This window comes from Aegilops tauschii, chromosome 5 (genome assembly GCF_002575655.3).
Source record: "Aegilops tauschii subsp. strangulata cultivar AL8/78 chromosome 5, Aet v6.0, whole genome shotgun sequence".
NCBI lineage: Eukaryota > Viridiplantae > Streptophyta > Magnoliopsida > Poales > Poaceae > Aegilops > Aegilops tauschii.
This window is the reverse complement of record NC_053039.3, coordinates 494,374,344-494,446,432: the sequence shown is the minus strand read 5'-3', so window position 1 is coordinate 494,446,432 and position 72,089 is coordinate 494,374,344. Positions and strand designations below refer to the sequence as shown.

At 44.9% G+C, this 72,089-nt stretch overlaps 2 protein-coding genes and 1 long non-coding RNA gene across 3 annotated transcripts; 1 reads left to right on the top strand and 2 right to left on the bottom strand.

The window, feature by feature from the left end:
• The first annotated feature begins 41,034 nt into the window (after positions 1–41,034).
• LOC109783279 (uncharacterized) lies at positions 41,035–44,957 on the top strand. The gene is made up of 2 exons (XM_040390934.3): positions 41,035–43,454; positions 43,559–44,957. Exon 1 carries the CDS (start codon positions 41,136–41,138, stop codon positions 43,395–43,397), a length of 2,262 nt encoding a protein of 753 aa, XP_040246868.1. The 5' UTR covers positions 41,035–41,135; the 3' UTR covers positions 43,398–43,454; positions 43,559–44,957.
• Positions 44,958–45,156: 199 nt separating this feature from the next.
• LOC109783280 (uncharacterized) lies at positions 45,157–50,472 on the bottom strand. The gene is made up of 6 exons (XM_073499369.1): positions 48,585–50,472; positions 48,206–48,453; positions 47,502–47,795; positions 46,398–47,303; positions 46,119–46,223; positions 45,157–45,462 (listed from the first exon to the last, which is right to left on the bottom strand). The coding sequence occupies exons 1-6, from the start codon at positions 50,470–50,472 to the stop codon at positions 45,157–45,159; spliced, it is 3,747 nt and encodes a 1,248-aa protein (XP_073355470.1).
• Positions 50,473–54,310: 3,838 nt separating this feature from the next.
• LOC120965332 (uncharacterized) lies at positions 54,311–59,962 on the bottom strand. Its single transcript, XR_005758079.3, has 4 exons — positions 57,922–59,962; positions 54,936–56,495; positions 54,698–54,840; positions 54,311–54,564 (listed from the first exon to the last, which is right to left on the bottom strand). It is a non-coding gene; the product is annotated as an uncharacterized lncRNA (long non-coding RNA).
• Between the last annotated feature and the right edge of the window lie 12,127 nt (positions 59,963–72,089).

Here is a 72,089-nt window from a genome sequence, read left to right as displayed (position 1 = left end):
GTGAAGCGCCTTTGGTATGTGGAATTTGGTAAGGAAAAATTTATATAGTGTGCTGAAATTTATTGTCACTTGTTACTATGGAAAGTAATCCTCTGAGGGGCTTGTTCGGGGTATCTTCACCCCGACCAGTAGAGCAAAGAGTTGCTCCTCAACCTACTGAACCTACTGAAAATGAAAATGTCTACTTTTAAATTCCTTTGGGTATGTTAGAAAAACTGCTAGCTAATCATTTTGCAGGAGACGGAACAAAGCATCCTGATGAGCACCTAATCTATGTGGATGAAGTTTGTGGATTACTTAAGCTTGCAGGTATACCCGGTGATGTTATTAAAAAGAAGGCTTCCCTTTATCTTTGATTGGAGATGCATTGACATGGTATAGGCTATGTGATGATACGGGATCATGGAACTACAAACGATTGAAATTGGGATTTCATCAGAAATTTTATCCTATGCATCTTGTTCATCGTGATCGCAATTATATATATAATTTTTGGCCTCGCGAAGGAGAAAACATCGCTCAAGCTTGGGGGAGGCTTAAATCAATGTTATATTCATGCCCCAATCATGAGCTCCCAAGAGAAATAATTATTCAGAATTTTTATGCTCGGCTTTCTGATAACAATCGCACCATGCTCGATACTTCTTGTGCTGGCTCTTTTATGATGAAGACTATTGAATCCAAATGGAACTTATTGAAAAGAATTAAACGCAACTCTGAAGATTGGGATCTCGACGAAGGTAAGGAGTCAGGTGTGACACCTAAGTTTTATTGTGTTAAATCTTTTATGGATACCGATGTTTTCCGTAAATTTAGCACTAAATATGGACTTGACTCTGAGATAGTGGCTTCTTTCTGTGAATCTTTTGCTGCTCATATTGATCTCCCTAAGGAGAAGTGGTTTAAATATCATCCTCCCATAGAAGTAAAAGTAGCTGCACCTATTAAAGTTGAAGAAAAGACCATCACTTATAATGATCCTATTGTTCCTACTGCTTATGTTGAAAAACCACCTTTTCCTTTTAGGATAAAGGATCATGCTAAAGCTTCAACTGTGGTCCATAAAAGCAATATTAGAACTTATACACCTCCTGAGAAAATTAAAGTCGAACCTAATATTGCTATTGTTAAAGATCTCTTGTCTGATAATATTGATGGGCATGTTATTCATTTCCGTGATGAAACTGCTAGAATTGCCAAACCTTGTGCTAAAGATAAACATAGACCTGTGGTAAGCATGCCTGTTATTTCTGTTAAAATAGGGGATCACTGTTATCATGGCTTATGTGATATGGGTGCTACTGCTAGTGCAATACCTATTGACTTATACAAAGAAATTAAGCATGATATTGCACCTACTGAGTTAGAAGATATTGATGTCACAATTAAACTTGCCAATAGAGATACTATTTCACCAATGGGAATTGTTAGAGATGTTGAAGTCTTGTGTGGGAAAACTAAATATCCTGCTTATTTTCTTGTTCTTGGTTCCCCACAAGATAGCTTTTGTCCCATTATATTTGGTAGACCCTTCTTGAACACCGTTAATGCTAGGATAGACTGCGAAAAGGATGTTGTTACTATTGGTTTAGGTGATATGTCTCATGAGTTTAATTTCTCTAAATTTCGTAGACAACACCGTGAAGAGGAATTGCCTAGTAAGGATGAAATAATTGGTCTTGCTTCTATTGCCGTACCTCCTAGTGATCCTTTAGAACAATATTTGCTAGACCATGAAAATGATATGTTTATGAATGAAAGAAGGGAAATAGATGAAGTATTCTTTAAACAGGAACCTATCCTGAAACACAATTTGCCTGTTGAAATCCTAGGGGATCCTCCTCCACCCAAGGGTGATCCCGTGTTTGAGCTTAAACCGTTACCTAATACTCTTAAATATGCTTATCTTGATGAGAAAAAGATATATCCTGTTATTATTAGTGCTAACCTTTCAGAGCATGAAGAAGAGAGACTATTGAAAACTCTGAGGAAGCACCGCGCTGCTATTGGATATACTCTTGATAATCTTAAGGGCATTAGTCCCACTCTATGTCAACATAAAATAAATTTGGAGAAAGATGCCAAACCAGTTCGTGATCATCAACGATGGCTGAATCCTAAGATGAAAGAAGTGGTAAGAAAAGAAATACTAAAGCTCCTTGAGGCAGGTATAATTTATCCCGTTGCTGATAGTCAGTGGGTAAGTCCTGTCCATTGTGTCCCTAAGAAGGGAGGTATTACTGTCGTTCCTAATGATAAAGATGAATTGATCCCGCAAAGAATTATTACAGGTTATAGGATGGTAATTTATTTCCGCAAATTAAATAAAGCTACTAAAAAGGATCATTACCCCTTACCTTTCATTGATCAAATGCTAGAAAGATTATCCAAACATACACATTTTTGCTTTCTAGTTGGTTATTCTGGTTTCTCTCAAATACCTGTGTCAGCCGATGATCAATCAAAGACCACTTTTACTTGCCCTTTCGGTACTTTTTCTTATAGACGTATGCCTTTTGGTTTATGTAATGCACCTGCTACCTTTCAAAGATGCATGATGGCTATATTCTCTGACTTTTGTGAAAAGATTTGTGAGGTTTTCATGGATGATTTCTCCGTTTATGGATCCTCTTTTGATGATTGCTTGAGCAACCTTGATCGAGTTTGCAGAGATGTGAAGAAACTAATATTGTCTTGAATTGGGAAAAGTGCCACTTTATGGTTAATGAAGGTATTGTCTTGGGGCATAAAGTTTCTGAAAGAGGTATTGAGGTTGATAAAGCCAAGGTTTATGCCATTGAAAAGATGCCATGTCCCAAGGACATCAAAGGTATAAGAAGTTTCCTTGGTCACGCCGGTTTTTATAAGAGGTTCATTAAGGACTTCTCAAAACTTTCTCGGCCTCTGACTAATTGATTACAAAAAGATATACCATTTGCCTTCGATGATGATTGTGTAGAAGCATTTGAAATACTTAAAAAAGCATTGATCTCTGCACCTATTGTTCAGCCACCTGATTGGAATTTACCTTTTGAAATTATGTGTGATGCTAGCGATTATGCTGTAGGTGCTGTTCTAGGGTAAAGAGTTGATAAGAAATTAAATGTTATTCAATATGCTAGTAAAACTCTAGACAATGCTTAGAGAAATTATGCTACTACTGAAAAAGAATTGTTAGCAGTTGTATTTGCTTGTGATAAGTTCAGACCTTATATTGTTGATTCTAAAGTAACTATTCACACTGATCATGCTGCTATTAAATATCTTATGGAAAAGAAAGATGCTAAACCTAGACTTATTAGATGGGTTCTCTTGCTACAAGAATTCGATTTGCATATTATTGATAGAAAGGGAGCTGAGAACCCCGTTGCAGACAACTTGTCTAGGTTAGAAAATGTTCTTGATGACCCACTACCTATTGATGATAGCTTTCCGGATGAACAATTAAATGTCATAAATACTTCTCGTACTGCTCCATGGTATGCTGATTATGCTAATTATATTGTTAAATTTATACCACCTAGTTTCACATACCAGCAAAAGAAAAAGTTTTTCTATGATTTGAGACATTACTTTTGGGATGACCCACATCTTTATAAAGAAGGAGTAGATGGTGTTATTAGACGTTGTGTACCTGAGCATGAACAGGAACAGATCCTACGCAAGTGTCACTCCGAGGCTTATGGAGGACACCACGCTGGAGATAGAACTGCACATAAGGTATTGCAATCCGGTTTTTATTAGCCTACTCTCTTCAAGGATGCCCATAAGTTTGTCTTATCGTGATGAATGTCAAAGAATTGGTAATATTAGTAGACGTCAAGAAATGCCTATGAATTATTCACTTGTTATTGAACCATTTGATGTTTGGGGCTTTGATTATATGGGACCTTTTCCTGCCTCTAATGGTTACACACATATTTTAGTTGCTATTGATTACGTTACTAAGTGGGTAGAAGCTATTCCAACTAGTAGTGTTGATCATAACACTTCTATTAAGATGCTTAAAGAAGTTATTTTTCTGAGGTTTGGAGTCCCTAGATATTTAATGACTGATGGTGGTTCACATTTTATTCATGGTGCTTTCCGTAAAATGCTTGCTAAATATGATGTTAATCATAGAATTACATCTCCTTATCACCCACAGTCTAGTGGTCAAGTAGAATTGAGTAATAGAGAGCTCAAATTGATTTTGCAAAAGACTGTTAATAGATCTAGAAAGAACTAGTCGAAGAAACTTGATGATGCATTATGGGCCTACAGAACTGCATATAAAAATCCTATGGGTATGTCTCCGTATAAAATGGTTTATGGAAAAGCATGTCACTTACCTCTCGAACTAGAACATAAGGCATATTGGGCTATTAAAGAGCTCAACTATGAATTCAAACTTGCCGGTGAGAAGAGGTTATTTGACATTAGCTCACTTGATGAATGGAGAACCCAAGCCTATGAGAATGCCAAGTTGTGTAAAGAAAAAGTTAAAAGATGGCATGACAAAAGGATACAAAAGCGTGAGTTTAATGTAGGTGATTATGTATTGCTATACAACTCTCGTTTAAGATTTTTTGCAGGAAAACTTCTCTCTAAATGGGAAGGCCCTTACGTTATCGAGGAGGTCTATCATTCCGGTGCCATAAAAATCAATAACTTCGAAGGCACAAATCCGAAGGTGGTGAACGGTCAAAGAATTAAACTTTATATCTCAGGTAATCCTATAAATGTTGAAACCAATGTTATTGAAACCGTAATCCCGGAGGAATACATAAGGGACACTTTCCGGAACGTTTCAGACCCCGAAAAGGAATAGGTATGTGGTACGGTAAGTAAACCGACTCCAAAACAGTTCTAATGGCAATTTTTCTCCCTTTTGGAATATTTAGAAAAATAGAAAAATAGGAAGCAGTCCGGGAAGGACACGAGGCCTCCACGAGGGTGGAGGGCGCGCCCTACCCTACTGGGCGCGCCCCCCTACCTCGTGGGCACCTTGTGTGCTCTCCGGACTCCGTTTTCTTGCACGTTACGTATTTTGGTCGGTAAAAGTTCATTATATAATCTCCTGAAAGTTTGACTCCTGTATCACGCAATTATCCTCTGTTTTTGTTTCGAGCTGTTTTTCTGACAGATCTAGATCATCATGACGTCTCCAAGTGCCCCCAAGGACAAGTTCTTCGAGAAGGTCATCAATCCCTACCTCGCGGCGGTGCTGCAACACCCTCAAACCATTGAGATGCGTGAGGGGGTGCTGCACATCCGCGATGTTGAGGGACCGAGGAAGACCGGAAGCGTGGAGACAAGGCTCGAGGCAATGGAGCAACAAGTTTTCAAGTGCCAGGAGATGGTGGAGCGTGGACTTGACTCCAATCACATGATGATCGCGGAGTTCACCAACAACCACAAGCTGGATGCCAAGGACATTGGGGAGGCCATCTTCAAGCTCCACGAGAAAATCGAGCACCTCCAAGCCCAAATCTATGACCTGCAAAACCAAAACTGTGAGTATGAATATAGATTCAAGAGAATGAGTTTGGCTGCAGATTTGAGGATCCCATCCTTCTATGATGGTGAGCCCATGCCTTGGAAGATGGACGACAAGCCTACTTCATCAACAACCCCATCACCACCACTTCTGAGGAAGGAGACATAATCACATGGGTATGGGCACTCCCCTTGGCAACTATCTTTACCGTTTTTCTTAGTTCAATCCTTTTATTAGTATCTTGATCTAGTAGAATAATGTTTTGGTATGATCTAGTTTTGAGTTCTGCTTTATGATCCCTCTATGTAATCGAGTCCGTGAGCTATATTTAATAAAGATTAGTGTTGAGTCAAGGGCTTGATTATTTTGCCATGATCTTGAGTGAATAAAAGAAAAGAGAAAAGAATAAAAAGAAATAATAAAAAGAGATCATATTGATCTTATCAAGAGTAATGACTTCACATAGAAAGAGTATGATGATTAAAAATTGTTGAGAGTTGACAAACATAGCTTTGGTCATCGTTGCAATTAATAGGAAGTAATAAAGAAAGAGAGGTTTCACATATAAATATACTATCTTGGACATCTTTTATGATTGGGAGCACTCATTAAAATATGACATGCTAAAGAGTTGATGTTGGACAAGGAAGACAACGTAATGGGTTATGTTTTCTTATATCTGAGATAAAGTATATTGTCATGGATCATCCAACATGTTGAGCTTGCCTTTCCCCCTCATGCTAGCCAAATTCTTTGCACCAAGTAGAGATACTACTTGTGCTTCCAAAAACCCTTAAACCAGTTTTGCCGTAAGAGTCCACCATACCTACCTATGGATTGAGTAAGATCCTTCAAGTAAGTTGTCATCGGTGCAAGCAATAAAAATTGCTCTCTAAATATGTATGATTGATTGGTGTGGAGGAAATAAGCTTTATACGATATTGTGATGTGGAAGAAATAAAAGCGACGGACTGCATAATAAAGGTTCATATCACAAGTGGCAATATCAAGTGACGTTCTTTCGCATTAAGATTTTGTGCATCCAACCTTGAAAGTGCATGGCAACCTCTGCTTCCCTCTGCGAAGGGCCTATTTTTTATTATTATCTTCTACCTTATGCAAGAGTCATGGTGATCTTCACCTTTCCTTTTTATATTTTATCCTTTGGCAAGCACAGTGTGTTGGAAAGATCCTGATAGATATATCTAATTGGATGTAAGTTAGCATGAGCTATTATTGTTGACATTACCCTTGAGGTAAAAGGTTGGGAGGCGAAGCTATAAGCCCCTATCTTTCTCTGTGTCCGATTAAAACTCTGTAACCACAAGTATTGCGTGAGTGTTAGCAATTATGAAAGACTAAATGATAGTTGAGTATGTGGACTTGCTAGAAAGCTCTGACATAGACTCTTTCTGATGTTATGATAAATTGCAATTGCTTCAATGACTGAGATTATAGTTTGTTGGTTCTCAATAAAGTTTCTGATTCATACTTTGCATTGTCAATAGATTATTACTTGAGCATAAGAAATCATATGACATTATCCATATATGCTGCTGTTATGAGAACAATCATGATGCCCTCATGTCCGTATTTTATTTTTATCGACACCTCTACCTCTAAACATGTGGACATATTTATCGTTATCGGCTTCCGCTTGAGGACAAGCGAGGTCTAAGCTTGGGGGAGTTGATACTTCCATTTTGCATCATGCTTTTATATCGATATTTATTGCATTATGGGCTGTTATTACACAATATGTCACAATACTTATGCCTATTCTCTCTTATTTTACAAGGTTTACATAAGGAGGGAGAATGCCGGCAGCTGGAATTCTGGGCTGGAAAAGGAGCAAATATTAGAGACCTATTCTGCACAACTCCAAAAGTCCTGAAACTCCACGAAAGTTATTTTTGGAAATAATAAAAAATATTGAGTGGAAGAAATATGTCAAGGGGGCCTCCACCTGTCCACGAGGGTGGGGGCGCGCCCTACCGCCCTGGGCGCGCCCCCTGCCTCGTGGGCCCCCTGTTGGCCCTCCGGTGCCAATCTTCTACTATATGAAGTCTTTCGTCCGAAGAAAAATCCTAAGCAAGCTTTCGGGAAGAGACTCCGCCGCCATGATGCGGAACCTTGGCGGAACCAATCTAGGGCTCCGGCAGAGCTGTTCTGCCGGGAACACTTCCCTCTAGGAGGGGAAATCATCGCCATCGTCATCACCAACGCTCCTCTCATCGGGAGAGGGCAATCTCCATCAACATCTTCACCAGCACCATCTCCTCTCAAACCCTAGTTCATCTCTTGTATCCAATTCTTGTCTCCAAGTCTGGGATTGGTACCTGTAGGTTGCTAGTAGTGTTGATTACTCCTTGTAGTTGATGCTAGTTGGTTTATTTGGTGGAAGATCATATGTTCAGATCCTATATGCATATTAATACTCCTCTGATTATGAACATGAATATGTTTTGTGAGTAGTTACGTTTGTTCCTGAGGACATGGGAGAAGTCTTGCTATTAGTAGTCATGTGAATTTGGTATTTGTTCGATATTTTGATGAGATGTATGTTGTCTATCCTCTAGTGGTGTTATGTGAACGTCGACTACATAACACTTCACCATTAATTGGGCCTAGAGGAAGGCATTGGGAAGTAATAAGTAGATGATGGGTTGCTAGAGTGGCAGAAGCTTAAACCCTAGTTTATGCGTTGCTTCGTAAGGGGCTGATTTGGATCCATATGTTTCATGCTATGGTTAGGTTTACCTTAATACTTTTGTTGTAGTTGCAAATGCTTGCAATAGAGGTTAATCATAAGTGGGATGCTTGTCCAAGTAAGGGCAGCACCCAAGCACCGGTCCACCCACATATCAAATTATCGAAGTACCGAAGGCGAATCATATGAACGTGATGAAAACTAGCTTGACGATAATTCCCATGTGTCCTCGGGAGCGCTTTTCTCTATATAAGAGTTTTTCCAGGCTTGTCCTTTGCTACAAAAACGATTGGGCCACCTTGCTGCACTTTATTTACTTTTGTTACTTGTTGCTCGTTACAAATTATCCTATCACAAAACTATCTGTTACCTATAATTTCAGTGCTTGCAGAGAATACCTTGCCGAAAACCGCTTATCATTTCCTTCGGCTCCTTGTTGGGTTCGACACTCTTACTTATCGAAAGGACTACGATAGATCCCCTATACTTGTGGGTCATCAAAAGTCAGGCGGAGGTGGTGGGCGTACAGGTCGAAGGTCGACCACCCAGAGGATAACGAATCGATCGAGTACGGTGTGCCGTTCGCGAGGGTGCAGAGCCAGCCGGAGCCATAGGAGTATTCGTTCTCCCACCGCAAGAGGAGGCCGGATGGCGCGACGGCGCTTCTCCGCCGTTCTCCACGGTTCCCTCGATGCTCGCCTCGTTTCAACGGCGCCGGTTGGGTTTAAGATAAGCTTCGCACTAACCTAATCTTCCATCTGCTCATGCTTACAATCAGTGTGACAGCTAATAAAAATCATGCTTACAATCAGTCTCCGAGTACTACGCCAATCACCCTAAAATAGCTCTGGACCTTTGGGTCAAAGTTGTGACATTGTGTACAAATAAAGAAAAATAGATTGGTGCTTCTTTCAGAAAAGAGTACACCCCTAGAAAACTGCCAATATAAGCTACTAGTATTTTTTGAAGTCTAAGCTACTAGTATTTGGTTAGAGGATTTGCTGCCGAGAAAGATCCATCCACAGTGAGCGCCACACATCCCACTGATGGTGGTGGATGCCAATGCTTAGATGGAGCAGGGTTGGTGTCGGTAATTTTTACTTGGCACCTCGCACTCTGCATGTATGCTGGTTCCATCCGTACATTTGTGCAGTTCCACCAAAATGCAGCTGAATAACCCTGTTTGCACAGATAATGAAAAGGCGTGATTACATTATAGTGGCACTAGTTGATGAAACATACACTAATAAATAGAAGAAAATATTGCGATAGTATCATAGTATGCCATGCTGCGAGGGCGAGATGGGCCCTGCAACGCCTCATACGGTACGCCTCATACTAGAAATCGACCCAAGTCTCCCCGATACACCTTCTGCCAGTGATGAACATCAGTGTACAACAGTAGTACACGGAGGGGCCTTGAGACATTCCAATCTCTAGGTTTGTGCAGATCAACTAAAATTAAGCACCCCAGTTTGCAGAAATGCTTAAACATTAACAATGGGACTAGTTGATGAAACATATACTAACAAAGAGAAGCACTTTCTTTATCTACATTGGAAATGAAATGATAGAGAGGACACTCGCTCTATTTTAACTGTATTATTACTTCATTTTATCAGTGGCACTAGGGTCGAGCAGGTGGCAAACGAGGTGTACCGTGCGTCGCAAGGATGGAGGTCGGGGGTGCTTAGACTGGGATGCTGAAGCTGGCTCTTTCAGTCCCTATCTTCCCCTCTGATGTTTCTGTGGTAGCATTTGGGTTGTAATCCAAACGTGGTCGAGCTGGTGTTGCGTCCCCCTACCTTCCTAGCTTATGTGGCGAACTTGTATCCTGCTAGTACTCAGTCCGTTCTAGTAGTAGTTGCATAACTGCCCGTTTACACTGAGATGTTGTCGAATAATGGTTCTCTATGGTTGGATTTCTTTAATGAAATCGGAGGAAACCCCCTCTTTCGATATATAAAAAAAACAGTGCCACTAGCGGTGCCAAAACATTGCCTCAAATTAATAGTGCCACTAGATTAAGGTGCAAAATAATAACATTACTGCTTTATCATGGCAGTGCCAAAACAGTAGCACAAGAGCAGACTCAACATGCAGGATCTTTGGCAAACGGTCAGACCAAAAAGGAACATACCTCGTGATGGGAACCATGTCTGCAGTCAACACCATCGTAGAAGGGATAACACCAGTCACCAACATGGATGATTCAATTCATGGGACCTTTTGGTGCAGTTCACCTAAAATGAAGCGATGTCGCATGAGCTAGCAGCTTTTTCTTCATTTTTTTTAAGAAAAGGGCTCCAGCCCCGGTTCCATTTCCATCAGAAAACTAAACCCACAGAGCTTCTTCTTCATTAGTTGTAATAAAATTGAGCAACATCAAGGTTGGTTGTGAAGCAACTGGAATGTTCAACTATAATTTGGATATCATTTGTCCAGTTCAAGTAAGATCAAGCGTGAAATGTATGTCTCTGTTTGCACAAAAAAGGTGGAAAGGAGGGTGACAAACAAGTGATGAAACATACATCAAATGAAAAGAAGCATGTTCCTTATCTGAATGGCAATCCTACAAGGACAGTAGCAATTTCTAAAGCAGCAGCATTGCTAGATATTAGTGTGGGCATTAGGATTAACTATGACAACCGTTAAATATGACATTACTTTAATGGTGACATTGCTTCATTTTACCGGCAACATTGGTTTAACGTCTCCGTACTTTTAGCAGTGCGACTGCTACATTTTACCAGTGGCATTACATAAGAGTGGCTCGGGGCAACAAACATCAGAACAGGATATCTGGATTGGTCCCATTTTTGTTCGGTATAGCCACCTTATACTGTGTGAGGCTAGCAAATCTAGTGTTGGACTTACTCTGTTGACTTGTCCCCAGTCCCCACTTTCTTTCCTTTTTCAACCAATAGATTGGGTTTATATTGAGTTTGTACTGCGTTTCCCTTTATTTCCCTATTAGACCTAGAGACCAATTGGATAGCCAGTCTCTGCTACTTTTCGCCCCCATTATTTCCTCTTTCGACCAAGTCCTAGATTTAGGTAACAAATCTTCCCCCGCCCCCACCCCCACCCCCTTTCTTCCTTGTTTGAACCAAGTAGTACTAGATTCGAGTGCATGAACTAGTTTTACCTCTTAACAGCAAAAAATTAGGAGGCTTTCGAACAGCCGATCGATCCTATCTATGAGGGGGGCTGGGAAATAGTAAAAGATACAAATGCAGCGACGTCAGGAGCTCGGGAAGTAGAGCAAGGCCGGTTTCGAAGGAAGTTATACCTGAGGGTCGCCGGGATGTCGCTAGGTGGGCGGTGGGAGGCTGGATCTGCCCACACTACGTCAGCGAGGAAGAAGGGGTCGGAGGCCCTCCCTAGCAAGGGGTGCTTGGGAGAGAACGACAAGGCACGCTGATCGGGACGCGCCGGTAGTGGGTAAGAGCCGTCGCCGAGGACGACCGCGTGAACGTTGCACCTTCTCACCTTCCCCGACGGAGAGGATCCGGCTGGATCTGTCACCAGCAGTGAGCAGAGAGAGAGTGTGTGTGGCCACCATTGTCGTGTTTAGATCTGGAGAGGACGAGACAGTGTGAAGAGAGCAACACTAGTAAGCAAGCGCGGAGGCTCCTGCCTATATAGTGGAGTACTACTAGTTTTCTTTTGTCTACCGGAGCCGGCTTGACCTCGTCAATGACTGTCTTCATGCACGTGCGCCGGAGGCACAGTTGTCCTCGTTTTGATCTGAAGCACCGGATTATAACATGACAAGAAACCATAACCTCACTGCCCAAAGGAGACAACATGAATCCCGACAGACAAACTAAACGAGGATCAAAGCTCAAATTAAAGATAAACTTGTAGAAAAGGGGTCCATCGATAGATGCCCTAATTAACATAGCCGGCTTGACATAGATGGCAGCCGAGTAGTCTTCGTGCATGTCCCCCCCATGACTAGCGCCTTGGAGGAACTCAGTTGTCGCTGTTTAACCCTCGCAGTGATCCGAAGCACATGACACCTAATTTTGCGAGATGACAAGAAACCTTTTTTTAGATTTCTCACCAGAACTACAGCCCTGTACAACACAGCATGCACGATATGTAGACGATAGCCAATCCAGGCGTGTCTGTTGGAGTCTGTTCACATGCATGGACGAACTGATTCTTCCGTGTCATGCAAGGATCGTCCAGGAACCAACGTCTGTACAACACTTCTCTAGTACTATCGCTCGTCTCTCTCTTCTATTAACTCACCCGACTTGCGGGGCCGGGGAGTGTGCCTATGGTCGGTTCTCAATTGCGGTCCCACATGTGTGTGCAAATGCAATATGACGCGCGTTCCATTCGGAGAGCGGCGTGCCAGACCAACCGACCGTCTGGGGTGCGACGCGAATGCGACGGACGTGCTGTATACTATACTCCGTAAATGTGTACCGCAGTTTTCTTGAGGCTTTGCTCCATGGCACAATCCATGGATACAAAATTAGTATACTGTACTGTTTAAAAGTCGAGGGCGGGGCTTTTCCCGCGTGGTAGGCGGGGCAGTTCCGCCTAGTCGGTTCGATAGAGATGCGAGAAGATGAGGGACTAGGTTGCTACAAACGTAGGGCTGTGTGATTTGACAGCGAGTTACTGCTAGACAGGTGGGGCCCGGTGATTTGACTTGCCATTATAATTTTAACTACGGCGCTATGACAGGCATGAGTCTCCCGATTCCTGACCACCTCCATACAGGTGCCTTTCCCGATGCTCCACCATGTAGAGGCTGGCTCTTGCTTGAGAGCCCACTCCTCCACTTTTTCCTTGCCTCTTTCCCCCACATATGCAAAAATGCCATGTAAAGCGGGCTTATAGCCCACTATTGTACTTGATCCTAAAGGTGCTAAGCCTGCCACATAGGCATAAAGTCTGATGTGGCAAGTTAATTAAGAAGAGAGAGACTAGTTTGGTGACCCCAAGAAGAAACGGTGCTAAGCGCGTGTACCTAGATGAAGCAAACTTACCAACAAAAAACTAAGCACCTATGCATTGGGGACTTGAGTTGCTAAGCCATTTAATGCCCATAGCACCTCATCTAAGCACCATTTCATTGGAAGAGGTCACTCCTTGGCAAATGCAATAAATACTACGAAGAAAGAGATAGAGAGAAGTAAACAAAAAATACTCTTATAGCCAACCTTATAGCTAACCTTGTTGTAGTATGAGTGACTAAGTGATGACTATGTATGACATGCCAACATCAGATAGCCTAACGTACCGTGTTAAATCTCCAAGGGCGCGACCGCACGAGCGAGCCGACGATCGTGGTAGGCGCGACCATGATACGGGCTGATGGCAGCCCTTGGATCTAAGATCGAACGGTCGCATGCTAAGTTGCTGAAAATTTGCAGAATAACTCTCCAGGATAGGATATTCACCCATAGGTCTAGAATCATGCCATGCAACCGTTTGATCTCAGATCCAAGGGCTCTCGGAAGCTTCGTATCACCTGTAATTTTCCCGACGCTTGACATGACATCGAAAGCCATTTAATTGGGCGTTAAGTAGACATGATATCTAATTGGGCCCCCATAGTACTGTGCATGAATCCATTTATCCACCAGGCAAGCCACTACCCTGCCGTTCGCACGCCCCACTCAGCATTTTACAAAAACCGCTGGCAGTTCTCGCTCGTACTCGTCCCCGGACGTCCTTTAACATTACGGCAGTTCGCTCCTAGTCGTCCCGTCCTTTCACATTACGGCAGTTCCACTAATCCTAACCCTCCTCCCAAATCCATGGCGTCCCAAATCTACATGATCGGCGGTGAGTACAAGGTTAGAACCATCACCGGCGACGAGTTCGACGTCATCTACACCCGTTCTTCCGCAACGGTGAAAGGATGCCTTGCTCACTTCAGACGCATGTTCGAAAACTAAAATGATGAGTGGGTCACTGGGCTAGATGTTGAGTACACCACAGTCGTGGGAAGCGAGAAAAATCTAAAGGAGGCAGAGAAGAAGAAGCCCGCCGTGATCCAGGTTTGCGTGCATGACTTATGTTTGGTCTACCACATATGCAATGCCGACATTGAGTGCGAGGAATTTAAGAAGTTCCTCAAGTGCGGCCTAGTCAAATTCGTTACTGTAGACTTTAGGAACGACAAGGAAATCCTGGGTCGGATAGGCCTCGTTGTAGGCAACCCCATTGACCTCTAGAAGAAAGGGCTAGTGTCCTCCCGTGATAAGCCTTCAATGCTGACCCTGGCAGGAGCCATGGTTCATCCTTCGTACGGTAAACTGAAGAAACCTCTGCACATGTTTCATCGTGCATGGCAGTGGAATGTACTAGATATAGACCACATCCACTACGCTGCAATGGATGGCTACCTTTGTTTCAATATCTACAAGGGTTGGATGAAGAGCAAGAGCCAAGTGTGCGGTTCAAGCAAAGAAGTATCGGCCAAGAGCAAGAGGGACAAGGAAGAAGTTGAGGACGTGGACGAGGACTCCGAGTAAGATGGCAGTGTCGTTGCTCATGGTGGTTCTAATGCAGTGTCTACCGGATTAGTTGCTTAGTTTATTTTTTGGTGTGCTTAGTTTTATTTGAGGGGTGTGTTGTGCTGAGCCCCCACCAGAACTATGTTATGTTTCTTCTTGTTACTTTGACTCCTCAGTACATACATACTAGTATTTCTTATAGTTCATCTTTTAGTTGGTATAGTACTACGACTACCACTCGTTTCTTCACATTATATACGTACAATATATATGGCCAACATCATATAGCCAGCAGCTTAGTTGTCAAAGAATTTCAGGGGGCTTAGTTTTGTAAAAGAATTTCAGGGTGCTTAGTTTTATTTGAGGGGTGTGTCGTGCTGGACACTATTATCTTGACTCAAATCTCTTTTGCCATGTTATAATGACATAAATACCGATGGACCAACATGCCAGCTCTCCCTCTATCTCACTACAGCAAAATAAAGTGTGGGACCTACTTTATCCCAACGGCGTTCTTATTTTCCTATAAAATTGTTCGCTTGGTTACTCCTGACAAGCGGGGCCACACTTATCATTGTGAGAATCGGCTTATTTTTGTCATGTAACATGGTCAACGGTTTTGACGTGAAAATCACAATGTCTAATGGAATTTTTGAGCAAACATCTAACTTAACGATGGCATTTTTTAGATATCTAATTGCATTTTTTAGCAGGCATCTCACGGATCGATGGCATTTTTGAGTAGTTGTAACTTCTAATGGCAAAACTAAGTAGTGATACACAAACTAGTGGCATAAATAATAAGAACCCAAGAATTAAATAGGTATGCTAATTTCTTTAATAGAATTTAGCACCCCATTTAAGCACGTACTAGCTTTTTAAATAGTACTCTATGCATAATTTGGCAACGAGCGCTCTCTATATGTACCACCTTTTTTCTTTAATTTCATCTTGTTAGTTTTGCTCCATGGCGCAATCCATCGATCCTACTACTGTACAAAAGTATACATTTTTTAAAAGACTAGAGGGCGGGGCAGTCTAGCTAGGTCGGTTTCAAGATAGGCGAGGGCCTTTGTGATTTGACGGCTCATTACTGCCGGAAGGCGGGGCCTTGTGATTTGACTGCTCGTATAAATGTGCCAACGACCTGAGGAGGAGCAAAGAACCGTGCGGTATACTCAAGTTTTCCACTGGAGTACGACGGAGGAGCATGAAACACGGCAACCCAGTGCCATATCCTCTACTCTCTACTCTTATTATATATTACTAGCAAGAGGCATTGTTCTATTGGCGATAAAGAATGATCTAATTTGCTAGTCATCTCATTTTTAGCATTGTTCTATTCATGCCTCGCAGAGAAGGTGACACGTGCGGCGAAACACCCGAAGCAAAAGAAGAAACACAGGAGCAAAAGAAGAAGGAAGATTATCACCCCCAAAAAAGAAGGAAGACGCACACACAAGTCTGGGGCGCTGCTCTCACTACATCAAGGGTTGCTGGTCGCGGAGTCGTAACTGCTTCTTCATCGCCTCCACGACCTCCATCTCCTTGCGCGTCTCCTCCACCATCTTATTCATTGTGTCCATGACGCGGGATTTCTCGACGCGAGCCTTCATCATCTGTTCCACGGCCGCATTACGTACCTTGACAGCAGACGGGTGCTCGATGCGGAGCTTCACCAACTCCTCCTTCTGTTCCATGAAGAGGGGCTGCAACATCTTCATCGAGGAACTACTATTCTCATGCAGCTTCTTCCAGCCGGTGTTCTCCTCCTTCAGCAGGTCGAGCTCGTGGCAGAGCTTCGCCTTGTCCTCCCGAAGTTGCAGGATTTCGCAGGTCGCCAGCTTCTCGAGGCAATGCTCTTCTTCAGCAGCATCACCAAGCTGGCGGTCAACTCCCCCTGCTCATTGAGCTCAGCGGGCATGTCGTCGAGGCTCTCCTTCAGCAGCTCCACCAAGCCGTGGATGAACTCCTTCTGCTTACTGAGGTGCTTATTGAGCTGATCGGGCATGCCGTCGAGGGATAACGACTCCAGTGCCACCAGCTCGGCATGTTCGCCTCCGCGGCTAGGGCGCTCTTGGGAGCCATCGCCTGCCCATGAGAGATCTTTCGAGGTCTCTGCGTGGCAGTGAGCCCTCTTTTCCGCAGCCTTGGTTGCCACTCCCTTGTTACGAGTAGTTCGGATAGTTCTCGACCTAGAGCTCTGCACACCGGTCATGGCAAGGACGGACGAAGAAGGAGGACTTATGAGGAGGAAGGTAGAGTAATTTTCGGTTAGGTAGTTCCCCTTTTTATAACCTAAGTACTAGCACTAGTACTAAAACCTGCATAGTGGGAACACGTTCAGGTTTGGTACGTACTGGTAGGTGTGAGCAGGCTTGCACTTAATTGTAGCACTAGTACTTTGGAATGTGATGGGAACAAGGTAAAGATTAATTGATGGTTTTGGTTTCGAGGCCCGAAACGGCTCCCGATGAGTTTAGTGGAACATAAATTTCAAGTACTGCCGATGAGTTTAGTAGAACATAAATTGTTTAACATAAAAAATATATCATTAAAAAATAGAATATTTGAAGTTTGTAATGATATATTTTTCGTAATATATGCCTCTTATTAAGTTGGTCAAATTAACGAACTAGGTACACGTGCAAGACTTGTAAACTTACTCAAATGCGGTCGCACAAGTCAGTGATGTAACTGGTCGTACATGTCAGACCAAGCCGATGCGTGTCCCTTTGGTGAGACGTGGGTCCAACCGACCGTAAAGTACTTACGTGATGGAGACTTCTGGTTGTGGCTTCGGTTGATTGTCATGACCAAGCATTCTAAAACTAGTGGTAAATCAATTACCATCTTTTTTCAAACGACCAAGTATTTTTTATAGGAAAACAATACATATAGATGGAGTGATTGTCAAGGTTGCAAACCAACATAGTGTTGCAAGTTCACTGCAGCAGCAACCGACTAGGTCACTGCATCGCTGGCGGGGAAGGAGGGCAGCTCACCTCGCCTACGATGCACGCCCAGTGGCGCCATCCCAACTGGTCCCGAGATTTGGCTTCTCCTACCGCCCATTTGAACAGTTGCACCGGCTGCTCATGCCGTTGCGCAGGCATGCGCATTCTTTCCTCTGCAGTCGACTCCGTGAATATGATCTCTGCCATTAGCCCTAGCTCGAAATCAACGCGACGCTGCCAGATGCTGACATCCCTCAGCATCTCTCCCCTGAGATTGACTTGCGCCTCCGCCTTGTGCTGCGCCAGGCGCAGCTCCTTGGAACTTCTCTCCAATCGATGCGACGCTTCCTCGATCCGATTTGCCCTTGCTGCCCACCACCTGAAACGCAGCCCTGGCATGTCCTCCGGCGCCACCGATCTGTGATTCCAGAGCAATGGATCCCCTCTAAAACACATGTGGGTTTCGCTCAAAGGCGGCAGTGCTGCGGGCTGCAGCGAGAGGGCAGCCCGCAGGATCCTGGGATCTAAGGGATTATCCATGGCGGGATCCGGTGGGCGAGGCGGGGAGGCGAGCCTAGGCGCTGGGAGAGCCCTACGAGGCTAACATAAAGATAGTACTACTCCACTCCGTCCATATTTAAATACAAAGGCTACCAACAGTAGCCCTGGCAAAAATTGATCATGCTGCCTGCGTCCTGGTTTATTGGCCCCCTTTTTTGTGCCACTTTTTATGACATGCATAAATATTATGTTACTTACAAATATGGTCAAAAATTGGCACAAAATACGAAGGAGACCAATGGAAGTACTGGCACTCCATGATTTAACTACTCACATGCGCGCAGTGGAGTAGTAATGTCTTTCTACCGCCCTCACGTCCACTCAATTTGCATGCGCTGTATTAATTGACCATCAATGAAATGAAGGACTTTACACGCGTCAAATTATCACATGGGGTGGATCTTCGTACAAAAATGCGTCGCCCCGTGTACCCGCGTGTGCGTGCGAGGGAATGAGTGCGTGTGTGGCGTGCGTGCACATCTTCGCATCGTGCATGTACTGCCAGTGTGGCTCAGAGAGGACGAGTACATTCTTCTAGAAGCAGCAGCACGTCACTGTGATCAATCCACACAAGGAGGGCACGACAACGCCTCCACATGTTCCATGTAGCTTCATGAACTGTAAGAGAGACGCTGTGTAGCGTGTCATTGGAATTCTAATTTACGTGTTTGCACATACTCGAAGTCATGTGCATTGCACGCATCAGATTTGGCAACCAAATTATGAATAAATACCACACTATAGCATGTAAGCTCTGAGTCATATATGCCTGATGTAGACCTGCGTTTAATTCTTATAGTTCATCTCATTCAAAATAAATTAGTTTTTATAAAAAAGCTAGGGCCTCTTTGATTCGTAGGATTTCCAAAACGCGGGAATAGGAAAAACATGGGACTAGAGTGGAATGTCGCCTTGAATCCTACAGGATTGTACGAGTGTTTGATTGTGCATAGAAAAAACGCAGGATTCTTTCAAAGTGGTTTGAGTGGATGTGATGTTTCCTATGAAATCTAGTGCAAATGAATCCTATGGAAAAAATTCTATGGTTTATAAACCTACGAATGAAACAACCAAGATACGAAAAATTCCTAAGGATTAGAATCCTCCAAAATTCCTTTGAGAATCCTTTGAATCAAAGAAGCCCTTAATCTATTTTATGATTCATGGAATTGTGCGTTGTAAAGCATAAAGTAAAAACAAATAATGGCAATTCAACTAGAAAAAAAAGTTTGGGCAGTTATGATACGGAAGATTCTAGAACAAAGGAGAAGCACTTGTGTTTTGAGGTTTGTGCATTATGCTTAAGTTCAACCATGGAGTCTGCTAGATTGTACATGTGGAAAAATCCGGTGGGGGGTTAGAAGATGGTGGGAGGGGCCAAGTGGAGGGAGACTATGAAGGAGTGCACAAGTGCGGGATTGATATTTGAAGAGAGGGGGCGAGAACGTGCGCTGTTGCGCGCAGTGGCGGAGCCATGAAAAATAAATGAGCTAGGGGGCCAAGCATTGCTAATCGTTTACGAGGAGGGCCAATTCATCAACTTAAACCATTTTACCAGCAATTGTCTAATGATCACATTCATATTAGCCTCGATATATAGTGATGTCAGGGGGCAGGGCCCTTGCTGCCCCCTGTATTCGCCACTGTGCGCGCGTCCGAGAGATGAAGCGAAGGCATGGATGATGAAAGGGGGACGTTGGATATATAATTAATGTGGGTGTATTAGCTATGTAATCCTATATAGAGAGGTATAGATTGATCGATGTGGACGTGGGAAAGAGGGTGAGATCTCACTAGATATATAGATTGATCGGTTTGTGTGGAAAACTGTGAAAGAACTAGCTATATATACACACACATAGAGGAACATCGATCATTGCGCATGCACGTGAGAGATAAAGAATGCCCGATATGATGGGGAGGGGGAGGTGTGTGTGTGTGTGCATGCATGGGAGACCAACCTGAAGAAAAAGATTGCATGTGTGCGACGGATAATGCCGACTGGTACTGTGTGTGCATGCATGCACGAGAGAAGTTAATGGTACAATTATAAAGAGAAGATGACTGTGTGGGTGTAAAAGACTAGGTGACATCATAATCAATGTAAAGTAGAATTCAAATATTTGAATAAGAGATCATGATGTTTGAAACCCATGCATGCATGAATATAACTGAGATATGCGTGGTGTGGTTTGGAAACGAGCATGTTGTACTGTATACACATTGAGAAAGGTCAGACTGATTTGTATTTGAGATATCGATGGCAGACATCGTTTGGTCACATTGCATCCGTGCATAGACACACTATTCTAATTGGAGATGATGGGTGGCTTTCGCATCACATATCTATATCTATACCCCTATATATATATTTTATATTTTATATTTTTTATATAGTGTGCGGATAACTTTAACTTTGAAAGATGGTCGTTGGATGAGGCCAATCCGATGGTGCAGAGATGGCAAATTTGAGCACAACTGGCCGTTGGATATCATCTAGATTCCACCAGATTTTGCCACATGTACAATCTAGAAGACTCCATGGTTGAACTTAAGCATAATGCACAAACCTCAAAACACAAGCACTTCTTCTTTGTTCTATAATTTTCCATGTCAGAATTGCCCAAATGTTTTTCTACATGATTTGCCATTATTTGTTTTTACTTTATGCCTTACAACACACAATTTCATGAATCTTAAAATAGATGAGCTTTCTTATAAAAACTAGATGATTTTGAATGAAATGAACTATAAGAATTAAACGAACGTCTACATCATGCATATATGACTCAAAGCTTACATGCTATAATGTGGTATTTATTCATAATTTGGTTGCCAAATCTCATGCGTGCAATGCACGTGTACCTTACTAGTCTAAATGGTGTTTGTGTGTGTGTTGTGCTTGTTAAACACATTGTACGTAGTATATCATACATGGTTTAGATTCCGAACATCTAGCTAGAGCATACATGTACTATGATTTGAATTCAACATAAAATCTATACATATATTTGAATTTGAGATCGTATGTACATGTAGTTCGTATTTATATAGGAATTTACTTCTCCTATATTCATGTCATGTGTTGTGAAGATAATATTTAGATGGTTGTATACCTAACCCGAGTACAATCCCATTCAAACAGGGAAAATGTACTCAAATTTAGTCCATATGCTAGACAACACACATTCTTTTTTTATTGTTGAGGGAAGTGCAAATTGTTTTGGTACTATACATGTTATGTTTGTTATCCTGATTTTTTTTATTTTTTTCTTGTTGTATTTGAATGCATTTCTAGTAATAAAGTAAAACGGGACATAGCTCTCTCTAGTGATGAGGTGCGAATTGTCTTTTTTTTGGGTACACGTTAAGCTTGTTCTCCCGAAATTTCAAGCCGCGCCTTGTTATGCCGAAATTTCAAACTAGCGTCTCTGTCTATCGTGCTGCGAAACTCCCGCCTCTTCAACACGCGCCTTGTTACCCCAAAATATTTAAGATATATCTTTGTCTCGTTGTGCTCCGACAACTCCCCCCATATCAACCCGCGCCTTGCTATTCCAAAATTACAACGCGCGTGAAAACTCCCACCTCCTGTGAAATCTCGACACGTGAAATGCTCGTGATACCCCTGAACCGAAAGAACTGCCTAGCTCAAATCGGTGGGAGTAGTTTCGTAACTTACCCCACATTTCGGACAAGCGCGTCCCTAAGCCATGGTTCCCCACTCCCATCCCATCCGCCCACCCATTCGTACACCGAGGCCGCGAAAACCCACGAAGCCCCACACCCTCCTCCGTCCGCCACCCAGCCGGAGCCTCTTCCCCGAGGGATATCGTCCACAGCAACACCTCGACGTCTGATACGTCTCCGTCGTATCTATAATTTTTTATTATTCCATGCCAATATTCTACAACTTTTACATACTTTCGCCAACTTTTTACACTATTTTTGGGACTAACATATTGATCCAGTGCACAGTGTCAGTTCCTGTTTGTTGCATGTTTTTTGTTTCGTAGAAAATCCATATCAAACGGAGTCCAAACGGCATAAAACTGACGGAGATTTTTTTGGGAATATATGTGAATTTTGGGAAGTGGAATCAACGCGAGATGATGCCCGAGGGGCCCACGAGGGTGAGGGGCGCCCCCCAGGGGGTCAGGAGTGCCCTGGGCCCTCGTGGCCACCCCGTAAGGCGGTTGGTGCCCTTCTTTCACCGCAAGAAAGCCAATATCCGGATAAAAACTGTGTCCAAATTTCAGCCCAATCGGAGTTACGGATCTCCGGGAATATAAGAAACGGTGAAAGGGCAGAATCTGGAGCGCAGAAACAGAAGGAAACAAAGAGAGAGATCCAATCTCGGAGGAGCTTTCGCCCCTCCGCCGCCATGGAGGCCATGGACCAGAGGGGAAACCCTTCTCCCATCTAGGAAGGTCAAGGAAGAATATCTTTAAGAACCCTAGAAAGAATTTCACCACCCCTGGTATCTCCACCTGTGGATTGAAGAAGAAGAAGTGTGAAGAAGTCAAAAAGTGTGAATGTCGTATGTCCCGCTGGCACACGATTTCGATTACTTTTTTTGTTTCCGCCACCGGGGCCATCATCCTCACCGCAATCTACACCAACACCTCTGTCATCTTCACCAACATCTTCATCACCTTCCCCCATCTATCTATAGCGGTCCACTCTCCCGCAACCCGATGTACCCTCTACTTGAACATGGTGCTTTATGCTTCATATTATTATCCAATGATGTGTTGCCATCCTATGATGTCTGAGTAGATTTTTGTTGTCCTATCGGTAATTGATGAATTGCTATGATTGGTTTAATTTGCTTGTGGTTATGTTGCTGTCCTTTGGTGCCCATCATATGAGCGCGCGCATGGATCACACCATAGGGTTAGTTGTATGTTGATAGGACTATGTATTGGAGGGCAAGAGTGACAGAAGCTTCAACCTAGCATAGAAATTGATGCATGCGGGATTGAAGGGGGACCAATATATCTTAATGCTATGGTTGGGTTTTACCTTAATGAACGTTAGTAGTTGCAGATGCTTGCTAATAGTTCCAATCATAAGTGCATAGAATTCCAAGTCAGGGATGACATGCTAGCAGTGGCCTCTCCCACATAAAACTTGCTATCGGTCTAGTAAAGTAGTCAATTGCTTAGGGACAATTTCGCAACTCCTACCACCACTCTTCCACACTCGCTATACTAACTTTCTTGCTTCTTTACTTAAAACAGCCCCTAGCTTTTATTTACATGATCTTCATTATCTTGCAAACCTATCCAAAAACACCTACAAAGTACTTCTAGTTTCATACTTGTTCTAGGTAAAGCGAACGTTAAGCGTGCGTAGAGTTGTATCGGTGGTCGATAGAACTTGAGGGAATATTTGTTCTACCTTTAGCTCCTCTTTGGGTTCGACACTCTTACTTATCGAAAGAGGCTACAATTGATCCCCTATACTTGTGGGTTATCAAGACCTTTTCCTGGCGCCGTTGCCGGGGAGTTATAGCGTGGGGTGAATATTCTCGTGTGTGTGCTTGTTTGCTTTATCACTAAGTAATTTTTATTTGCTGTTCTAAGTTGTTCTCTATCTTTAGTTATGGATATGGAACACGAAATACCAAAAAAATTAGGTTTACTTGCTACTCATGGAGATGGGGAACCTCCTAAACCCTCGATGCTCATTATGTGAAAGATATTATGTACTACTTTGATAATCCTGAGAAAACCCCAATCAACTTTATAATGGGAGACACGTTGGATCAACGTGAATACTTTAGGGATTATCGCTTGACTCAAAAAGGGAAACTATTATGGGATCAAATTTATATGTTGCATTGGTATGCTCGGCAACTATGCTTGAGATATGATTATACTTGTTGCTCTAGGATGAAGGCTCCACACCTTCCCTTTTCATGCAAATTTAATGATGATAAAACCTTGGCTTCTTATGCTAATGGTATATATGATTACTATGATGTGGAACAAATAGAAGAATTTGTTGCTTTTATGGGTGCCTATGAAATTGAATCTTTGTTTAAAGAGTGTGAAAATCTTGATGATGCTGTTTACAGACCTGAAAATTTTGCTATACTTAAATATTGCTATGAGAATTATGAATTCAATTCCGATATTGATGATTTTATTGAGAAAGTCTCCGCTGTCCGAGAAGAGACTAATATTTTGCAGGAGCCTATGGAAGAAGAAATTGATGAAATTGTGGGCTCATTGGATGAAAAAGATGATGAGGAGAGCAAAGAACAAAAGGAGGAAGAACGGATTAGCTACCCGTCCCCACCTTCTAAGGAGAGTAACCCTCCAACTCATACATTGTTTAATGTCCCTTCGTTCTTACCGAAGGATGAATGCTATGATAATTGCTATGATCCCGTTGACTCGTTTGAAATATCCCTTTTTGATGAACTTGATGCTTGCTATTCTTGTGGCCAAGATGCCAATATGAATTATGCTTATGAATATGAACTTGCTATTGTTCCTTATGTTAACCATGAAATTGTTGCTATTGCACCCACGCATGCATGATAGTCCTATTATCTTTTTGAATTCTCCCAACTACACTATATCGGAGAAGTTTGCACTTATTAAGGATTATATTGATGGGTTGCCCTTTACTGTTGCACATGATGATTTTGATGAATATAATATGCATGTGCTTGCTGCTCCTACTTGCAATTATTATGAGAGAGGAACTACATCTCCGCCTCTTTATGTTTCCAACACGATAGAATTGCAAGAAACTGCTTATGCTATGCATTGGCCTTTACTTGATGTTCATGAATTGTTCTTTTATGACATGCCGATGCATAGGAAGAGAGTTAGACTTCGTTGTTGCATGATATATGTTTCTTTGTGCTCACTACTAAATCACAAATCATTGTTAATTAAAATTGGCTTTGATATACCTTGGGATCCGGGTGGATCCATTACTTGAGCACTATATGCCTAGCTTAATGGCTTTAAAGAAAGCGCTGCCAGGGAGACAACCCGGAAGTTTTAGAGAGTCATTTATTTCTGTTGTGTGCTTTTGTAAAGTTTAAAAACAATAATAACGTGCCAAGGTTTGCCTTTAGGATGTTTGGATTGCTTGTTGGTTTGTGCGGTGCGGAAACAGAAACTTTGGCTGTAGTGCGCGATTTTACATTTTTTACTGAAACATCAAACGGTTCTAAATTTCTTTGCACTGTCTTTATATACAAATTGTTTATCTTTCCTAATTGTTTCATAATTTTTGGAGTACCAGAAGTATGGTGAATGTTTAGATTACTATAGACTGTCCTGTTTAAGACAGATTCTGTTTTTAATGCATAGTTTGCTTGTTTTGATGAAACTATCGATTCCTATCAGTGGATTAAGCCATGGAAAAGTTATATTATAGTAGCTACCATGCAAAAACAAAATATGAATTGGTTTGCAACAGTACTTAGAGTAGTGATTTGCTTTATTATACTAACGGGTCTTACCGAACTTTCTGTTGAGTTTTGTGTGGATGAAGTGTTCGAAGATCGAGGATGTCTCGATGTGAGGAGAAGGAGGAGAGGCAAGAGCTCAAGCTTGGGGATGCCCAAGGCACCCCAAGTAAATATTTAAGGAGACTCAAGCTTCTAAGCTTGGGGATGCCCCGAAGGCATCCCATCTTTCTTCAACAAGTATCGGTATGTTTTCGGATTCGTGTCGTTCATGCGATATGTGCAAATCTTGGAGCGTCTTTTGCATTTAGTTTTCACTTTTATTTTATGCACCATGCTGGTATGAGATAGTCCTTGGTTTATTTATAGAATGCTCACTGCACTTCACTTATATCTTTTGAGTATGGCTTTATAGAATGCTTCATGTGCTTCACTTATATCATTTGAAGTTTGGATTGTCTGTTTCTCTTCACATAGAAAACCGCCATTTGTAGAATGCTCTTTTGCTTCACTTATATTTCTTAGAGCGTGGGCATATCTTTTGTAGAAAGAATTAAACTCTCTTGATTCACTTATATCTATTTAGAGAGATGACAGGAATTGGTCATTCACATGGTTAGTCATAAAATCCTAAATAAAACTTGTAGATCACTGAATATGATATGTTGGATTCCTTGCAATAGTTTTGCGATATAGAGATGATAATATGTGGGAGGTACTAGTAAATGGTTGTGTTTAGTAAGAATATTTGTGTTAAGGTTTGTGATTCCCGAAGCATGCACATATAGTCTCTTGTTATGCTATGAAGTTGGAGCATGATTTATTATTGATTGTCCTCCTTATGAGTGGCGGTCGGGGACGAGCGATGGTCTTTTCCTACCAATCTATCCCCCTAGGGGCATGCGTAGTAGTACTTTGCTTCAAGGGCTAATAAACTTTTGCCATAAGTATATGAGTTCTTTATGACTAATGTGAGTCCATGGATTATACGCACTCTTACCTTTTCGCAATTTGCTAGCCTCTACGGTACCGTGCATTGCCCTTTCTCACCTCGAGAGTTGGTGCAAACTTCACTGGTGCATCCAAACCCCGTGATACGATACGCTCTATCACACATAAGCCTCCTTATATCTTCCTCAAAACAGCCACATACCTACCTATCATGGCATTTCCATAGCCATTCCGAGATATATTGCCATGCAACTCCCATCATCATCATATACATGACTTGAGCATTCATTGTCATATTGCTTTGCATGATCGTAAGATAGCTAGCATGATGTTTTCATGGCTTGTCTGTTTTTTGATGTCATTGCTACGCTAGATCATTGCACATCCCGGTACACCGCTGGAGGCATTCATATGGAGTCATATTTTTGTTCTAGTATCGAGTTGTAATATTGAGTTGTAAGTAAACAAAAGTGTGATGATCATCATTATTAGAGCATTGTCCCATGTGAGGAAAGGATGATGGAAGCTATGATTCCCTCGCAAGTTGGGATGAGTCTCCGGACTTTACAAAAAAATGAAAGAGGCCAAAGAAGCCCAAATAAAAAAAGAGGCCAAAGAAGCCCACCAAAAAAACAAAAACAAAAAAAAGAGAGAAGGGGCAATGTCACTATCCTTTTGCCACACTTGTGCTTCAGAGTAGCACCATGTTCCTCATATAGAGAGTCTCTTGAGTTATCACTTTCATATACTAGTGGGAATTTTCATTATAGAACTTGGCTTGTATATTCCGATGACGGGCTTCCTTAAATGACCGAGGTCTTCATGAGCAAGCAAGTTGGATGCACACCCACTTAGTTTCCAGTTTGAGCTTTCATACACTTATAGCTCTTAGTACATTCGTTGCATGGCAATCCCTACTCCTCACATTGATATCGATTGATGGGCACCTCCATAGCCCGTTGGTTAGCCGCATCGGTGTGAGACTTTATTACTTTTTGTCTTCTTTATATTTACCCCTATCATCATACTCTATTCCACCTGCGGTGCTATATCCATGGCTTGCGCTCATGTATTGTGTGAGGGTTGAAAAAGCTGAAGCGCGTTAAAAAGTATGAACCAATTGCTCGGCTTGTCATCTGGGTTGTGCATGATAAATACTTTGTGTTAAGAAGACAGAGCATGACAAGATTATATGATTTTGTAGGGATAGCTTTCTTTACTGTTGATATTTTGAAAGACATGATTGTTTGTTGGGATGCCTGAGTATTGATGTATTTATGTCAAATTATAGACTATTGCTTTGAATATCTTATGTCTTAATATTCATGCCATGATTAGATATATGATCAAGATTATGCTAGGTAGCATTCCACATCAAAAATTATCTTTTTTATCATTTACCTACTCGAGGACGAGCAGGAATTAAGCTTGGGGATGCTGATACGTCTCCGTCGTATCTATAATTTTTTATTGTTCCATGCCAATATTCTACAACTTTTACATACTTTTGGTAACTCTTTATACACTTTTTGGGACTAACATATTGATCCACTGCCCAATGCCAGTTCCTGTTTCTTGCATGTTTTTTGTTTCGTAGAAAATCCATATCAAACGGAGTCCAAACGCGATAAAAACTGACGGAGATTTTTTCTGGAATATATGTGAATTTTGGGAAGTGGAATCAACGCGAGACGATGCCGGAAGGGCCCACGAGGGTGAGGGGCGCCCCCCAAGGGGTCATGCGCGCCCTGGGCCCTCGTGGCCACCCCGTAAAGCGGTTGGTTCCCTTCTTTTGCCGCAAGAAAGCCAATATCCGAATAAAAATGGTGTCCAAATTTCAGCCCAATCGGAGTTGCGGATCTCCGGGAATATAAGAAACGGTGAAAGGGCAGAATCTAGAGCGCAGAAACAGAAGGAAACAGAGAGAGAGATCCAATCTCGGAGGGGCTCTCGCCCCTCCGCCGCCATGGAGGCCATAGACCAGAGGGGAAACCCTTCTCCCATCTAGGGGGAAGGTCAAGGAAGAAGAAGAAGGGGGGCTCTCTCCCCCTCTCTCCCGGTGGCGCCGGAACGCCGCCGCGGCCATCATCGTCACCGCAATCTACACCAACACCTCCGTCATCTTCCCCCATCTATCTACACCGGTCCACTCTCCCGCAAGCCCATGTGCCCTCTACTTGAACATGGTGCTTTATGCTTCATATTATTATCCAATGATGTGTTGCCATCCTATGATGTCTAAGTAGATTTTCGTTGTCCTATCGGTAATTGATGAATTGCTATGATTGGTTTAATTTTCTTGTGGTTATGTTGCTGTCCTTTGGTGCCCATCATATGAGCGCGCGCGTGGACCACACCATAGGGTTAGTTGTATGTTGATAGGACTATGTATTGGAGGGAAAGAGTGACAGAAGCTTCAACCTAGCATAGAAATTGATGCATGCGGGATTGAAGGGGGACCAATATATCTTAATGCTATGGTTGGGTTTTACCTTAATGAACATTAGTAGTTGCGGATGCTTGCTAATAGTTCCAATCATAAGTGCATAGAATTCCAAGTCAGGGATGACATGCTAGCAGTGGCCTCTCCCACATAAAACTTGCTATCGGTCTAGTAAAGTAGTCAATTGCTTAGGGACAATTTCGCAACTCCTACCACCACTTTTCCACACTCGCTATACTAACTTTATTGCTTATTTACTTAAAACAGCCCCTAGCTTTTATTTACATGCTCTTTATTATCTTGCAAACCTATCCAAAAACACCTACAAAGTACTTCTAGTTTCATACTTGTTCTAGGTAAAGCGAACATTAAGCGTGCGTAGAGTTGTATCGGTGTTCGATAGAACTTGAGGGAATATTTGTTCTACCTTTAACTCCTCGTTGGGTTTGACGCTCAAAAAAACGTGACAAATCCGAATACGCGGTCTGTTTACCTGTTAGATGCCTCTAACTAGCTGAACATGGAACATTCCCCTCCGGTCATCTGTCTGACATAGGTCCGGAACCGGGAAAACATTTCCGGTTGAATTCCCCCTTCACCTATATCGTGTAGCCATACGTTAGGTCACACCCGGCACATCATATTGCCATCTTATGCTTTGTGATGCTTTGTTTGCTTTATATTTATTGTTTCTTCCCCCTCTTCTCTCCGCTAGACCCCGAGACCGATGTTGCCCCTGTGATTGACTACGTCGACAACGACCCTTCTTCCCTTTCAACGGAGCTTCCAGGCAAGCCCCCCCCCTTGATCATCCCAATATCGCCTCTTCCATTCTCTCATGCTTGCATTAGATTTTGCTACTGTAATTGATTGCTCCTATTCTGATGCATAGCCTGCTTTTGTAACCTGCTTATTGTTACCTACCTGCTTATCCTAAACTGCTTAGTATAGGTTGGTTAGTGATCCATCAGTGACCCCCACCTGATCCTTGTTGCCCCTGCTTCATCCTCGACGACTCGATCAACGTGATCGACGACCAGAGCCCGACACCTCACATCACATCATGCCCCTTTTGTTGCTCGACTCTGCAGAGTTACCCCTCAAGTGTGAACCTCGAGGGTGGTTCCTCTTACGTTCACCTTGATGATTACATCGAGTGGAATCCACCGAGGGTGGTTCCTCAGGGTTCCCCTTGGTGTTAGACACATAGTTACTATGGTTACTATGACTTTACACTGAACCATGTTACTAAAGACGGGTCGGCCCTGAGGGGTACCCGCGCGAGCTTAATAGCGAGTGATGTGGAGTCGGGTTGACCTGGAAGGTGCCCGCGAGATAATTACGAGGTGTGGCCGGGCATTCTTAGCCCTTGCCGCTAGTCCTCGAGACAGGGCGACGGGGTCACATCGATCGTGAGTCTCTGCTCGTTACCGCGTGCTCCTAATCCACTACGATTTGGATATTTGATCCGAGGGGCCTCTAGCCTGATAGCACTAACCATCACGTGGGCATAGTATGGGCGTTCTGCGTCATATACATCAGCCGAAGCTTAATAGACGTCAGCGACCGAGCGGCGCGCGCCAGGTTGGACTGCGTAAGCACCTGCCTTTTTTAAGGAGGTAGCTAGGTCTGCTCACCGGCCGCATATGCAACGTGCAGGAGTTCCTGGGGCGATGGCCCATGACCCCTGGGGGAATAGGTTTAGTCCGGTGTGCTGACCTCTCTATTAAGCCTAGGTCGGGTTGCGGCGTATCGTTTGGCCGAGGCCGGGCATGACCCAGGAAAGTGTGTCCGGCCGGAGTTAATCGAGTGTGGTGGGTAAGTTGGTGCACCCCTGCAGGGAACAAAACATCTATCGATAGCCTGTCCTACGGTAACGGACACTCGGAGTTGTATCCCGATCGATACAACTAGAACTGGATACTTGAGATGAGAAATGGATAGTATGGCTCTGGAATTGCTTTCTCGTAGGGAGTCGAGGAAGGATCTCTGGACGAGGTTGATGACACTACTACTACTTTACCTTATGCTACTCTTATCTCTTCTGATGCTGCAAGATGCTTGAAGCTGCTTGAAGATGCTAGTCTTCGATTGGCTAGGCTTTCCCCTTCTCTTCTGGCATTCTGCAGTTCAGTCAACAGATACTACCCATTTCATTGACACCGATGCATATGTAGTGTAGATCCTTGCTTGCGAGTACTTTGGATGAGTACTCACGGTTGCTTTGCTCCCTCTCTTTTCCCCTTTTTCCATTCTTCTCGGATGACGCAACCAGATGACGGAGTCCAGGAGCCAGATGTCACCACCGACGACTGCTACTACACTGAGGGTGCCTACTACTACGTGGAGTCCGCCGACGACCAGGAGTAGCTAGGAGGCTCCCAGGAAGGAGGCCTTGCCTTTTCGATCGATATTGCTCTTGTGCTAGCCTTCTTAAGGCAAACTTGTTTAACTCATGTCTGTACACAGATATTGTTGCTTCAGCTGACTCTTGTGTATTCAAGCTTATGTATTCGAGCCCTCGAGGTCCCTGGCTTGTAGTATAAAGCTTGTATTATTTTATTTGTGTCTAGATTTGTGTTGTGATACCTTCCCGTGAGTCCTTGATCTTGATCATACACATTTGCGTGTATGATTAGTGTACGGTCAAATCGGGGGCGTCACAGCTGTTTGACCAGTGGTGGCTGGCGGCTCAGGGTAGCCTCACCTGATGTTGCTACACGACCAGCTGCCCCGGCTCTCGCACGCGCTGCTGCTGCTAGTGCTTTTCTGCTACTAGTGCGTTCAGTTTCGACAGAAAAATTCAGTTTCGACAGTTAAGTTCAGTTTCGACAGTTAAATTCAGTTTCGACAGTTAAGTTCAGAGATGATCGGCTAATGTATTTTACATCTAGCACTTTGTGGTTATGTATTTTACGTCATCTATTGGAGGTGCTATTAGAATTCCACTCAGGTTAATGTTGTCTATCTTGTCCTGCTTCAGCCTCGGCGTCGTATAACTCACCTGAGCTGCTCCAACGACGAAACCCTCCATCACAGCGGAGCAGTACCCCGGGCTCCGTCTCTAGATGCCTAAGATCTTCTTCCCCTCCTCCGACAGCCAAGTCATCCGGATCATCCTCACCGACCAACCCAGTCATGCTGAGATCGACATGGCTTCGTCAAAGAGGTTGTACACTTGTTGCATCTCTTTTTTACTCTACATGTTATATATTGTCCACTGAGCACACGCAGTAACGTGAAATACGATTAGTTTCTCCTACTATATGACAAGCAGTGAGGTACCAGGCAACTTAGCTATCCGTGATGGACTCTCTTGAACGCCATCATTATTAATCTCTGCGTGTTTGAGTTGTGCATTTGTCGATGGGCCTGGGAGTTGAGCTAGTAGGGCAGTGGCCTGGGATCCAAAGTAATAGAAGTAGCACAAAAACATTTTTTGAGTGTAGGCTTTTCCTTGCTCAAGCCTGCCTACTAGAATCGCCAGTGCTTGAAAGGAAAAGTGAAGGAAAAACATAGGAATTGGAAAGTTTCCTATGGTACTACTATTCATGAATTTGGTTCAAAGGAATGGAGCAAAGGAAAACTGTAGGATTTGTTCCTTTAGTGTCTCCTTGAAAGAAAAACCATAGGAATTTTAATTTCCGCTTGTCCTCCTTTTCAAATTCCTATTCATGAAGCACAAGACTAAGAGATAGTAGCATAATAGCATTATAATCGTACATTTTCTTGTGGTTTGACTTAATCTCACCTTGCTTCTTTGCATCCTGTGATCTTCCAATTCTTGTGAATCAAACACCCAGATTGGCATAAATCCTGTGTTTTTAAATTCTCTGTTTTGCACGTGCATTCTTATCGTATTCCTGTCTATTTGCTATCCCTGGATTGTTAGAATCCTCAAATTCAAACAAGCCCTTACACAATTACTTCTGTTACAGATATGTGTCAAAGAAAACCTTGTGTGGGTTGTCCTGCTCCTACTGCGTTGTGTTCCACCCCAGCTCAGCTGCTCCAACGGCAGAAGGGTTCACGACAGCAGGGATCCACTCTCCAGACTGTCTTTCGCCGCCTCAGATCTTCTTCCCTGCCACCGGCAGCCACGACAACTGCATTACCATCATCAACTGAGCTGATGACCTTGAGGACTACACGGGTCCGCAAGAGAGGTCGCACTCTTCCGTGTCTGCTTACGTTGTGCATCGCTTAATATGATGACATGCTACTGTATCATCGTGTTGACCTATTAGACTCCGAGTCAGGTCCAAACTAATGTTGAAACTTGAGTTTTTAAATGGTTGTGGGGTACATATTGGGGCAGCAATCAGTACTATCTGTCTACTATCTGGTTAATCTCGGGTGTCTACTATGAGTTTCATGTTGGGTGAAAACAAACATTAAAGGAGCCAATCTGTATTTTTTAACTAAAGCTATTATCTACCTGCTATCATTGGTTTTGGGTCTATTCACAGTTTGCTACCATCACTCTGGATTTGTGCATGCACCCCTTACATAATCTCACTATGTTTTATTCCTATGCATGTCAGTTATTGTACACAATGGAACTGAACATGTAGAGCAAAAGAGACGAGCCTTGCGTGGCAATAAAATTTCATGCAGACGTCGCTCCATGGTGGGCGCAAAGGCAACCCCCCTCCACCCATTTTGGATCGTAATCAAGAGGAAGATAACTGTTCTGAGGGGGATTCAGAAGGAGAAGACCACTCCTATTTACCCCCTGAGGTCTTTGCTCTAACTTGGCATGCCGATGTTGGTAATATCATGCATATGGTGCCTTGCATTGCTTACTGGATACATCAAATATGTCATCTGCTTAGTGTAGACATGCTTTGTGTCAATGCCATCTGTTTAGTTTCTTTATCGTATATGTGAATCATGCGATGCCATCTTGTTTAGCCAGGCATCATATATGTGAATTTTTCAATGCCACCCTGGTTAGCCAGTCATCTTATATGTGAATTATATCATGCCATCATTTTTTTATTACGTGTTAAATTTGTCAACAATTTTAGTACATTCAATTACTCTTCCTGTGCATCAGCCATTCGGCACGGTCATGGAAAAATCTGAAGTGGAAACAAGGTCTTCAGAGCAGACAATGCTATCTGACGAAGCGCATGTCTTGCTGGTTACGGATTGCTCCTTAGAGGAGGATTCAGAGACAGATGAACAGTCCTATTCCCCCCCCCCCCCCGAGGTGCATGCTCTAACTTGGCAGGGTTATGTTGCTCATATCATGCGTATCGTATCTTGCATTGCTATGTCATTTGCTTAGTTTAGACATGCTTTGTGTGAATGCCACTTGTTTAGCGTCTAATTACCATATATGTGAATTATGCGATGCCATCTTGTTGCAAGACATTATATATGTGGATTATGCAATGCTATCTTGTTGCAAGGCATTATATATGTGAATTATGCAATGCCATGCTGTTTGAATTATATCATATATGTGAATTATATCATGCCGTCCTTTTTTTTGTATTTCTCGTTGCAGTTGTCGATAATGTTTGTATATTCAACTGCTCTTCCTGTGCATCAGCCATTTGAATTGATGATGGAGAAATCTGGAGTGAAAATAAGGTCTTTAGAGCAGACAATGCTACCTGTTGAAGCAGATATCTTGCTGGTTACAGATAGCTCTTCAGAGGAGGATTCAGAGGTAGATGACCAGTCCTATTATCCCCCTGAGGTGTATGCTCAAACTTGGCAGGGTTATATTACTCATATCATGCATATGTTGTATTGCAATGCTTAGTTTTTACATCATATGCACAATATTGAATGCCATCTCCTTAGTTGACACATCATATATGTGATTGCCTTCTGCTCACTTGCTTAGTATATAAATCATATATTTGAATTATATCATGCCAAGATGTTTACATAGACAGCATGTATCTGAATTATGGCATGCCAACCCATTTTCTAAAGACATAATATAGTTATATCATCTCATCTTGTTTACATAGTCATCACATTTTGAATTATGTCATTCTATCCTGTTTAGTTAGCCATCATACATTTGAAATTGTGTCATGCTATCCTGTTTAATTGGCCATCATATATGTGAAATTATGTCCTGCTATTCTGTTTGGTTAGACAACATAAATGTGAATTATTTCATGCCCTATTTTCTTCCCTACTATCCATTGCACCTGTCTATCTTACAATGTATGTACATTCAATTACTTTTCTTGTTTATCAGCCATTTTAATTGGAGGGGGTGATGGCAGTATCTGTGGGAGTAAAAACACGGTCTTTAGAAAAGATTGTGCTACCTGTCGATGCAGATAGAACCACGGTTGTACTTGCCCAAGAACCAGCCCCACCACACATAACTCAGACTCACGCAGATTGTACCCCTACCCAGTTGGACAGAGAACTAGCTACACCCCTTCTAACCCCAACCCCAGCAGATAGTAACCCAGTTCCAGTTGACACAGCACCGTGTCCACCACAAAGCACCCAAACACGAGCAGTTAGTAAGGCAACTGCAGTGCCCAAAGCACGAGGACCACCACTCCGAACCCCAAGTCAATGCTTAAAGCAGAAGAAGAATTGTTCTCATGTCAGGTTCTGTAGCTATGGTTCATACTACTTTGCTCTTGCATCACTGTATTTACTCATACCAACTAATTTCAAATTGAAGGATGCAACTGAAACTCCAATGGCGCAACAGGTATGTTTTAAACCTGTTTCTTTAACGTGTTTGCTGTTGTAACTTGCTCTATGTTGATTTCAGTTTCAATTGAATAAACAGTTATGTTCTCATGCCATGCACATTACAAGTGTTGTTATTGTTGTGTAGTTTCCCACACTTATATTATGTCTATGCTGCTTTGTCTTAAATAGATATGATTCAAACTTTATCTATCTTGATTTGGCAACATAAATTAGAATTGGAGTTATCCTGTCCACCTTACAGTGACCATACTACATAGATATATGTTTGTTTCATGTTGTTATCCTGTCCACCTTACTACTGAACTGGTTTACCAAAATGAGTTTCATATGCTACATTGTAAACCTGTGATGTGTTTGTTTGTTTCTCTTTTAGAACGCAGATAAAATATTGGAGAAGAGTACCCCGTTATGAAATGGTAAAGGAAGTAATGCAGATAAGGTTCAAGATAGTGAGACATCCATGTTGGTCTTCAAGAAAGCTGATAAAAACTATATTGAAGACACTAAGACAACCCCAAAGTCCTGTCTTGATGTAGTGTTCGAGTTACTGGCTACTACTGCTGGCACCAGCTCTTCGAACTCGCTGCCTGAATCAGTTCGGCTTCTTGAGTCTCAACTTCAAGTTGAAAGACATCGATCAAATGTTATGCCACAGGAAGCCGAAGGACCGAGGAAGTCCCTGCAAAATCCAGATGCATACTTTCTGGTGCAACAACAAGTGCTGGAGGATTTAAGAGCCAAACAAGAGAAAGTTAATAAGCTTGCTAAGCATCTTGCCAGCATTATGGGTACCCAGGATATTGTTTCTTGAACTCTTCTGAAGTGGTTTCAGTTCTGGACTTGTTTTGTTGCGGTGTTTATTTGCACTGGTCGCCAACTTTGACAACCAGTGTATATGATATGCTGCTTTGTTCCCTATATTTGCACTTGTGGCGAACTTTGATGCCCAATGGATGTAATATGTGTAATAGTCGTGATAGCTTGTAGTCAGTGCAGTTCTTGTTCCATGGTTTGCTAGTGGCCGCAATAACCTATTTTTTAAAACTAGGCCATAATAACCATGGGCTACATATTTACTGTAGTTACCATGGGCCTCCTACGGGCCGTAGAAACAATGGGCCTTCTTAGGGTCGTAGAAAGAATGGGCCTTCTACGGGCCGTAGCATCAATGGGACTTCTACGGGCCGTAGCATCAATGGGCCTTCTACGTACCGTATGATCGATAGGTCAAACATGGGCCAATAACAGACCGCATTATGGACCGTAAAGGGGCTAGATTTGGAATCGTCCGTTCATGGGCCGACAATAACATGCCGTCGTTAATCGGTCGTATTTGATGACGTTATGAAAACGGCCCAACGGAGTAACGGGCCGGAAACGGGCCGATTGTAACCGCGGGCTGAATTTGGCCCACAGGCAGAAAAGGCCAATGACGGGCTGTAAGTAACCGAATGCTGGAAATGAGCCCAAGAATAAATGGGCCCTGAGAAGGCCGAAAGATAACACGGGTTGGAAACGGCCCAATGGAATAATGGGCCGTTAATGGGTATAAAGGGGTACACTGTTCATTGCGGGCCAGATTCACCACGGGCCATTAATGGGCCAAGAGTTACAAATGGTCTCGTATGGGCCGAAAGACATCATGGGCCATACATGGGCCGGAAGTTACAATGGGCTGGAATCATATTGGAAGGCCCAGATGAAGCTATTGGGCTTAATTCGGATAGGCCGTAACGGGTCGTGAGTTAGCGGGCCATAAATGGGCTATATACGAACAGGTCGTTAACAGGCTTTCTGTGGGCCGGCCCGTTACCTTTTGACCAAGTCAAACAGGCCGGCCTTTTCACCGGAATGGGCCTCTGTTGGGCCGTGCCACGTGCCGACGTATCATAGGCGCCTCCTGTCCAATGAATGGATGACATCTGTCCCAACGGTGAGCCAACACGTGTTTCCTCCGGCCAATGAGAATTTTACACGTGGAAAATCCTCATTGATCCGGGCTGTTAGCGGGTTATCGGATCCAAAACCAGACCCGATAGCTTAACGGCGTCCCGTTACGGTGGATGCCACGTGTCAGTTACCCTTGACGAAAGCACTTCCATGGCGCGTGATTTATCATCATGGAAGTGGACACTTCTGTGATGATAATTTTGGTAATGTCGTGGAACACTTCTACGACAGCACAGGTATGACTATCTTGATTCTGTCATAAGTTTGTCATGGATGTACATGCATGACAGAAAACGTGACCTACTGTGACAAACACGTTTCATCACGGAAGTGTCTTTTTTGTAGTGGGAGCCACGAAACCACTTTTCCACTGCCGCAACCTTCTGTTCCTGTGAGATCCCATCTTGGGGCCTTTTCCGGCATCCTGCCGGAGGGGGATTCGATCACAGAGGGCTTCTACATCAACACCATTGCCTCTTCGATGAAGCGTGAGTAGTTAACTTCAGGCCTACGGGTCCATAGCTAGTAGCTAGATGGCTTCTTCTCTCTCTTTGATTCTCAATACAAAGTTCTCCTCGATGTTCTTGGAGATCTATTCGATGTAATACTCTTTTGCGGTGTGTTTGTCGAGATCCGATGAATTGTGGATTTATGATCAGCTTATCTATGAATATTATTTGAATCTCCTCTGAATTCTTTTATGCATTATTTGATATCTTTGCAAGTCTCTTCGAACTATCGATTTGGTTTGGCCAACTAGATTGGTTTTTCTTGCAATGGGAGAAGTGCTTAGCTTTGGGTTCAATCTTGCGGTGCTCGATCCTAGTGACAGAAGGGGAACCGGCACGTATTGTATTGTTGCCATCGAGGATAAAAAGATGGGGTTTTCATCATATTGCTTGAGTTAATTCCTCTACATCATGTCATCTTGCTTAAGGCGTTACTCCGTTCTTTATGAACTTAATACTCTAGATGCATGTTGGATAGAGGTCGATGTGTGGAGTAATAGTAGTAGATGCAGAATCGTTTCGGTCTACTTAACACGGACGTGATGCCTATATTCATGATCATTGCCTTAGATATCGTCATAACTTTGCGCTTTTCTATCAATTGCTCGGCAGTAATTTGTTCACCCACCGTAAAAATTATTTTCTTGAGAGAAGCCTCTAGTGAAACCTATGGCCCGCGGGTCTATTTTACAACATATTAGTTTCCCGTCAACTTGCCAATTTCTATCGCCGTTCCTTTACTTTGCAATCTTTTACTTTCCGTTCCATAAACCAAAAATATTACTTTACCGTTTATCCATCTCTATCAGATCTCACTTTGCGAATAACCGTGAAGGGATTGACAACCCCTTTGTCGTGTTGGTTGCAAGTTGGTGTTTGTTTGTGCAGGTATTTGGTGGCTTTTTGCGTTGTCTCCTACTGGATTGATACCTTGCTTCTCAAAACTGAGGGAAATACTTACGCTACTTTGCTGCATCACCCTTTCCTCTTCAGGGAAAACCAACGCAAACTCAAGAGGTAGCACCCCACATGTCATAACGGTCTAAAAATGGAGTTGACTTTCCTGCCACGTCAACCCTGACGGGTGGGCCCCGACTGTTATAAACACGCTTAAATGGTCTAAAACGGTTATGAATTGAAAGTGGTACTTTGAGTGTAGTTTACCCCTAAAGTGGTAGTCTTTTGCTACTGTTAAGAAACTGATAGTTCAGTGGGACAGGAACCCCAAAAGTGGTAATATTTTGTTAAATACTCTCTTCATTCATTTATATGTTCCTTTATATTAGGTGTATTTGGTTTTTTTGATAAAATTATATGTAAGGTGCATTTGTTCTAACTCCTCGTAATTCCGTTCTTAGCCCTTTAGAAAAAGAAAAATATCTCTCACCTGATTGCATATCTCTCTCCTTGTAGAATTTTTTTGGAAACTATATCTCTCCTGATTGCATGTATCTCTTTCTTTTCTAGCCTAAATGATTTACTTTCCGCTAATCAATGAACTAGACAAGGGTAATTTCATCCTAAATTGCCTATAATTATGTGACTTGGTCACTATTCCGAAAATAATACACCTTACATAAAGGAATGGAGGGAGTACTCGATATTGGCTGGACTATGGCACTGTGGTACTATACAATGATCACCAAACTGATCACCAAACTAAGAAATGTCAGACTCCACCCATAACTTATTTAACTACCAAAACCAAGAGTTAGGCGTTTTGGCTCTCGGCCTCCATGGAGCCCTTTTTTGAAAAAAAAAATCAAAAATCAAAATTTTCAGATTCAAAAAAATCTGAAAAAATTGTGTAAAAGTAAACAAGGATGTTATGCATATGTGTATAAAATTTTAGGATGAAATACGTTGAAATACGATCTGTATAAAAAAGACAAATTCATGGCCTAGGAGGATTATCATGGTTAAGAAGCCTCATATTTGTCTTTTTTGCACAGCCCTCATTTCAATGTATTTCGCCATGAAAATTTACACACTTGTGCATCATGCCTCCATGTATATCTATATTTTTTTCAGAATTTTATGAAATGTAAAAAAATATGAATTTTTCAAAAGACGGCCCCATTGGAGCTCAGCCTCCAAAAAGGATTTTCGCTTCTTTCTTCCCAATCACATTCACTTTGTATTTGCGAGCAATTTCAAAATGTTGGAGTATATCTTAGCATCAGGAAAGAAAGTAACCTAGGTAAGGGCAATATTCAGAACATAGAGCATCCGGCTGTGAAAATACAAGCGACTGATATGTGGGCTCTCATAAAAAATGGGTGGAAATACTGTGTGCTGTTTGTCATAAAATATAGTGGATGGAAATACAAGCGAGTGAGATGTGGGCTCTGTGAAAGTGTCCAATTATTCAGTTTTGCAGCTGTACTGATGGACGAGGAGCTGCGAGAAACAAAGCAAGAGCCTCCAAAAATCTGACGTGAGATTTATAGTGAATCAGTTCGTATTTCTTCTGAAAGTTTATGTGTCTGCACGGGTTTTATTTCTGAGAATGTGTCACCTTTCCGGTCTGTTGTAGGATTGCTACAGCACTGACGTATTTTCACTGCCCAAAAATGCTGCAAGACCATCGATGCACCAGAGACGAGATCCTAATTTCACCTCCGATGACACGTCCCGCCGCGCTGATCAAGCTTTGCATCAGCCCAGATCGTCTGCCACCCATCACATCAGTACCCGCCTCCTTGTCCTTGTCCCCCGCCCACAGCATAGCATGGGCATGGCAACATTGCTGCTACTCCTGTCCTGTGCAAGCTCGTCCTCCGCCTCCGCGTAGGGAAAGTACTGACTGGCCAGGCCAAGACGCGCATTCACTTTCCCCCACCCTGCGCCTGCGGAGAAGCACCAGTGACCACTCCACACAGCCTTTGCTCTGCTCTGCTCCCTTTCTCCAGCCGTGAAAACCCCAGCCCAACCCAGAAACCCCACCGCAATGTCCAGCGACGACGACCTCCCTGACCTCCTGGTCCAGGAATCCACCGCCGCGATCGTCTCCGGCGCCGACCCCTCCAGCCCCACCGCCCGATCGGCTCACTTCCTCCTCCCCCGCGCGGGGGCTGCTCCCATCCCCGCTCTGCCATCCCCGCCACGCAATGCCGACCCTGTTCCTCTTGCCGACGAGCTCCCGGTGGAGTGGACGGACTGGCCCGGCTGCTCCAAGCTGTGGAGGCGGTGGGTGGCCAAGCTTCGCCCCCGGCACGAGCGCCTCTGGCGGAAAATTGGGATCTTGGACGGAGTCCTCGCGACCACCCGCTGGGTGCGGCGCGACGAGGACCTGCTGCTCCAGCTCGCGGGTTTCTGGTCCGCCGAGACCAACACGTTCGTCTTCCCGTGGGGTGAGGCCACGGTGACGCTGGAGGACATGGCCGTGCTGGGGGGCCTGCCCCTGCTGGGCAGGCCAGTGTGGTTGCGGCTCCCGGACGAGCTCCGCGGGGACGTGGACGCGCTCCAAGCCGTCCGGATCGCGCTCAACTGGAGCAAGAGCAAGAAAGTCAACTATACCTTGTGGGTTAAGCAATTCATCGAGGAGACCGGTGCCGGTGCTGGTGCCGCTGGCGACGGCAGAGGAGAGGCCGAGGCGGACACATTGCTCGAGCACGGGGCGTTTCTGGCCATGTGGTTGACCAGATACGTGCTTCCGGTGGAGTCATTCGACGTGGTCAGAGCGGACGTGCTCCCCCTCGCCGCCGGACTGGCGCGCGGCAGGTGCTCGGCCCTCGCACCTGCCGTACTTGCCAACATCTACAATGACCTCTCCGCACTCAGTCACCACTTAAGCTTGGGCGCCAGCCATCAGCCGTTCGTGGCGAGTGCGCCACTGCACATCCTCCAGCTATGGGTCTGGGAGCGCTTCCCGGAGCTTTGCTCTGCCATCAACTCCCACGATGGTGATCCCGGCATGCCGAGGGCTGCCAAGTGGTACAGTATCAGAAGGATGCTTGATCCTGGGCACATCCATGCAGTGTTCATGTCCCCGGATGAGTTCAAATGGAGGCCTTACGGAGGTAGTAGCTTTGCTCTGCCACAAGCCAAAGGTGGCTGCTGGGTGCACTGCCATGAATTAGCAACAAGCAAGGAATTGCAATCCTTTGCGCAATGTCTGCGACCTTGCGAACTTGTTGGCATGCAATGCTTCGAGCAGTACTGTCCGCACCGCGTCGCAAGGCAGCTCGGCTTCGATCAGGACGTACCTGGGACTGTCGCCCGTGCCAACTCGAGTCGAAAGACGGCGTGGGCGACATACAAGATGCAGCCTGAACATGTTTCGTTCTTCGTTCCGCAACGCGATCCGGGCGTGACAGTTGAATACGCACAATGGTGGAAGCAATACTCGTCGGCATGTGCTGTTGCTGTTGCTAATGCTGCAAAGATGAAACAACTTAATGTTGTAGTTATTAGCCCAAGAAAGATGAAAGCTGAAGGTCTCAGTCTCAGTGGTGTAGATTGTGGCAAAAAGCGTCACTTGGAGGCTGGGATGACTCTGCAAGATGATACAGAGGATGAGATTCCGCTGGAAGAGAGGCTGAATAGTGTCATTCTAAAGACGGAAACGCTGGATACAGAGACGCATATTTTGAAAGATGACACGACAAAGAAAAATTCAGAAACCGTGAAGGATTTGGTGCCAAGATGGGCAGGAAAAGGCAGACGTAGGGCAATTTCACGCAAAGTTGCTGAGAAAGCTTTCTCTGATGCAGAGGCAGTTTTGGTGAGTGAAGTTGATAAACCATCGTGTGGGCCGGTCACCAAGAATGAGAATCTTGAAGAGCAAGCATCAGTCGAGGGTGCAGCGAGACCTAGAAGCAACAAAGGCATTAGAGCTGCAATTGGAGTGGACATGTATTCAAATCTTCCAGACATCTTGGCGATCAGTGGTAACGAGTTGGATGAAATATTCAGAAAGGATAGCGAGGCGAGTGCAATTTATATGGAATTGTCCAAGTTAACGATGGCAACATCCAACTCAGATCGGCCAAATGAAGAACGACATCTGGTCACCATAAGAAGAGATGAGCAGGACTGCAGTGAGTCGAAGGATACCACGGTGAAAGAAGATTGTGATTATCAGCTTCCTACTGTCCAAAGTGATAGCACCATCAGACAAGGACCAGTTAAAGTAACTCGTGCCATTAATGTTCAAACTAATGTGATGTCTTACAAGGATACATTGATGAAATGCAGACACGCAATGTAATGGCAGAGGGAGATCAGAGAGCGAAGGTGGACAGAGAAAACTCAACTCTTCTCGAAGGTAATGAAATAGCACATGAAAATATCTCATCCTCATATCTACAAATGGAGTCGCTTAAAGACTGTATAAAGGTTAATTTATACTTTTCCTCTTCCTTTTTGTAGGAGACAATGATGCATCTTATAACGGTCTAGTACATGGAAATAATGAACTGGTCAAGAGAGTAATTTCTACTAAAACACTCTACTATCTTAGACCATTCAAGCGGGTGAAAGATGCTCAGGTCAGAGATTCAAGAGCCGCCAATGCAGGTCAAGTAATTTTCCAACCAGGACGGGAAGTCGGAACAACGGAAATGATTAGAGAGGCGTCTGAAGCTCGAGAAGCAGAAAAGGTTGAGTTGGAAACAAGAATTGATCATCTTAAGAAACAAGTCGTGGCGTTAGAGGTGCAGTTGCGGGACAGGAGAACCTAGGAAATTTGAGATATAACTTAACATAGTATAGCGGTAGCTTGGGTCTTTAGAAGACATCTCCCGATGAAGAGTACCACAATATGGTGGGCTAGTCTTGCCGGTGAAATGATCTTCATCAGCTAATTGTGAGTGCAGAAACTAAAGCCCTTACATCCTACCTTAAACTCTGATTATATGTTCCTGGTTGCTTTTTTCTTTATGTTGTGAAATTCGGGGGAATACATAACTGCTAGTTTGTTTGGTGGTATAGATAAACGATATGCAATCTTCACATTAAACGACCGATTTGACCATGACATACATATATGTGTGTGCTCTTGTTAACTGATCTTTTGACTTACATAAAACAAGCTGATTACCTCAGTTAGCTGTGATTTAATTAAACGGTGCTTCACAGTTGATGTTTTTTTTTGAAAGGGGGGACTCCCCAGCCTCTGCATCAGGAAGATGCATACGGCCACATATATAAATAAAATAGGTTCAACAAAGTCTAAGAGTCGTAAAAGAAAACAACGTCGAGCTCACATAGACCTCGACATGAAAACAAAAAAGTTATGAAGCCACAACCGGCTGGCAGAAATAAAGGTAGGAAAACTAATTGCCTATCCTATTACATGACCGCCATCCAAACCGGTTGAATATATCCCGCGCTACCATCTCCCACCGGACAGATCCAGTAACCAAACGCTCCCTGGCCTCCGTCGGAGTGAGTAGGGACCACATACGGATCAACGCCGAAGCACGGAATACAACCTGCAAAAAATGAATAGTGTTTATTCTGTTAAAAGCCAAATCATTTCTGCAGTTCCAAATTGCCCATAACAACGCACAAACTCCTACACGAATGTGTCTAGCTGTAACGGACTCTATCCCATCCAGCCACGTTCCAAATAACGACCCGACCGAACTCGGAGGAGTAATGTTAAAAGCAATTTGCACTGAGCGCCACAAAATCCTTGCCAACGGGCACTCAAAGAATAGATGCTTAATGGTTTCATCCCGATCACAGAAACTACACCTAGTAGATCCTGTCCAATTGCGCTTAACCAAGTTGTCCTTTGTTAGAATAACCTGTTTATGGACAAGCCACATAAACACTTTGATTTTCAAAGGAACTTTGACTTTCCAAACATGTTTGGAGTTAGGAATGACACTCGAGTTAATAACATCGATGTACATCGATTTAACGGTAAATTGTCCAGACCTAGTAAGTTTCCAACACAACTGATCGGGCTGATGTTGTAGATGAACCTCCATCAGTCTACGCACCAGATGAAGCCAAGCTTCCTATCTATTACCAACAAGCACCCTCCTAAACTGAATATTAAGAGGGGTGGCCTGCATAATCATCGCCACAAGCGCATCACGATGATTCACAATACGATACAGAGATGGGTACTGTAATGCCAAAGGTGTCTCACCAAGCCAAGTGTCCTCCCAGAAGCGAGTATCGTTACCATCTCCGACTATAAACTTTGTTCTATTAAAGAAGGTTGACTTAACTCTCATAAGCCCCTTCCAAAATGGCGAATCAGTTGGTCTCATTGTCACCTGTGACAAGGTTTTGGATTGCAGATACTTGTTACGAAGTATCTGTGCCCAATTCGCATCAGTCCCAACTGATAACTTATATAGCCATTTACTAAGCAGACATCTGTTTTTGATCTCAAGATTCTCGATACCCAACCCCCCTGATCCTTGGGACGACAAATAATATCCCACTTGGCGAGTCTATACTTTCTCTTAAGATCATCGCTCTGCCAAAAAAATCTTGACCGATAGAAGTCCAGCCTTTTCCTGACCCCAACTGGAACCTCAAAGAAAGATAGTAGGAACATCGGCAAACTTGTGAGCACCGAATTAATAAGAATTAACCGGCCTCCATAAGACAGAAGTTTGCCCTTCCAACAACTAAGTTTCTTTTCGAACCGATCTTCGATACATTTCCACTCTCTGTTCGTGAGCTTACGATGATGAATGGGTATACCCAGGTAAGTAAAAGGTAAAGCCCCTAATTCACAACCAAACAATTGTCTATAAGCCTCTTGTTCCTCCTTGGCTCTACCAAAGCAGAACAACTCGCTTTTATGAAAGTTAATCTTTAAACCGGACAATTGTTCAAATAAACACAACACCAGCTTCATGTTTCTCGCTTTTGCCAGGTCATGCTCCATGAAGATGATTGTATCATCAGCGTACTGCAATATGGATACACCCCCATCAACTAGGTTAGGCACCAAGCCACCTACCTGACCGGCGTTCTTTGCCCTGCCTATGAGAATGGCCAACATATCAACTACAATGTTGAACAATATAGGGGACATTGGGTCTCCTTGCCTCAGGCCTTTGTGTGTCTGAAAATAATGACCTATATCATCATTTACTTTAATTCCAACACTACCTTTTTGCGTAAAGGATTCTACCTGGCGTCGCCAGGCCTCATCAAAACCCTTCATGCGTAAAGCCTGTTGAAGGAAAGGCCATTTGACTTTGTCATACGCTTTTTCGAAATCCACTTTGAAAATAACCCCATCCAGCTTTTTCGTGTGGATTTCATGGAGCGTTTCATGTAGGACCACAACACCCTCAAGGATGTTCCTATCCGGCATGAAAGCAGTTTGGGTAGGATGCACAACAACATGCGCGATCTGTGAGAGCCTATTGGTCCCGACCTTGGTGAAAATTTTGAAACTAACATTAAGAAGACAGATTGGCCTGAATTGCTCAATTCTCACAGCCTCTGTTTTCTTCGGAAGAAGTGTGATCGTTCCAAAATTTAGCTGAAAAAGATGAAGCTGCCCAGCAAACAGATCATTGAACGAAGGCAACAAATCACCTTTAATGATACACCAGCATTTCTTATAAAACTCCGCTGGAAATCCATCTGGGCCCGGCGCTTTGTTAGTTTCCATCTGTGAAACGGCCTCAAATACCTCTTTCTCGGTAAAAGGAGCCGTAAGAACTTCATTCTCAACAACTGTGAGCTGAGGAACATCCTCAACCCTGGACTCATCCAGAGACACACAGGTATTTGCTGGAGGACCAAACAACTGCTTATAGAACTCAGTAATGTACAATTTTAGGTTCTCCTGTCCTACAATTGTTCCCTCATCTTGCTCAAGCTGAAAGATCCTCTTCTTTCGATGCTTACCATTAGCAATCATGTGAAAAAATTCAGTGTTCGCGTCCCCCTGGACGACTCTCCATACCTTGGCCCGCAACGCCCACTTCAACTCTTCTTCCCTAAGAAGTTCTTTCAGCCTCAATTCCGCGTCCAGCTTAGTTTGAAGCTCCGCGACAGGCAGAAGCGTGGTTTCTGCCTTTACATCTAGGGACTGAATAAGTGACAGAAGCCTTTCCTTTTCAACCTTATAAATCCCGCTAAGATGCTTAGCCCATCCACGCAGGACACTCCTCAAGTGCCTGATCTTATTCTGCCAGCGCTGAAGCGCAGTGATTCCTCATGAATCCTTAGCCCACTCTCTAGCTACAAGATCAAAGAAGCCTTCACGTTCAAACCAAGCCATCTCAAAGGAGAACACATTCTTGTTCCCCAAGTGGGAGGGCTGACCAGAGTCCACAAAAAGCGGCGTGTGATCCGAGATACCACGGGATAAGGCCTGGACCGTTACTAGAGGAAACTTCTGTTCCCAATCGACACTAGCCAACACACGGTCCAACTTCTCATACGTCGGATTTGGCAGCGCATTAGCCCAGGTGAATTTTCTGCCCGAGAGCTCAATTTCTCTCAGGTTCAAACTCTCAATGATAGTATTGAACATGAACGACCATCTGCCGTCGAAGTTATCATTGTTCTTATCCTCACGCCTTCTAATAATATTGAAATCACCCCCCACCAGGTACGACAGCTGCTCGGAACCACACATCCGAACTAGATCAGCCAAGAAATCGGGCTTGAGCTCGGGCTGCGCAGCCCCATAAACCGCAACCAGAGCCCAATTAAACCCATCTTCCTTGGACCGCACCCTGAACTTGACTGCAAAGTCTCCCATAACCACACTGCGAACCTCAAGCGTCTCGCACCTAACGCCGAGGAGGATTCCACCCGATCGCCCTCTCGGCGGCAAGCAATGCCAATCAAATTCAATACCTCCCGACAAAGAATTTAGAAACTGTGGCGCAAAATTATCTCTCCCCGTCTCCAAAAGAGCGATAAAATCTAAGCGATGCTCGACAGACGCCTCAACAAGAAACCTTATTTTAGCCAAGTCTCTCAGACCTCTGCTATTCCAAAAGATTCCTTTCATAGTTCATCGTAAAATTTTTTAGCCGAATGCATCCTAGCACTCCTACGCACTGCGGACAACGGGTATACCTTCCGTTTCCAATTGCGCTTTGGGATAGCTTGATTCTGCAACTGGTCCTCATACCCAGTGTCAGAGGGGCTTGCCAAACCTATCTCAGTAGAGACCTCCTCTACCCCCGCCTCAGAACTAGAAGGCAAAAGATCCGCACAAAAAATTTCAAGCGCCCTGACCCCAAGCGCATGAACCTCCGAATCACACATGGGTTTAACAGCTGCAATATCGCGAATCATCTCTAAGGCCCGCTCAGCCTCTAGGTCTAGTAGATCATTAATAGAATTAGAAATTTCAGTTTCATTACTACCAAGAGAAACCCCTAGTTGATTTGCATTATCAAGAATCTCATCATTTGAAAAATGCAAAATGAATTGGAAAAATTGACCGACATACCAGTAGAAACCTCGACCTCACGAAGCTTGGCCGCCCTCATGGCGCACCGTTGCTGGATATCGTCCACATCCGGATGTGCCTGGAGACGGTCACTCACCCGGCGCCCCTTAGACAAGGGATCCTGGATCCCGCCGAACGCAATGACCTCCTCCCGAGAGATCGCGGATGGGGTGCGGCCTCCTGCCTCACCCCAACCCGCCGTCCGAGCACCCTGCATGGGCCGCCCCACAGTGAAACCAAAAGGAAGGGACGCCTGGCGCGCCCCACCAGACGAGGCCATCGCCGATGGTGGTGGAGACATAGCCAGGACCGCCCGTCCTGGCTCCCCAACCTGCACCGGAGAGGGCACCACCATAGGAGAAAGCTCCGAAGCCGCCTGCCCCGAGCCCACTCCCGAAGGTGAAACCGGCACCATCCGAGAAGGAGACACCACGGGAGAAGAAGCATCCGAGTCCTCCTGACCCAGACCTCCTCCCAGTAAAACAGAGGACACGGGAGACACCTGCCCCGCATCCCTGCCCTCAGCACAAAAGGAACCCGAGACCGCCTGGCCTATGTCTCCTCCCTGCATAGGAGGCCCTGTAAGCTGCGGCATCTCCTGAGGGGGTGGCACGCGCTGACCAGATGATGGAGTGGCCACCTGCCGACTCACCTCCTCCGCCCCCCTGACCACAAGTGATGAAACCCGGAGATCCCCAGAACCCGAGTCCACAGCATCCAGAAAATCCAAAGCAGGCAAAGCGAGCTCAAAGGCCTCCTCGGACTCCACCCGATCGCTCCATAACCTCGGCGGTGCAGAAAAAGGTTCGAAGGACCCAAATCTCAACGACTTCGAAGGCACCGAGGAGGGCTGAGCAGCCCCATCCCCGGTCGTCACGGTGTCGGACCCCGGCCCCATGGACAGCTGTCGTCCGGAGTCCTCGGCCGGCGGTTCCTGCACACCCGCGCCACCGTCACCCTCATGCATGTCCACATCAGACCCGTGAGCCGGTGCATACAACAGGCTCTCGTCCTCAAACTCAATAACCAGATTATAAATCCTGCCTCGATAAGCCCACTTAACCACTTCCGGCACATACTCAACATTCAGAATACTGACCAAAACCCGAGCAATCCCTTGAGCTCTAGTGAACGTCATGTCCACACGCTCAGGCTTCCCCACAAGAATGCCCAAACTGGCCACAACCCGAGCATCCTGCAGTGGGGAGGAAGGTGCCCCGGAAAAGCGTAGCCACGCTTGCGTAAGCGGTATGCCCTGAGGCTCAACAAGCTTCCACTCCTGAAACTCAAGAATGCCATCAGTACCCGGGACCTTACACATCCCAAAACTCAGCAACCGCTGCAGGTCCTCCACAGACGGGCACTCGACCCTGAACATCTTATCAGCAAGACCGACAAGGTCCCACTGGAAATCCCCAGGAGCCAGCTCTCGAAGCCTCTGCACTATCTGTGCCTCAGACACCTCCCCTCTGGTGACCTTGACAATCCCCGTGGTCTTACTCGGAGACTCGTCAGCCACCTCGTGCTCAGTCGGAGACTCGAAAAACGTGAGCTCAGCACAGTAAACTCCATACATCTTGAGTGAAGGGGCCTGATCACGCAATAACGAACATTCCCCAGATTCATGTGCCAGCTTACCACAAGTATCACACAATCGTGCCACACACTCCGCAATGAAGTGACCTTTGTCCCCGCAACGATAGCAAAGCATCTTTTCCTTCCTGCGTGCCCACTTGGACGCTCTATCCGACTCAGCCTTGTCCATCATCTCCGCGGACACATCAGTCAAAACCTCAGTCTCAGGAACCGGAGCAGCAGCAAGAGCCGTCACTACCTCCATCGCGTGGGCGGGCAACACAGGCTCCTTTGCAGCCCCGCAATCAGTCATCTGCTCGACAACGACCGGTGGAGGCGGCGGTCGTGGACGGTATCGGCCCCCTCGCCCGCCCCGACCACCACGATGCCCACGGAAACCACCACGCTGTCTAGCATCCGGACCAGAAGCACCCTCAACAAAACCACCCTGGGGGCCCATAAATGGTCGTTCGGCCGACCCGTCGCTCTGCCAAGCGTAGCCTCGGCCGCCACCCGTCGACGACGAGCCACGGTGCACACCTGCCCCATACGCATCAAAACCGTCATCTCCCCATTGTCCCCGAGGCGCGGCATGAGCACCAGCCATAGGTTTGGTGACGAAGTTAGGTGGCGGTGCTTGCCTAGGCAGTTGCCCCACCGTCCCTGTCGCCCCTGTCGTTGGCGGCTTAGGCGCCGAGCCGCCCCGGCCTGCAGCCCCGCTAGCCTGGCCACCACGACCAGGCGCATTGACCGGTGCGCGAACTCCGGCAGACACCGTAGCACTACGGCCGACGACCGCACTCGGCACCATTCCGCCACGCCCTCCCGTAGGCGACACAAGGGGTACCGCGCCCCGGCCAGCTCCATGACCGGTGGCCGGCGCTGGCACAGCAGCCGCCGCAGCACGACCGCCGCCCGGCGCAATCCCAGCACGACCCGACCCGGGGAGTTCGGTCGGTCTCTTCCCCGCCACCCCGCGTCCCGCCATGGACGCTAACGGGGGAATGCGACGCGCACGACCGCCTGGATCCGCCCGCCGATGAGGGAGGCGCCGCACCAGAACCCTACGACGCGAGCAGGGAGAAGATGATCTGGGTCGACCACTGCATGCCTCCCTCACGTCCTTATCCAGTAAAACGAGGCCCGGCCCAACTGCAGCCCCTTCGCACTGGGCCACATACCCAGCCGAAGGAGGCCCAGTAGCCACCGGAGGCCCACACGCGCCAATCAAGGATTTCAAACGCAAGGCCCTCGCCTCTGCGATCCCCAGCGAAGCCGCCGGCGCCGCCTGCTGCCGGCCAGCCGCCGCACGACCGCCCTTCTTCCGTTTGACCATTGCCGTCCATGCCTCCGGCGCAACCAGATCAAATACAGTAAGTTTGGGAAGACTCACCTTGGGTATTGGACCCCTCCAGGGCCGAGGTGCGTTCGACGCCATCCTCCGACGCACGACACGCCGGAGCAGCTCCATCTGCTCGCCGGACTGCAGACCGTTCCTCGCCGGGTCCTCGGGAGGGACGACCTTCTCCACCATCTGTGCCACCTCTTCCTCATCTTGACCGGAGCAGGCCTCACAGAGAATATCCGAAGGAGTAGGCGAGCAGGTCATCGATCCTCCGACGCGCCCGTCATCTACCTCGTCATCCCCGCTGTCATCATCCGCCAGCACCCAAAATCTCCCACCCACCCTCCGGCGATCACCGGAAGCAATTTCGCGAGCAGATGTAGAGGCCCCCGGCTCCACCATCGCCATCGCCATGGACCCCGTCAAGTCAATCATCTCCGTTGCCCTTGTGCGTACGTCGATCTGCACGCAATCGCCGACAACCACGCTATAAGAATCAAAATTGAATTGAAACCCCACCTCAATCACGTCGTCGTCCGGAAGGTAGTCGCCGGCGAGCACTTCGTTCTCCAGATCGAGGAGCGCCATCCAGCGCGAAGGCAATGTGAGTCGAAGGCGCCCTTCGATCCATACGCCTGGATCCGACCTGTCGGCAAAAGAAGCTCGCCATTGATTCCATCGCCTCTCCTCCCGTCCACAGACACGCTGCGGCGAGGCGACATGGTCCCCGCCAGATCCCGCGCGAGGACTGAGGGAACGAGAGCGAGAGCCGATCTGGGACGGGCCCCCTGCGCCGCCTACGGGCGAGGAGCGCGCCGACCGCGGAGGATCGGCGATCGCCTCAGGCGGCCTCGTTTCCGCCTCGTTCACAGTTGATGTACCAATTGCCAGCTTCTGTACCAAGTAGTCAAACCGAGAATTCTGTCATAGAGGTTTCAACCTACTAGGACATGAGCTCATTGGATGAATGGAGTCAGCTAATAAGGATTCAACAGATTTGGGGTGTGGGTATTTGAAAACAGTTTACTGATACATAGCTTATCTTCTATCTAAAGGTTCCCCATATAGAAATTAACATCTCAGCCTCTACCTCATCTGTACTATCATCTCTGGACATGATATTTTTACAGATTACAAAATTGTTCTATTAGTAAATCAGGATTATCTTCTTGTTTATCCCTGTCACATTTACTATTCAAAGTTGAGGAGCTACCAAAAGGAACTTTTCTATGCAGAGAATACATTGAGTATGCAATGACTGTATGGACACAGACAGTTGAACAGAACTTGAGAACTGCTCAAAGTTACTCCCTCCGTTCGGAATTACTTGTCGCAGAAATGAATGTATCTAAAACTACGTATTTATGTAGAGAGATAAGTTGTCTGAGAATGCTTACCTTGTCTTTCATTGCAAGGCCAGACTCCATCAGCAAAGATGTGTAGGCGCCCATAAAAATTTGCTCATCTTAATGCGTTTCTTGTCAGGTCATACAGTGCAGACGTCCACAAGCAATTGCACTCCTCATCGTATTCCTTTGCTATTGCAGTGACAATAGTTATCATGTTGGGGACGCGGAGTTTCTGCACCCGAGCTCAAATGAGCTCGGGTGAACAGTAAAATCAAAACTAAATCAAAAGAAATTCAAAAAAATCCAATTTTTTTTGGGAGAAATATTGACAAAAGTTCTAAGTGCTTGCAAAAATTCGTCATGAAATCACATTTCTAGAAGGCATGGCAAAAAAAAAACAGTACTCTGAAAAAGCTACTTTCAAAAGCATTTTGAAGCACTGAATTTGTTTTTTTTTTTTGCCACGCCTTACAGGAATGTGATTTCATGATGAATTTTTGCAGGCACTTAGAACTTTTGTCAATGTTTCTCTCAAAAAAAATTTGGAATTTTTTGAATTTTTTTCGATTTTTTTTCGATTTTACTGTTCACCAAGCTCAAATGAGCTCGGGAGCAGAAAGGCACTTTCGTCATGTTGGATAAACTTGTAATATTATGTTGCTATATGGAGTAGCATCCATTCCTAGTGGAAGATTACATACCACCATATAAGTGCACCATCAGCTAACCATCCGATGACCGACAAGAAAAGCTTGTAGCCACTCTGTACACAGCTATAAGGCTGCCCGCTCTCCATCATGCTAACCAATGCCTGCCTCGCATCATCTAGCATCCTGTTGGCCAAGAATGCCGAGAGTAGGGCATTTCATCAAACACCCCGCGTGCGTCACCGTCACGTCCATGAGGTGGCCGCATAGAAAGAGACGCAGCGTGTTACTACCCGCGAACACGTCCGTGAGGTGGCCGCCTCAGAGCGCGGCGGCGTGGAGGACGAAGGGGAAGGTGCGGTCGTCCTGGCTCACGGCGGAGCGGAGCATAGGGTTGTAAACGCTCGGAGCTTCTTAGGATGGGAGGGAAGCCGTGGAGAGTGCGTGGGAGGGTGACTTCCAGTCTTCCAGAGGAAGACGGAGCGAAGGCGGTGGGGGCGGTGAAGGAGGAGGAGGCGGAGGAGGGTAGGTCGGCAATCGCGGCGTAGGAGAGGATGAGCGCGCCGGCGAGGGGCAAGGACGCGGCGGCATAGGCGCGGCCGAGGAGGTTGCCGTCGTCGCCGCATTGGTGGAGGTGCGCGCGCGTGCAGGAACGCGGCTGTCAAGTGGCTGGCGGGAGCGCGCTGCTGCAGTTGAGTATTTTGACCACTAGTGGTTGGGGCGCACCCTTGTGCGCCGCCTAAGACGAAGTTGGGGCGGTGCCAGATGGGATGCGCCCCTTCGACTGTCTTTTTTGTTTCTTTGTTAGACTTTTGGATACAAGCTTTGATATTGTATTGTCAAATGCAACATATCTAAATCTCTATATGTATTGACACATCATCTTGCTGTTTGGAAAAATAAGATGCAGCAATATAAATTGTGCGCACGTCGGCCCTGGCGGCAGCGGGCCCTTGATGCCTTCCGCCAACCGTGAGGGCGACAAGAGGAGCGCGCTTGCCTCGTCCGCCATCTTCTTCATTATCTGGTGTGCGTCGCCAATGAATCGTCACATCCTTGTCAGCCTATACATACAAGACAACAATGAGAAACATCCATCAAATACATGCAGCATCTGTGTTCTTGGGGATATCGATCAAGCAGACTATAATAGAAACACGCTCATTCGGATGAGCTCCGCGAGCAGTGGACTCGTACGTCATGGACGGCAACGACCCTCTGGGACACAGCGTCGACCGAGGCGAGGGTGGTAGCCCTGGTCCTCTGGATGGCGAACGGCTCCGCACCGTTGGCGTCCTGGCTCCTCAGCTGCGCGCACTTCTTCTCGTACACCAGGCTGCCTGCAAAAAATTTGTTCCATTTCTTCTTGACTTGTTCTGAACTTCTAATGATTATACAAATTCTTGCAGGAGTGAGTGTGCTCGATCGAACGTACACTGATTTTTAGGTTCTCCTTGTGGCTCTGGAAGATCTGCTGGAATGGCTCCTGCAAAGCTTCACAGGCGCCGACTTGCTCGTCGCCCTCGTCACCTTCAACGTCTCCTCTCGGAGCAGTTGGTTGAACTGTCTATGTACAAGATAGCGATGATGAATGCTACATTCTACCTTCTACTTATATTCTGTGAATCTGTTTTCTCAAATCAGATATCAAATGCATTAATCCTTAATTTTAGGCCAACTCATTTTGTTTCAGAGCTTCCATAGGAAAGAGTCAACAGTTAGGAACAAAAGGAAATGCTTGTCAAGATAGAAAACCTGCTTCCGGTTCTTCAGCAAACATCAAACCATCAAGGTTCCATTTCCAATTCAAGTTTTTTTGTTCTGAAAATAGTCGTCATTCCTACATAAACCTGAGAAAACACAATTGACCTCAAGTGTGGTATATATGCATACATTTGACCCGATCCATCCATAGAAACACCCACTTCTTCAGTACAGGGGGTATATATCAATCTGTAAAACGTCAGCTGCTTGGACATCAAAACATGAGCTACCGACAATGCTGGAAGATTCAGTAAACAGAGTTCATCTAGAGGATGCAAAAAAACAGAAAAAAAAAACAGCTAGAGGATGTAAAGCATCAGGAATTCAGGATGACACTAAGGCGGTAAGGAGCGCTACTAATTAGGCTACCGTACTTGCTGTTGCTTTTTGGCACTGTGTGTATGGCATGTGCATAGCAGTGTTACTGAACTTATTTTAACAAGAAGGCAGGCAATACAGATGAGTGACAGGTCCATGTTACCTTTTGATCTGACGGGTTCTATGTTTACTACTACTTGCTTGGCCATGTACATACATGAGAGGTGATGCAACTTGCAAGTAACTTAACTTGTCAGGTTCCCCTAAATTAAGGCTGCTACTCAACTTACCCAACCTTCCTGAAACATGAGCTTGGATCGTCCAACAGTAGTAAGAGCTTGCTTGTTCCATCCAGTAACTTTTTGTGTTTCGTGTCATGTCATTTGACATTGCAGCCAGCTTCTCCCGGAGCACAACATCTGCCCTGATGACTTGTAGCGGGCGGCGAGGTAGTCGGCGGCACAGTCGGCCTGGCGGAACCGCGTCCCATATACGTACTGCACGGCGGCCTTTCCTGTGTCGCCGTCGTTGAACTGCCCCACCCACATGCCCACGCTCGCGTCCTCCATCTTGAACAGCTGCCATTGCCAAAGCAGAATGCAATCATTTGTTAAACCACCCGTGCACACAGGAATAGATGCATGAATGATGCCGATTCTGATCAAAAATGGGGAAAATGGCACGAGCCCAATCATGCATGGGCTGAAAAGATTTCCCATACCCTACCAGAAAAGCCAGAAGTTGTATTACTACCACTAAATCCATCATCAATACATCCATCACCTCCATTGTCTGGCAATAATTTTTTTGCTTATCAGTAAGCTGCGTATGTTTGAAGAAACTATGCCAATTCCAGCTAATGAAGGGAAGAAAGAACATCGGTACTGGAAGACAGAAACCTACAATCCATTTCCTGCATTAAATCAGAGAAAAAAACTGGAATCACTGGACTGCCAACTATAACAATCAGTGAAATAGGATTTTTCTGTCATTCCTCTTGCAAGCCATGATAGAGCACCATAATGAACATATTTCATATAGTGCAAAATGCTCTGTTTGGATGAACTCTATTGCTCAACCGAGTTTCAGAATACATCGGTCAATCAAGAATTTTTTTGTACTCCTGTAGTGTAAGTATCAGTCTGTTGCATAAAATGAATTAGATATTTCCTCATCATAGAGCGTTTATATATTCTTTTACAGTCTCATGATTGTTTTGTTACCCAAGAAACTCCAGACTTCCATACTCAATACTGCAATTGTTGTTCAGACGCCAGACTTACATTTGGCAACTTGATTTTCCATTAGGGGATTATCAAATTTCTTCTCGCCAATTTTTCCATTTTTGTGTTTTGGTTGTAGCATCTCACCTGGTGTGCTCAGGGATTTATGTAGACGATGTTGGTGCACGAACAATTGAATTTATGATCTTCCCGCTGTGTTGAAGAAAATGGTCTGAGTGTGCTTAGATAATGAAAGAGACTGGGACAGACGCAAAGGACCTTTCAAGAATTTGTTCCCTTCAATCAATGGTGTCGCTCGTTGACATATTCTTTCAGGCACTGCTATGTACTGAGGACCTTATATCATACTCAGAAGCAATTACTATGTGCATTTCGTATCAGCTTGAGCCTTAACTAAAAGGATTTATATTTGTTAACGATCTAGTTATTGGACGATTGCTGCTCTAGTTCATCCTCCTTTTAATTTAGGATCACCCAATCTTTTACCATACACATAATTAGTGTATATAACCCAACTCCATATTCTATACTACCAGAAATACCTATTTCATTTCAGAAACCAAATAAGGGAGCTGGGGTTGAATGGTTTTCTTGAAAATTTTATCTATCTTTCTTTTGTCAGTAGCACACATATCTAGCTTACTCAATTGAGATCATTAAGCCTGCTGGTTATGAAAGCTCGTGGCAAATATGCATTACTTATAACAAAGAAATACAAGTTCATATGTACTTGTTCTCCAAATCTAACATCCATTAGCGTCTGCAAAGAGAACACCATAACACTACCCAAAAATCCCTTTACTTTTATATCTACCAGTAGGATTCTTTTGAGGTTATATCTTCGTAGTGGTTTACCTGATTTGGCAAAGTATCAAAATGATTATAACTGAATGTATGCCTACTCTAGATGTATCATGCATTGAGGGGGAAAGCACATGAAAGCAATCTCTAACAAAAAATATATGAACGGGTAGCATGACAACCTAATCACCAATATTAAACGGATGCCCCATTGGAACAATGCGAATTGACTTGGAGCATTTTGGATAAGTAACATCAGACAATGTAGGCATCTTCTGTGTTCAAAGACCTTACCAGATCAACAAATGGTATGAGGGCAAGCTTATATCCATGGAGCTCAGGGAAACCTTGATCTTAGCACTCCGAATACCCATAGCAAATCATCAAATGGTATAGTACCAGGGAATAAAGGACCGCATTTGTGCTTCTAATCTGAGCTTCTATGTTATCAAATTCACTCTGCACATACTCTTTTACACCCATTGTTGTACTCAATAATTGTGTTCCTGCAAGCATGGGCTAGAGGAATAAAAATTCAATAACTACTAATCCATGAAAAAACGAAGCTCGAGTCTCGATAGATACCAATTTTCAATTCAGTCAACATCAAGACTCAAGAGTATAACTCAAATGGGCAGAGAGTTCGGGGCACCATAATGGTTCAGCAGAAGTAATTAGCACTCACCTTTCATTGCGTGAAAATGGACATATGTTATATATAATGCATTAATGTGTTAACAGATTTCTTCTTGTTGCTCTTGGGAGACAGACCTACGAGACCTAAACATTCAAGATCATACAGAACCAAGATCAACTGTGAACTAATTCAGTCTTCATCTATCTACAACGTTATTATCCTACAAAAAAAGAAAAAACTAATTATACCACCATATGTTTATATTAACCACAACAGAGAGATATTAGATCAAAACGGCCAAGAAAGCATCAATGAAGTTTAAAGAGTCTACCTTCTAGATCAACATTGGATTGTAGACTTGATAGCGAAATCAGTTATTGCAAGAGCATGATCCAGCAGATCATTTTTTATACCTAGAACATGGCCTTAGTTACAATCATTTTCTATACCTAGAACATGACCTTAGTTACAATCATCTGTCAAGAACAATTTCATATCTACATTTAGTCAGACAAACAAATAGAATCCTATAATTTAATGAATGAGGGAAAACAGGATGAAGCAAATTTGAAACCGGTATTAAACTGACATCACGCATAAAAGGACCTTCTCTAGCCCCAGATGCATCGATATCTGAGTATCATAGGAGCTCTAACATCTAAATGGAAAAATCCAAAGACCACGTCTAGCTCTCATATTTGAACTAAATATATCATTTTCTTTCATTATAACAATTAGTAGTCTACGAATTTACAGAAGTCGAAGCGGTACAAATTAAAGTGAAATCACTGTTATAATGGCACCTTACCATCCACAAATCATTAGCTGTATAGTCCTAATGCAAAATTTACAACATAAACTTTCTAGATCAGAGAATGAAGAAGACTCAGCAATTCTGAAATTACTAATATGGTATGAATTGTTTTCTAGGGATTAGTACACAGACACATTCAGATTTAGGGAAAACAGCTGAAAAGTGGCTAATTCTCTTATGGTATGTGTGATAATTTGAACACCTGGAACTCAAGATACTGACCATTTTTAAACAAGTCTAATAAAGTGAACTAACAGTGTTTCATTAGACTAAAAAAATCAAACCATTTGGTTGAGTGGTGCTCCTTTTATCATCAGCACGTACACCTGCTAATAACCAGCTTATGAATCATCCAAAGAAATCAACAATGGCAGGCACCTTATATTAAGATAAGTATCCAGGCATCTCAGTTGGGACCTGCAGGTCGCCGTTGAGGTCCTGTCCAGGAAAACGCCGCTGAGGTCCGGTCCTGACACCCAAAAGGACGGTCGGTGTGGAGGCGGAGCTCGGTCTGCTACCGACGAACAACGGCCCGGTATGTGGTGGAGCTCGAACCAGCACCATCATGGCCAACTTTTCCCATTGTGCGTGACGAAGAGGATGGGCTGGAGGAGGCGGATCTGGGCTGGCCTTCGCCGCACGCGACTGGGGATGGAGTCGCCTGCCACATCTAGGGCTGTCTTGTAGGGCGCCCTCCCCGGATGCGGCGGCGTTGAGGAGCCCTCCGCAGCAGCGGCGATGCCTGGCACAACGAGGAGGAAGGATGGAGCGCAGGCAGGGGCCGAAGAAGGTGGAGCCCGGGGTGGGAGAAGGAGAAGGCACGAGCGTGGGGAGGGGTGAGGCGGCGGCAACGATAGAGGGAAAGGGGTGGCGGCAGGAGGAGGCGCTCGAGACGGAAGGCGTGGGGACGAGAGGGTTTCGCTCGACCACTTTTACGTTATTTTGCTGTTCCTTTTATCTCTTCTATTTTCCTGCCCAATCTATGCGTACGACGTGGCACGCGCGAGGAGCCACCCTTGATGCACACCTTATTGTTTTGGATTTGAGTTCAGCCTGGCCTGGCATCCGGTTTTGGGCTTGGCCTTGTGGATGTAAAATGCTCATTTCAACTTAGACATGTTTTTCTTCTTCTCCTTTTAACTTGTCTTTCATTATTATTATTTCAACGCAACTAACCATTCTGCTTGCTTGCGTCGCTAGATTTGGTATCAGTTGTTACGTTTTCGTTTTTATAATTTATATATTAGAATGGTTTTAAAATGTCAAAAAAAAATTGGTAATTTTTTTAGAAAATATGAAGGAAACATTTATCAAAAACTTTTTTTGCTAAAAACTTACAAACAAAAACTTAATTGGAATGGTTTCCTAGCCAATTATTTTCGTGTCGACCACACAATTTTTTCTGCCTTCAATCTTCCTCAGTGTTATCATTGATATATTATTAATTTAAAAAAATTGTGAGGTGTGTAACTGATATGTACATCTTTAGCAAATGATAGTGGATTTTGGTAGAAATCTTTCCGCACAGTTGTTGGTAGTAAGGACCTTGCTATGTGACATCAGAAGACTAAGGACACTATGGTCAATAATAATTTGAAGATCTACGGACCTGGATATTATTTTTTGTTATTTCTGATGTTCTTTATAGTAGCATGACTATTGATGAATAGATTAGAAGTTGTACCCGCAAATAAAATATAAATAATTTGAATTTCACCTTTCCACTTTTCCTCGCCCATTGCTGTATTTCCATCAATAGTATGTGAGAATTTTCCATAATAAGAATTAAATACGTATAAGTATGGCTTCTACCTAGTCCTTTCGTCAACTCTCTCTATCAGCGTATCATCAACATACGGCACAGAAAATATTGTCATGACAGGGGACAGGAAGCATATTTTGGCCTTTTATAGATTATTCACAACAGTTTGGAGCAAGTCAGTAGCCAAGACAAAGAATCGAGGAGACAAAGGGTCCCCTTGCAAATAAATTGCCTCACAAGGACCCCATTCAGTAACACAGAAGATGCACCTAAAGATAATAATTCCTTAACCTAGCAAATACACTTTCTGATTGAAACCTTTGCATCTCATAATCTCCAAAATAATTCATGTTCAATAGAATCAAAAGTTTTCTAAAAAATCAAGCTTAAGAATTACAGTTGGCCGCTTAGAAGCATGACTCTTATGGGTATATTCCAAAGTCCAGCCAATGCAGTCTTGGATAGTCCTTGATCTAAGAAAAGTCATATTTGTTTTTGTGGATACATCTTAAGATCTCAACCTAAAATATGTTTGCAGGAAGTTTAGTAAAGAAATAAGACCACCACTAGTAAGAGATATAGGCCTAAAATCATTTACAGATTCAGGGATAGGTTTTCTAGGAACCCGGGTGGTAAAAGATGAATTAATGTTTGCCAAATTAGCAGAGTGAAAAACATGTGCTAGCTCATTGAAGTCCTCACAGATTATATGTCTACATTTATTCATAAAAAGATCATTAAAACCATCTGGGCCAGGCCTCTGTCAGAGGCATGAGCTTAATCATCTATCTCATTTTTTTTCAAAATACCTGGCAAGAGAGTCTAGTCCAACAACTGGTTGGATCAGAGCATCCAAGTCAAAGCCCATATGGACCCCGTGGGCCAAACCCATCCTCTATTGTGAGGCAGCATGCAGCTGGTGTCACTTAAAAAAAGTACTATCACATCACATGTCACGTTCCCCTCTCGCTAGGGTTTCGTTTCCTCTCAGCGGCGGTGATCTATCACGCCACCGTAGAGACCTCGCCTCCCCTCTCCTACACTCCACACCGTCCGGTCGTGATCTCGGGTCCGCCATCGGTGGGGGGAAGGACCAGTAGGGATTGTACCGCCCGCAGACCAACACCTCGGGCAAGGGGAATATGGAGGACGCTGCTTCAGGATTGGGGAGCGGCATGACAGATCTGGAAGCAATGATGGATGAACTAGGTCTAAAGGAGGATGATCTCCAGGACGTGGTGATCGAGGATGATGAGCTGCCAGAGGAGGCGACTCGGTGGATGGCCATAGCCAGGGTTCACACAGAGAAGGCCTATAGCCAGTATTGGTTCTACAGGAATATGAGGATCGCTTGGGATTTGGAAAAGGAAGTGAAGATCAGGCCGCTTGAAGATAACCTCTATACGCTGCAATTTGAATGCTTGGGCGACTGGGAGCGCGTGATGGAGGAAGGGCCCTGGAGTTTCAAGGGAAAAGCGGTGATTCTTGCGCCGTATGATGGATATACAAAACTGTCGACTATTGAGCTCAACAAGGTTGATATGTGGATTTAGATCCATGACTTCCCAGATGGTTTTTTCCCAAAGATCAAAGCGTTGTCTTCAACTGTGAGAGAGTTCATCTATGCTAAACCAAGATCTCAAGACTTTGAAGGTAATTTCGCACGTGTTCGTGTGAAGATAGATGTCACCAAGCTCCTCAAAAACGATGTCTCCTTGGTGGTAAAAAAGAAGGATACCATGCATAGGGAGATATTCAGAGTTAAGTACGAACGGCTCCCTGATTGGTGTGCCGTTTGCGGTTACATTGGACATCTCTTCAAAGAGTGTGGCGACGGAGTCCATCAACCAAAGGCTCTGGTTTTCAAAGATCTGAAAGCTTCTTGGTTCAAAGGACTGGGTAGTGGTCCAGGAGAAGGCCGAGGATTAGCCGAGGGCTATGGAGCAAGAGGAGGGCGCAGAGGAGGGCGTGGAGGTCGTCCAGGGAGAGGGCGTGGCCGTGGAGCTGATCTTAACACGGCTGCACCCAAGGAGAAAGATGCTTTTGCTGCTCCTACGAATGTGGCTATGGAGGAGGTAGACAGAAACAGGAAGAGGGGGTCTGCTTCCACAGACCAAAAGGCTCTAATGCTACTGCCGGCACCCACCGTCGACTCAAGCACCACCTCGCCAGCAACTTTTGAAATTCCACCCAGCCCTTCTTCAAAGCAGGAGCCGAAGAGGAACAAGACCAACACGATGACTGCTGAGAAAACCAACGGAAAGAACACAACTCTACCCAAAAACACTGATGCGCGATTGGCGGGCCCCCAAGTGGGGTCGCGCCAGGCGCAATGAGTCTACTTTGTTGGAACTGACGTGGGGCTGGCAAACCCGCGGCAGTTCAAGAGCTTCGTGACCTAGCGAAGCAACATGCCCTCTCTGTACTTTGCATTCTTGAGACTCAAATAGAGGGAACGGGAGTTGAGAATATGGTGGGCTCTCTAGGTTTTAATAAGAGCTTTGCTGTTAGTAGCTCGGGGAGAAGTGGTGGTCTAGGAATTTTCTGGAATAAAGAAATAAAGCTTGAGATTGTTGGTTATTCGCAGTACCATATTGATGCACTTATTCATGATCTTGTTGATGTGGAAATAAGGGTTACGTTTGTGTACGGGGAAGCTCAAGTAAGTGAAAGATACAAGACATGGGACATGCTTCGTGGAATCGTGGGTGCAAACGACGTGCCATGGTTGGTACTAGGAGATTTTAATGAAGTGCTACACGCTCATGAACACGATGGAGTGGGTAACAGAAGCCAAACACAGATGGACGCGTTTAGAGATGCACTTGATACATGTGGTCTGATGGATATAGGATACACTGGAACAGATTGGACTTTTGAGAAAAAAAAAGTAGCAGGAGGGACTTATACACGAGTCAGACTTGATCGTGGGGTGGTGAACCCGGCCTGGTCCATAGCTTTCCCATCAACTACTCTTGAGCACAAGACAGCAGCCTCTAGCGACCACGTACCACTCTACGTAAAGGTTGTGCTGTTGGAAATATGCCCTAGAGGCAACAATAAAATGGTTATTATTATATTTCCTTGTTCATGATAATTGTCTATTGTTCATGCTATAATTGTGTTATCCGGAAATCGTAATACATGTGTGAATACATAGACCACAACATGTCCCTAGTGAGCCTCTAGTTGACTAGCTCGTTGATCAACAGATAGTCATGGTTTCCTGACTATGGACATTGGATGTCATTGATAACGGGATCACATCATTAGGAGAATGATGTGATGGACAAGACACAATCCTAAGCATAGCACAAGATCGTGTAGTTCGTTTGCTAGAGCTTTTCCAAATGTCAAGTATCACTTCCTTAGACCATGAGATTGTGCAACTCCCGGATACCATAGGAGTGCTTTGGGTGTGCCAAACGTCACAACGTAACTGGGTGGCTATAAAGGTGCACTACGGGTATCTCCGAAAGTGTCTGTTGGGTTGGCACGAATCGAGACTGGGATTTGTCACTCCGTATGACGGAGAGGTATCTCTGGGCCCACTCGGTAATGCATCATCATAATGAGCTCAATGTGACCAAGTGTTTGGTCACGGGATCATGCATTACGGTACGAGTAAAGTGACTTGCCGGTAACGAGATTGAACAAGGTATTGGGATACCGACGATCGAATCTCGGGCAGTAACGTACCGATTGACAAAGGGAATTGTATACGGGATTGATTGACTCCTCGACATCGTGGTTCATCCGATGAGAACATCGTGGAACATGTGGGAGCCAACATGGGTATCCAGATCCCGTTGTTGGTTATTGACCGGAGAGTCGTCTCGGTCATGTCTGCATGTCTCCCGAACCCGTAGGGTCTACACACTTAAGGTTCGGTGACGCTAGGGTTGTAGAGATATTAGTATGCGGAAATCCGAAAGTCGTTCGGAGCCCCGGATGAGATCCTCGACGTCACGAGGAGTTCCAGAATGGTCCGGAGGTGAAGAATTGTATATAGGAAGTCCAGTTTCGGCCACCGGGAAAGTTTCGGGGGTCACCGGTATTGTACCGGGACCACCGGAAGGGTCCCGGGGGTCCATCGCGTGGGGCCAACCTATCCCGGAGGGCCCCATGGGCTGAAGTGGGAGGGGAACCAGCCCCTGGTGGGCTGGTGCGCCCCCCTTGGGCCTCCCCCTGCGTCTAGGGTTGGAAACCCTAGGGGTGGGGGGCGCCCCACTTGGCTTTGGGGGCAAGCCACCCCCTTGGCCGCCGCCCCCCTTGGAGATTGGATCTCCTAGGGCCGGCGCCCCCCAGGGGCCCTATATAAAGAGGGGGGAGGGTGGGCAGCCGCACCCAAGCCCCTGGCGCCTCCCTCTCCCTCCCGTGACACCTCTCCTTCTCGCTGAGCTTGGAGAAGCCCTGCCGAGATCCCCGCTGCTTCCACCACCACGCCGTCGTGCTGCTGGATCTCCATCAACCTCTCCCTCCCCCTTGCTGGATCAAGAAGGAGGAGACGTCTTCCCCAACCGTACGTGTGTTGAACGCGGAGGTGCCGTCCGTTCGGCGCTCGGTCATCCGTGATTTGGATCACGACGAGTATGACTCCATCAACCCCGTTCACTTGAACGCTTCTGCTCGCGATCTACAAGGGTATGTAGATGCACTCTTTTCCCTCTCGTTGCTAGAAGACTCCATAGATTGTTCTTGGTGATGCGTAGAAAATTTTTAATTTCTGCAACGATCACCAACAGTGGCATCATGAGCTAGGTCTATGCGTAGTTTCTATGCACGAGTAGAACACAAACTTGTTGTGGGCGTAGATGTTGTCAATTTTCTTGCCACTACTAGTCTTATCTTGTTTCCGCGGCATCGTGGGATGAAGCGGCCCGGACCGACCTTACTCGTACGCTAACGTGAGACAGGTTCCACCGACTGACATGCACTAGTTGCATAAGGTGGCTAGCGGGTGTCTGTCTCTCCCACTTTAGTCGAATCGGATTCGATGAAAAGGGTCCTTATGAAGGGTAAATAGAAGTTGGCATATCACGTTGTGGTTTTACATAGGTAAGAAACGTTCTTGCTAGAAACCTATAGAAGCCACGTAAAAACATGCAACAACAATTAGAGGACGTCTAACTTGTTTTTGCAGCATATGCCTTGTGATGTGATATGGCCAAAAGGATGTGATGAATGAAATATATGTGATGTATGAGATTGATCATGTTCTTGTAATAGGAATCACGACTTGCATGTCGATGAGTATGACAACCGGCAGGAGCCATAGGAGTTGTCTTTATTTTTGTATGACCTGCGTGTCATTGAATAACGCCATGTAAATTACTTTACTTTATTGCTAAACACGTTAGCCATAGAAGTAGAAGTAATCGTTGGCGTGACAAATTCATGAAGACACGATGATGGAGATCATGATGATGGAGATCATGGTGTCATGCCGGTGACGAAGATGATCATGGCGCCCCGAAGATGGAGATCAAAGGAGCAATATGATACTGGCCATATCATGTCACTATTTGATTGCATGTGATGTTTATCATGTTTTACATCTTATTTGCTTAGAACGACGGTAGCTTAAATAAGATGATCCCTCACAATAATTTCAAGAAAGTGTTCCCCCTAACTGTGCACCGTTGCGAAGGTTCGTTGTTTTGAAGCACCACGTGATATCGGGTGTGATAGATTCTAATGTTCGAATACAACGGGTGTAAGCCAAATTTGCACACGCAATACACTTAGCTTGACTTGACGAGCCTAGCATGTACAGACATGGCCTCGGAACACAGAAGACCGAAAGGTCGAGCATGAGTCGTATAGAAGATATGATCAACATGAAGATGTTCACCGATGTTGACTAATCTGTCTCACGTGATGATCGGACACGGCCTAGTTGACTAGGATCATGTTTCACTTAGATGACTAGAGGGATGTCTATCTGAGTGGGAGTTCTTTGAATAATTTGATTAGATGAACTTAATTATCATGAACTTAGTCTAAAATCTTTACAGTATGTATTGTAGATCAAATGGCCCACGCTAATGTTGCCCTCAACTTCACCGCGTTCCTAGAGAAAACCAAGCTGAAAGATGATGGCAGCAACTATACGGACTGGGTCCAGAACCTGAGGATCATCCTCATAGCTGCCAAGAAAGATTATGTCCTAGAAGCACCGCTAGGTGACGCACCCATCCCAGAGAACCAAGACGTTATGAACGCTTGGCAGCAGCGTGCTGATGATTACTCCCTCGTTCAGTGCGGCATGCTTTACAGCTTAGAACTGGGGCTCCAAAAGCGTTTTGAGCAACACGGAGCATATGAGATGTTCGAAGAGCTGAAAATGGTTTTCCAAGCTCATGCCCGGGTCGAGAGATATGAAGTCTCCGACAAGTTCTTCAGTTGTAAGGTGGAGGAAAATAGTTCTGTCAGTGAGCACATACTCAAAATGTCTGGGTTACACAACCGCTTGACTCAGCTGGGAGTTAATCTCCCGGATGACGCGGTCATTGACAGAATCCTTCAGTCGCTTCCACCGAGCTACAAGAGCTTTGTGATGAACTTCAATATGCAGGGGATGGAAAAGACCATTCCTGAGGTATATTCAATGCTGAAATCAGCGGACATGGAGATCAAAAAGGAACATCAAGTGTTGATGGTGAATAAAACCACTAAGTTCAAGAAAGGCAAGGGTAAGAAGAACTTCAAGAAGGACGGCAAGGGAGTTGCCGCGCCCGGTAAGCCAGTTGCCGGGAAGAAGCCAAAGAATGGACCCAAGCCTGAGACTGAGTGCTTTTATTGCAAGGGAAGTGGTCACTGGAAGCAGAACTGCCCCAAGTACTTGGCGGACAAGAAGGCCGGCAACACCAAAGGTATATGTGATATACATGTTATTGATGTGTACCTTACCAGCACTCGTAGTAGCTCCTGGGTATTTGATACCGGTGCGGTTGCTCATATTTGTAACTCAAAGCAGGAGCTGCGGAATAAACGGAGACTGGCAAAGGACGAGGTGACGATGCGCGTCGGGAATGGTTCCAAGGTCGATGTGATCGCCGTCGGCACGCTACCTCTACATTTACCTACGGGATTAGTTTTAAACCTCAATAATTGTTATTTAGTGCCAGCTTTGAGCATGAACATTGTATCAGGATCTCGTTTAATTCGAGATGGCTACTCATTTAAATCCGAGAATAATGGTTGTTCTATTTATATGAGAGATATGTTTTATGGTCATGCCCCGCTGGTTAATGGTTTATTCTTAATGAATCTCGAACGTAGTGTTACACATATTCATACTATGAATACCAAAAGATGTAAGGTTGATAATGATAGTCCCACATACTTGTGGCACTGCCGTCTTGGTCACATTGGTGTGAAACGCATGAAGAAGCTCCATGCAGATGGACTTTTGGAGTCTCTTGATTACGAATCATTTGACACGTGCGAACCATGCCTCATGGGTAAGATGACCAAGACTCCGTTCTGCGGAACAATGGAGCGAGCAACCAACTTATTGGAAATCATACATACTGATGTGTGCGGTCCAATGAGTGTTGAGGCTCGCGGTGGCTATCGTTATGTTCTCACTCTCACTGATGACTTGAGTAGATATGGGTATGTCTACCTAATGAAACACAAGTCTGAGACCTTTGAAAAGTTCAAGGAATTTCAGAGTGAGGTTGAGAATCAACGTGACAGGAAAATAAAGTTCTTACGATCAGATCATGGAGGGGAATATTTGAGTCATGAATTTGGCACACACTTAAGGAAATGTGGAATAGTTTCACAACTCACGCCGCCTGGAACACCTCAGCGAAATGGTGTGTCCGAACGTCGTAATCGCACTCTATTGGATATGGTGCGATCTATGATGTCTCTTACCGATCTACCGCTCTCATTTTGGGGCTATGCTTTAGAGACTGCCGCATTCACTTTAAATAGGGCTCCGTCGAAATCTGTTGAGACGACACCGTATGAATTATGGTTTGGGAAGAAACCTAAGCTGTCGTTTCTAAAAGTTTGGGGATGCGATGCTTATGTCAAGAAACTTCAACCTGAAAAGCTCGAACCCAAGTCGGAAAAATGCGTCTTCATAGGATACCCTAAGGAAACCATTGGGTATACCTTCTACCTCAGATCCGAAGGCAAGATCTTTGTTGCCAAGAACGGGTCCTTTCTGGAGAAAGAGTTTCTCTCGAAAGAAGTAAGTGGGAGGAAAGTGGAACTTGATGAAGTACTACCTCTTGAACCGGAAAGTAGCGCAGCTCAGGAAGATGTTCCTGTGGTGCCTGCACTGACTAGAGAGGAAGCTAATGATGATGATCAAGGTACTTCAGATCAAGTTACTACTGAACTTCGTAGGTCCACGAGGACACGTTCCACACCAGAGTGGTATGGCAACCCTGTCCTGGAAATCATGTTGTTAGACAACGGTGAACCTTCGAACTATGAAGAAGCAATGGCGGGCCCAGATTCCAACAAATGGCTTGAAGCCATGCAATCCGAGATAGGATCCATGTATGAAAACAAAGTGTGGACTTTGACAGACTTGCCCGATGATCGGCGAGTGATAGAAAACAAATGGATCTTTAAGAAGAAGACGGACGCGGATGATAATGTTACCATCTATAAAGCTCGACTTGTCGCTAAGGGTTATCGACAAGTTCAAGGGGTTGACTACGATGAGACTTTCTCACCCGTAGCGAAGCTGAAGTCCGTCCGAATCATGTTAGCAATTGCTGCATACTATGATTATGCGATATGGCAAATGGACGTCAAAACGGCATTCCTTAACGGCTTTCTTAAGGAAGAATTGTATATGATGCAGCCGGAAGGTTTTGTCGATCCTAAGAATGCTAACAAGGTATGCAAGCTCCAGCGCTCCATCTATGGGCTGGTGCAAGCATCTCGGAGTTGGAACATTTGATTTGATGAGATGATCAAAGCGTTTGGGTTTACACAGACTTATGGAGAAGCCTGTGTTTACAAGAAAGTGAGTGGGAGCTCTGTAGCATTTCTCATATTATATGTGGATGACATACTGTTGATGGGAAATGATATAGAATTCTTGGGAAGCATAAAGGCCTACTTGAACAAGTGTTTTTCAATGAAGGACCTTGGAGAAGCTGCTTATATATTAGGCATCAAGATCTATAGAGATAGATCAAGACGCCTCATTGGTCTTTCACAAAGTACGTACCTTGACAAGATATTGAAGAAGTTCAATATGGATCAGTCCAAGAAGGGGTTCTTGCCTGTATTGCAAGGTGTGCAATTGAGCACGGCTCAATGCCCGACCACGGCAGAAGATAGAGAAAAGATGAGTGTCGTCCCCTATGCCTCGGCCATATGGTCTATTATGTATGCCATGCTGTGTACCAAACCTGATGTAAACCTTGCGGTAAGTTTGGTAGGAAGGTACCAAAGTAATCCCGGCATGGAACACTGGACATCGGTCAAGAATATCCTGAAGTACCTGAAGAGGACTAAGGATATGTTTCTCGTTTATGGAGGTGACGAAGAGCTCGTCGTAAAGGGTTACGTCGATGCTAGCTTCGACACAGATCTGGATGACTCTAAGTCACAAACCGGATACGTGTATATTTTAAATGGTGGGGCAGTAAGCTGGTGCAGTTGCAAGCAAAGCGTTGTGGCGGGATCTACATGTGAAGCGGAATACATGGCGGCCTCAGAGGCAGCACAAGAAGCAATCTGGGTGAAGGAGTTCATTACCGACCTAGGAGTTATTCCCAATGCGTCGGGCCCGATGACTCTCTTCTATGACAACACTGGAGCTATTGCCCTTGCCAAGGAGCCCAGGTTTCACAGGAAGACCAGGCATATCAAGCGTCGCTTCAACTCCATTCGTGAAAATGTTCAAAATGGAGACATAGATATTTGTAAAGTACATACGGACCTGAATGTAGCAGATCCGTTAACTAAACCTCTCCCTAGAGCAAAACATGATCAACACCAGAACTCTATGGGTGTTCGATTCATCACAATGTAACTAGATTATTGACTCTAGTGCAAGTGGGAGACTGTTGGAAATATGCCCTAGAGGCAATAATAAAATGGTTATTATTATATTTCCTTGTTCATGATAATTGTCTATTGTTCATGCTATAATTGTGTTATCTGGAAATCGTAATACATGTGTGAATACATACACCACAACATGTCCCTAGTGAGCCTCTAGTTGACTAGCTCGTTGATCAACAGATAGTCATGGTTTCCTGACTATGGACATTGGATGTCATTGATAACGGGATCACATCATTAGGAGAATGATGTGATGGACAAGACACAATCCTAAGCATAGCACAAGGTCGTGTAGTTCGTTTGCTAGAGCTTTTCCAAATGTCAAGTATCATTTCCTTAGACCATGAGATTGTGCAACTCCCGGATACCATAGGAGTGCTTTGGGTGTGCCAAACGTCACAACGTAACTGGGTGGCTATAAAGGTGCACTACGGGTATCTCTGAAAGTGTCTGTTGGGTTGGCACGAATCGAGACTGGGATTTGTCACTCCGTATGACGGAGAGGTATCTCTGGGCCCACTCGGTAATGCATCATCATAATGAGCTCAATGTGACCAAGTGTTTGGTCACGGGATCATGCATTACCGTACGAGTAAAGTGACTTGCCGGTAACGAGATTGAACAAGGTATTGGGATACCGACGATCGAATCTCGGGCAAGTAACGTACAAATTGACAAAGGGAATTGTATACAGGATTGATTGAATCCTCGACATCGTGGTTCATCCGATGAGATCATCGTGGAACATGTGGGAGCCAACATGGGTATCCAGATCCCGCTGTTGGTTATTGACCGGAGAGTCGTCTCGGTCATGTCTGCATGTCTCCCGAACCCGTAGGGTCTACACACTTAAGGTTCGGTGACCCTAGGGTTGTAGAGATATTAGTATGCGGAAATCCGAAAGTCGTTCGGAGTCCCGGATGAGATCCCGGACGTCACGAGGAGTTTCGGAATGGTCCGGAGGTAAAGAATTGTGTATAGGAAGTCCAGTTTCGGCCACCGGGAAAGTTTCGGGGGTCACCGGTATTGTACCGGGACCACCGGAAGGGTCCCGGGGGGTCCATCGGGTTGGGCCAACCTATCCCGGAGGGCCCCATGGGCTGAAGTGGGAGGGGAACCAACCCCTGGTGGGCTGGTGCGCCCCCCTTGGGCCTCCCCCTGCGTCTAGGGTTGGAAACCCTAGGGGTGGGGGGCGCCCCACT

Coding starts and splice junctions, on each gene's coding strand:
- LOC109783280 (XM_073499369.1), bottom strand. CDS start 50,472: ATGACTGATTGCGGGGCTGCAAAGGAGCCTGTGTTGCCCGCCCACGCG. Junction 48,454..48,584: donor TGAGGTCGAGGTTTCTACTG/GTATGTCGGTCA, acceptor ATGATCTACTAG/ACCTAGAGGCTGAGCGGGCC. Junction 47,304..47,501: donor GGGAACAGAAGTTTCCTCTA/GTAACGGTCCAG, acceptor CAGCGCTGGCAG/AATAAGATCAGGCACTTGAG.
- LOC109783279 (XM_040390934.3), top strand. CDS start 41,136: ATGTCCAGCGACGACGACCTCCCTGACCTCCTGGTCCAGGAATCCACC.